General features: G+C 38.6%; 1 protein-coding gene across 3 annotated transcripts; it reads left to right on the top strand.

Annotated features, from left to right (window-relative positions):
- The first annotated feature begins 30073 nt into the window (after positions 1-30073).
- Positions 30074-46841, top strand: FAM204A (family with sequence similarity 204 member A). 3 transcript variants are annotated; one of them, XM_039709243.1, is made up of 8 exons: positions 30074-30114; positions 30584-30895; positions 31801-31891; positions 32414-32447; positions 33003-33105; positions 34794-34883; positions 46047-46153; positions 46499-46841. In XM_039709243.1, the coding sequence occupies exons 2-8, from the start codon at positions 30662-30664 to the stop codon at positions 46548-46550; spliced, it is 711 nt and encodes a 236-aa protein (XP_039565177.1). In that variant the 5' UTR covers positions 30074-30114; positions 30584-30661; the 3' UTR covers positions 46551-46841. The 3 variants fall into 3 exon arrangements, with proteins under 3 accessions (XP_039565177.1, XP_039565178.1, XP_039565175.1); XM_039709244.1 differs by having other exon boundaries at positions 30085-30467; positions 33006-33105; XM_039709241.1 differs by having other exon boundaries at positions 30085-30467.
- The last annotated feature ends 25248 nt before the right edge of the window (positions 46842-72089 follow it).

Raw genomic sequence — 72089 nt, 5'->3', positions numbered from 1 at the left:
TACAGGGAATTTCAAAGGCCTTTTCTCATTTTATGTAAGATCTAATTTCAACCTAAAAATTGTTCTATGCTTGCAATAAAGCACCAGGAGTAGCAACTCTGAAAGCAGTTTGTAAATGAGATATCCCATAGAGAGGGGAAAGGCAGAAGTGTTTTGCATCAAACCTGTCTAGTGCCTAAAGTCACCTGTGCATGGAATCCATGTTTTGTGACTGTCAGGTGAGACTGACCACAACCCACAATATCCACAACTTGAAATAATAATCTCCACAACTTGGGTATTATTATAACATTAAAAAGCTGAATTTATAGATCTGTAAAAAATTTAATTTATGCATATATGCTTTTGCAAGAGGAAATAAACTCTTCTGAAATACAGACCCTCTGTGAGCAGCCCCCTGATAACAAATCTAAACCACCTCTAAATAAATCTATTGCTGCTCTTTGTCTGCATATTAAACAGGATTATAATAAAAAAGTAGAAAACCAGAGGGCCAGAAACTTGCATAAAACTGATTAAAACTCATAAGCCCTTTGTGCAACAGGTGTTAAATCTAGATGCAATGTGCATTGTGTTACCACCTGGGCTCATCTTTTCCTGGCCAAAACAATATCCTCTGCAGGTGTGCAGGAGAAGCAGGAATGTAACAGTGCTTTGGAGAAAGGGGAGAAAGTGCCAGCTTTGGCTGAGGATTTCACATCAAGTGTGCAGCCAAGGAACTTTTCTTCTTTGAGAATAAATCTCTGTGTGCAGAACCACGTGTAGATGTGGGCACCAAGAAATACCTTTTTGCCAGAAACATTTCTCTGACCCAGCACTTCTGCTGACCCAGCTGGAAATGGCAGCACATGCCAGTAGCAATGTTTCCTGGGATTAATAAAGGAAGGATCAATTAGACAAACATAGTCTTTCATATTTATCATGATCACCATATTTATGAGCTGATTCTGACATTTCTTTTTCTTTCCACTTTTCTCCTTTCTGCTGCAGAAGTAGCTGAAGAATGCTGATGAGATATGAATGACAGTAATTCAACCCTTAGCTGCACCCAGTGCATAAAGTTCAAACCCAAATGAGAGGCTTTTGGATAGAAAAGTAATACATTTCACTGGTGATCCTGATTTCTCAGCTTCTGTGAAGCACCAGGTCCACCAGGAAAGTGCTTGTTGCCTCATTAATACCTGGTGTTTCTTCCTCATCAGCTCAAAATTCATTAAAACTGTGAGTGAGAATCTAGAAGACTTTTCTTAGACCTTCTGCATTATTTCCTGTATAGCAAATGTATTACTTGCATCCCTCTCATTCAGCTGAGAGAGGTTCTCAGCAACATTTCTCCACGGTGACCTGCATCACTTCTCCACAGCTATTTGGAAGGTAGAGCACCCAAGCCAGGGGAAGAGACACACTTTGAGCATTTGCAAGACTTTGTTATTCAAAACACAGTTTGAAAATGGCTGTAGGAATTTAATTAGAAACTTCCATTAGGAGATTACATGACTAGAACAAAGAAAACCAGTGAAAAGGCTTCTTATTAAAACCAGTAGCACTGCAGAATATTGATAATATAACAAAGGAATGAGTGGATATGCATAGAAAATTATTAAAGGTTACAGATAAATGTCCAAAATTTGCTTAGTTTCTGGTTGTCCTGGTACATAGAGAAGTCACTGAGAGGAGATGACACATGGTCCCTGCTCCTGCAGAATACAGGGGCTGATGTAGCCAGAGGTATGAGAGCACAAAGCTCAGCAGTGCTGTGCAATTATTGTTTGCATCTCTCCAGCTCCAGTGCATAAATGAAGCAAGAACAAACACACAAGTCCACAGGCTGCAGCAGGAATTCTAGCCACAGAGATTAGTAAATGAAAACTCTTTCTCTGATAAAGAATCATGCCTGGAGGAAGGTCTCCATGCCTGGAAAAGGACTGGAGCAAGAAGAAACTCACAGTTCTGGACAGAATCCCTAAATACCATCACTGGTCAATGTAGGCTCAGGTGAGCTTAAGCCCTGGAGATTACTGCCCAGAAAAGTGTCTGAGCAGATTCCCTGGGCAGAGAATAAGAGCATAATCAAAGACTTAAGATCAAATTTGAAGATCATTTGAATGGGTTCACCTTCCTGGAATGCGGATGAGTTGTTGCCATTTGTGGTCAGTAGTTAGACTGTTCTTACTCAAAACAGTCCTACTGTTTCCATCCAAGAGTGGATGGAAATATTATTGTATTCTCTAACTCTCCAACCCCAAGTTCTTATGGTTCTGTCCTCTACAACCATCTCATCTGTGCCTAGTTTTATAATTTCTATAACTAAGAACTCAGCCTTATTCAAAGCAATCTTTCTGATGCAGTCTGGCCCACTTTTGAATCTCCACTGCAAATTTTCAGGACTCAGGCAAGAGAAGTCAGTGGGTTTGCAGTATATGGAACAAACATTTGTGGCTCAAAGCATCTTCCTTTTTAGATGAGAAGTGCTGGATTTCCCCAGATATCAAGGGTGAGACTGTTGGTTATGTCTGCACAGCCTTGCAGTCCTGAGCTTGCCCAGGGCTCCTCAGCCAGCTGAGCACTGTGTTGATGGAGGTGCTTTGCTGTCAGAATCTGAATGAGGTCATGCAGAGTCTGATCAGATATCCTTGCATGATACTTCAGAAAACATTGAATGATGAATTGTAATTTTTAAAAAGATGCCTTTTTTTACCAATGATATACAGAGTCCATTTATATGAATACAGATAAATGTGCCCTTTACTATTGCTTGAGAAAGAATCCTTAAACAATCAAGACAAAATCAGTACATGAGTAGCACTCAGCCTGGCCTCAGCCAAAAATCCTCCAATGTTTGCCACATTCCAGTGGATCCAGTGAGCCAACACCAACTGCCTTGTGCCTCCTTGCACTGCTGTGACAGATCCTTCTCAATGAGAAAAATGTGCCCTCCTACCACCCTGCCCAGGTGGAAGTCAAGGTAGCAGCTGCCAATATTTGGACAATTTTGTCAATAAAAAGGGGAGTAAATCAATAAATTAGCACCCAAAGATTTGCATGGACAAGTTTCCTCTTCGTTAATACGATACAGAATTTTAGGGGTTGCCAGTTACTAAAAGGTTAACAAATTTGAATATTTCCAAGAAAAAGTAAGGGTATTACAAGATGAACAGATAGCTAGATGGATGACTGTAAAATACTAGAAAATTGCTGATTGCTTTGCTAAAGGGCAGAGGCAAATTACAATCATTGTCTTTTGTTCTTGTGAACCCAAGGCATTTTTTTCTTTTCTTTTTTTTTTTTTTTTTGTAGTCAAGTTATTTTAAAATGAACCATACAAGAAACTATGCTGTCCTAGGAAAAAGTGAATATAACCCCGGATATTTAAATGGGTCATGAAGCCAGCCTGCAACAATACAGAAACACCCCAATATGTTTGCACATTTTAGAGGCTTCATGCAGTTTGGAAAAGGCAAGAAAGCATTCAAATGTCATTGTAACAGTACTACAGTATCTTAAGGTCAATGTTATGGAAACACAAGCTTCCTTCCCTTTGAACACAGAGAAAAGATTGTACAGCTACTGCAATACAAAATCTCATCTACTTCAGGAGTCCAAAAATTAAAAAAATAATTTCATCTACAGTACTTGCTGATGAAACTAGATGGGCTTACCTGCTTAGAAAAGCAAGAACTAAGGAGGAGAAGCATATAGAATTTTTCTATAATAATTATTACTAATTATTATGATGTTTATTATAACCCTTCTGAAATAAACTAACCCCTTCAAATCCAAACAACTTTTCCAAAAGCCTTTGATGGTTCCTGAAAAAAATCTTATACTGTGACTTTCTTTCACAATAGTCACATTATACTGTGACTATTTCTTTCAGAAACTCAGAAGAAGAAACAAACTTTCTGTCTGAAGAAAAATTAACCCACCTTCAGTCTCTGAGGTTGTTACACTGCAAGAATACATCTGCCTCAGCTGGATTCCCACAGGCACTGGCAGCTTCTCACCCAGCAGCCATCTGGACTAGAACACCTTTTTGTTTGAGTACATCCTTGTTTTTGCCATGAAGAATGATTGAATCACTGAAGACAACAATTTCATGCAGGATTATAATAATAGTTGGGAGCACCAGCCCATTCTGGCCATGGCTGAGAGCTCCCTTGAAGTGAAGCTCAGCAGATGAAGGCTCACTTTGATCTCCTTGGTCTCCAGCAGCAGCTTGGTGACAGCACCGGGGAGAGCAGGGCAGCAGCCCAGGAAGGCTCTCCTGGCACCATTCCCAATGATGCCAGCCAAGATGAGGAGCCTGGCAGCCCTTTCCAAAGCCAAGAGGTCACCCTGGAGGCAACTGGGACCTTTGGAACTCAGCAGCCTTGGGAGTCTCTTGGTCCCCTTCTTTAGGCAACAGTTCCTTCAAATTTCACTCAAAATAATTCTACTATTCCCCCAACCACAAAATAAGTACTTTAAACATATGTTTATATGATAATATTTAAATTATAAAGCATTGGCCTTTAACCTTTAGGTTCCTGACTGCATTCAAACCCTCTTCCTTATGGGAAATGAGTTTGGTGGCCTAAGTGGAGTACTGAGTAGACAAAAGTCCTTATCTCTAAACTCCAAACATAACTCAGCACAACATGTCATGATTGGAATTCCCTGCTCAGGAAAAGACAAGGAATGAGCTTGTGTCAAAAGTAAATTACCTAAGTAATCAAATCAATACTGAATTCAAAGTGGAAATATCAAAATTATCAGGTGGTGCTGTGGAGGCTACAAAATTGCTGTTTAGCACAGTGTTTTACAGCTGTATTCAAAATGAGAAATGTCATTTAGAGTAGATAAACTACAAAAAATGAGGTCAAAGCTGCAAAGATGCACTAGCTGAGAACCTTAATAAATTAAAAAATTTCCTTGAATAGCACCTTCTCTCCCCTGGAATAATGCATACAGTCTGGACCTGTGTGTCTTCACTCCTCACAGGTACGAGGCAAAGAACCATGATCTACATCTCAGATACATTCAAAGATGGCTGAGAATGGGGTAGAAATACCATTCCTTACAGAAATTCGATGAGTTTAAAATTGGACACTGCATGTTGTGACAAAACACTTACAGATGAACTCTCGTAACTTTAAGTTAAAAGAAATTCAAGAAAATACAGATAAGTACAGTCCCTTTCTTGGGTTGGAGGGGATAAAAAGATGTAACAGGCTATGAACCTTTTAACCTGATGATGAAAAAAGCAAAACAAAGCAGCTCTTAGCCATGTTGTGATCCTTGAAGCACCTCGTGGTCAGGTTCACATGGCACCAGATATCTACTTCATCCCTGGATGTTTGCTTTATAGTCTCTACCCTTAACTCACCACAAAATGGATGACAGTCTCATTATAGAATAGCATCACTTGTCAAACTTTGAATTACTGATCATAAAAATATCAGTTATTCTTTGAAGGATTGTTTGAGCACTTTTTTTAAAAAAAAAAATTTATCAGCTTTACTGTTTAGTGCAACATACACAAGGGGTTGAGTGGGGGAGCAGTGGTGGAAAGAAATCAAACCTGGCTGAAGAGCTAAGAGTTTGCAATACCCTGCCCATACAAACAAGCTTCTATCGCAGTTATAGACAGCAGAAATAAAAGGGAGCTTTTTGGCTCACAGCTATAAAAAAAAAAATTATCATAGTGATGAAGTTCCTCAGCCATCAACAGAGCTGTGATAACGCTGTTTGATGATGATTTTCCCATGAATGTTAAACAGCCGCCACTGCGGAGGAAAAGGAGCTTATCTGCACCTAATACTGATCTCTAATTCCTGCCCTTCTTGAACCATCCATTTTCTAACAGCATTAACTGGCAAATTTACATCCCATCTTAATGCTGCTAAAGAGGACAGGAGATGAAGAGTAAATGACAGCAGTGTAATGAGGATGGCTTTTTTCTCCTTTCTCTTTAATGGCTGAAGATTTACACAATTGTCTGTAAGCTTATATAGAGAGCTTACCTGAACCTTTTGCCAGCATGGATTCAACTTACAGGAGCTTTTGTTAACTAAATACACATAAATATTTTTAAGGAGGTTTAATATTGTGACTTCAAAGAAAGCTAAAAGACAGGATGAGAAAAAATATTTTTTTAGCATTTTGATTATGGATAAAAATTGCTAATATTTCTTTCTTAAGCAGATGCAGTTGTATTTACAAAATACAAAAATCAGAGCCTAATAAAAATTCTTTTTCTGTTAAAAAAATACTTGTCTTTTTTCTGTCATGCGGAAAAAGAAATTTTTTCAGTTACAGAATTTTAGCGAAGAATTATCTGCAAAATTCAGAAATCAATGGTTATCCAAATGCATTATGTAGAGCTGTGTTTCACATGTCACCCACGATATGGATTGCTTTCTGATCATGTTGCTGCCATTGGAATAGAAGGTGCTACCCTGCATGGCAGAGAGGAGGGCAAGGAGGGAATGTTCCAGTGTAGGAAACCACAGCAACAACACTTGGCCAGATCCAGTCAAAGTGTTTCTACAGATCCAGATTATAATTTCCATGGAAATTAGAACCAGTTCAAGATGTGTTGTTGATATTCAAAAGGCTCTTGGTCTGACTCTGATACAAAAGACTAAATTTAATTAGCAAGAAATTTTTAAAGGTAGTTTTTACCCCCTACTCTTAATTTGTTTCATATATACTATTTCTCCAGGGTGTGTAAGGAAGACTGGAGTTGGAAGGGAAAACAAAAAAGAATTGTTTAGCAATACAAGGGTGGAGGCTTCAAATCCCACTCATGAGTATAACCCAGGACAGGGTTATAAAGGTGTAGGAAAGAAATGCAAGATGAGGACATTGCTATTTTTCAGACTTTTGTTACAATCTATTCAATTTAATCTTCAGAAACGTCAGTGTTTGTTTAATACACACTGTCACAATTTCCATGTCATGCATGTCTCAAGTATTTAACACAAGGTAAATGTGTATTTATGCATGCAAACATATATATACACACATACACACCTGCAAGTTTAATATTGTACCAAGTGCACATGACCAAAAACCCACAAACCATAACAAAATACTCACAATTAATTTCTCTCCTTCTGTCAGTAATATTGGAAACCTGTAAATGTACCTTGAGAAGAGCCCCTCAGCAGTGCCCTGTGTGTTGCCATACACCTGTCATGGCTCAGCTGATGGAAGTTCAGGAGCCCTGAACCATTGCTGTGCTGGAAATGGGAGCAGCCAGCAGCCCCAGGTTTCTAAATGCCTTTACCACCTTTGATTACTTTGGCATTTAATTTTAGGACATTGGAACAAGCTGGAAGTAGAACCCAAGACAACCAACATGAAATTCACAGGACTGATTACTGAAAGACATACTTTTATATCAGCTGTAATGAAAATTTGGGTGCCTGTTGGTCTACATCAATACCTTGGTTCTAAGAGGCTGGTAAAATAAAGCAAGCTAATTTGTAATCTGTCTTTACTGTCCACAAAAATGTAAACAGTGTGAGCTTCAAGCCAGTCTAGTCAGCCCTCAACCCCAGCAAACTGAACACAACTTTCTTGTAACCATTTAAAGACACTTTAATTACCTGCCATAAGTAGATCTCAGTGAGTGAAATAAAAGCCCTACATACACAGAATAAATTAGAGGTTCATCTGAGGCCTTCTGTTTATTGATTAATTCAGATTTTTTTCAAGATAATTGAGTTTTAAGTGGCACATTGTCATGGCCCAATGCTACTTAGGTTCCAGAATCAGTGAGGAAGTTGTCATAAAGAGGTCTTCACAGAAGAAACAGAGAAACCTGCATTTTGTGATGTATAGATCAAACCCATCTCAGAGGCTGGGAAGGTAATCCTGTTTTGGTTTTGATTTTCCTTTGAGCATCATCCAAGCCTTCACTACAGCTGGCTTTTTGGCAGACAGAAGTGTCCTGTCACAGACTGTTTTGCCTCTTCCAAGTAGGTCCCAAACAGAGCCATTTTCCTCACCTTTCAGATATGAAATAACCACATGTTTATTAAAGGAGCTGGCTGCATGACATATTAGTGCTCTCCAGTCTGACTTTCCTGGCAGCCCAACCTTCTCATTGCATAAAACTTCCTGAAACAACAAGGACAAAAAGGAAGAGCCCTAAACTCAGAAGAAAATGAGAAAACCTAAATACACAGCAGGATAGAGATGTAGAGGACACTGGAAAAGATTCTAGGAAAAACAACTGCCATTCATGTTTCACTCTCTCTGCAAGGCTGTAATCATGAAAGTATCTCACTACAGCTGGGTGAGAATTTTTTACAAAATGCTGTTTCTAGGAAAAATAGTTCTTTTGTCATAAGAATCAAAACATTATGATTTTGTAATAAAGTCTGAATATATCTGTCAGGCAGGAGTTCCCTTGGAATAATGGGAGGAGGTTTGGGGTTTGTTTTTGTTTTAAAATGAAACTGAAACTGATTAATTGAAAACATCTGAATTGTGTTTCCCATGAGTCACTGCAGTGTATTGTGAAGAAAAACAGGTCAAACTACACCATAGAAAACACCTGTTTGGTCTAACAAACTAAAATGAAATTTTTAGATTAGAGAAAAAGCAGACAGACCCTCACAACAACTAAACAAACAAAGAAACAAAAACCAGTAAGTGCCATCCAAATTGCTTGAATACATCATGAAGCTCCAAATTCTGTTAACACAAAGCCTTACAGTGAGAGAGGAGAAATATGATGTAGTTGATGTAGCATAACTGCATTTAATCAAGGTGAATCCCTCTCTGATGATTATCAAGTGAGGATAGATTTCTTGCTCCACTCTCTCTATTGTTGTACATGAAGAAAGATACTGAGATAAAATCTAAAACCATAATAAGAAAAAGAGATTATGTTAACTGTTCCTTAAGAAATTTCTTTGTACCAGAGCAACAAACAAATGGAAGGCTTTAGAAATCAAAGGGCAATTTGATGTAACAGTTCTACACAAACACAAAAGAACTAATAAAGTGCTGCCTCCTCTTGTTGCAGGTAGGTCACAGAGTTCTCACTGTTTCCAGCATGTCAGCAGTGGCTTCCTACTACCAACACCTTGCACCAGCCCTGGGCTGACTGGTTTTATCTTCAAAACTGGATTATAGGCTATCCAGTTTTAGCTTTATTATATATATATATACCTGATAATATCTACTATGTTATCTACCTGACAGGAGAAAAATGCACCAGGAAGAAAACATTCAGCATACCTGCATAAGCAAGGTGTGCTTTTCATTTGTGATGTGGCTGTTTGTGACCTACCACCTATCTGGAGTGCCAAGCCAGAGACCCCTCCTGAGCTACTGGATTGCACAACAGAAATGGATTTTATTTGGCAGAAAAAAATAAGCTAAACACAGAAGGAACAGGCTGCACCACAGACCCAGAACAATAAAAATCCCAATATGCTTGACCAAACTGAAATCTCTGCTCATATAAAGGCTGTCCTGGAGACTGTCTGAAGATATCATATCTTCAGAAAAATGAACAACTGGATTCTGCTGTAGTAAGAAATGTTTCTGACTACAATGAAGCCAGGGAGGGGTTTGCAGGTGAGAGATTGCAGGGACAGTTCTGTAGGGCCACAAGCAGGACAATGCAAGATTTCCCTGCACAGAGTGTGGTTCACCTCAGGTGATCTTTGCCTTCCTTGCCTCTCTCTCCCTCCAAAACCCTGGCTCAGAGATGAAGGTGTGGACATTCACAAAGTTCACTGCCATCAGCTTTGAACTTTCCATCAGCCATTCTAAGGCTGTCCAAGAAATCCTCTGGATCCTCCTGAGGCCACATGTACTTCTAGTAAGTTTTTTTTTTTTTGGCCATATTTTGCAAACTGATATATTAATTTCAGTTAATGTGACTAGGAAATAGAAGAAAAAAGAAGAGGGAGTCATGCTAGTAAGTTTTTTTTTTTGCCATATTTTGCAAACTGATATATTAATTTCAGTTAATGTGATTCAGAAATAGAAGAAAAAAGAAGAAAGAGGGAGTCATGTTAAAGTGACTTTATATCCAACCACTCAATATTGGGCATCCAGACTTGGTCAAATAGATGAAAGTTGTCAGTTAATTTTTTATGCACCCACCGTGTTTTGCTTGTAGCTGCAGACCTACATTAATTTTTGTGAATGTGTCAAATTATGATGATTATAATGCAGTATTGTGGATTCAGCCTCTGCAAAATATCACCAATGGCATTTTTAGTGGTCCAGTTTGAAAATGTGACCCTTAGAGACTTGATGAATAAAATTAGTCAACTCTGTAACTTTAAAATAGCTCTTTTCTAATTAAAGTGTGATGAAGCTTTCAGCCTATCTAGCTAGGGATGCAGAGTGCACGAGCAAACCAATTAGAGATAGTGGCAAAAACAAAATGGTGTCACAAAAAGATTTACCACATCAGTCCCTCCAGTAGCTGTACCATTTCTGCTGATAAAGGTGAAACAACAGCTACTGCTGCAGCTAAGGCTGAAGCTAATGTTAAGCTGACAAATCAACTTTTAGAGTCTTGGGAGATTCAGCAGAGCTATCAAGAGGCACAAAGGCTACTAATGCTTATGTCATACTTCTCAACTCTCACATTTTACCCAGGAGACGCCAGATTTTTTTGGCTTAAAATTTTTTTGATTTTTGTATTCTCTTGGGCAAAAAATCAAAGAAGCCCATTAATTCAATGAGAATTTCACATATCACGCTGCTTGATTTTTTTTTTTCCCACAAGACTCACACTGCTTGAGGTTGAGAAGTATGCTCTACTTTGACAATGACACCCTGAAGGATAGCACTGGTGGAAGGATGAACACACAACAAAACCCCAGCTGCTGCCATTCCAGGCAGACATTCAGGATGTTGGATGCTTGAATTCAGGTGGAGAGACCACCACATATCACTGCACTGCCATTGTGGGGAGCCTGCACAATCAGACCCAAATTCAGCCCGTATTTAAAACCCCAGCACAGGGGAGGGAAGGGCTTGGCCTGACTCCTGTGAGCAAGCACACAGCTAGTAATAATCTGTCAAACATTTGCACGCCTTGTGGTAATCTGGTTCACCACTTCTTAGAGGACGTGATTACATGCTTACTTGAACAAATCTCCCCGGCTGTCTAGTGGCGAGCATTAGTAGCAATGGGAGGAAACAAACAGATGTGATGCTAACAAAAAGAAAAAGCAATGATTTTTATGGCAGACTCTCCTTATGCCATTCCAATCTTTCCTATATCAAAATACTGAGTAGTGAAAACAAATTTTTGCAGAGATTGAAGATCTAGACAAAAGCTAAAAGCGTTGGAGGCTGAAACAACATCTTGCAAGTAAAGTACTTCTCATGTTAGGTTCAAATCAAGTTCCAAAAGGCCCAAGAACACAGGTCCTTTGTGGTCAAAAATACAGAGGTTTGGGCACCTGAGGGCAGAATTACTGGACCTCCTGCAAACTGTGTGTTACCAAAACCACCCAGTGTACTCTGTATTACATTCAACGTTATTCCACATGGCAGAATCTTTGTAGTACAAGATTTAGGAAGCAGTACTTGGTTTACATTTTCAACACCTATATCCAGCTTCAAACAAGCACATCCTCCTTTTCTTCAGTTCCAGATAATTCTGTAAAGAAACAGCAAGTACCTAATATATAGATTATTCAGAAATTAAGGTGACCTATAAATTGGAAAACAGATGCAATTTTTCAGGACTCAGTAACCCAGTGTAGCTCACCTGTAAAGTTCAGATCTGAAACCTAATTCAAATTGTACATGTGTAGCTCTTCAAAGCCATAGATTTATTCCAAGCTTAGCTGAAACATTATTATTATGAAGAAATAGTAATTAAAAGACTAGGTTCACCAGAGGAATTGCAAGAAAATGTAAGACAAAGAGTAATTTTAAGATGTAGGTAAATATGGAAGAATGATGTCTAGTTAATTACATGCAGGAGAATAGAAATAATATGAGTTAGGAGCATGACACTATTAAAGGTAATGACATGCAGCAATACATCACAGATTATATAAGTGGAAGAAGAGTAGAGCCTTTTCAATGCATTCAGAAAAGAGTACAAGAAAGTAACCACCATATAGATTCCCAACTATGGATCTGATATGGGAACTGCTTTAGAATATTGCACAGGGATGATGGATGAAATTCTGTATAATTCCCACTCAGTTTTTCAGGAAAGGCAGAACAAAAACTGTCAGAAGATTTTCTGACTCGTTAGATTAACAATACTTGCAAAAAACAGTGAAATCATCTGCATTTTATGTAAGATGATGTAAACATAGTGGAGGAGACCTCTGGAAACAGGGAACTGTGTTATGGACCTGATGTTGAAAGCAGAAACTAGAGGGGAGAGTTACTAAACTCATAAAAACTCAGAAAAAATGGTAAATTCTCCAAATCAATATTTGATTTTCAGTCAGCATAAAGAGAGAGAAAACATTATAATAAATATCATTACATGTCCAAAATACATTTCTAATTGACCTAGGCCATCCTGCCTTTATAATGTTGATACCTGTATTTCTGATTTTGTCTTACTAAAGATGTTTTCTAAAACTGTCATTTTAAGCAGCACGTGCAAAATACAATCTGTTTTTTCCTGGGGCCAGCTTTTTTTTTTTTTTTTCCTGGGCTCTGAAAGCACAGCTTTGATACAAATCTACATCTCTGTGTGCCTGCTGCATTAGTGATCATACGCAATGGCCTGTCTGCTGTGTGAGATTATGGGGATACTGCAGGCAGGGGGCAAGGGATCAGCCAGGATGTGTACAAACTTCAAATTGTTGGCTACACCCCTGACTGAAGTCTACATAAATTATGTCCACCACGTTCCCATCATTTATATCTTTTGTCATTCCTTCAAAGAACTCGGTCATATTCTGTCTGACAGGATTTATTCTTGGTAAAACCATTGCTGATCTTCTTTTAATAACCCCTTCTCCGATAAATACCCAGCGCTTTCATCCCTAATGATTGATTCTCGTATCTTAACTTTCAGCAATATATCTGAGGAGAGCTATTGAAAAGCAAGTTTCATCTGCTGAGGCAAGTTTAAAGATGAACTCAGGTGGCTCTATGCTTAAATGTCTGTGTATCTATTTATCATCTGTTAAGGTACAAACAGCTCATCATTACAACAACAAGCACTGAAGATGAAAACGATATCCTTCACTCAGTCAATCCTAAAGCAGGAATCAAGTGTCTGGAAAGAACAGTTTAACTTTTTTGAACATGAAAAAGTAAAAGCAACCCTTTATCACAGACATTTTTTCTGTCAGAAAACCATTTCCCATCCTCTCCCTCACTACATGTCTGTTAGAGCTAACACAAATGTGTAAAAAATGTGACTAGTTTGTTCTAATATAGATTCTCAACTTTTATAGATTCAAAGTTCAAAAGGCACTGGTTTAACATATTTGATTGGTGAGACTTAATGACATAATAGCAGGCAATAATTGCGGCTGTAGTATATTCTAGTATTCATACTGAGTTACTGACAGGTTTATTTCCTTGTGTTTTAAAGCCCAGAGAAAGCCCCATGGTAGCTGCCCTTGCTGATGCAGGTTTGCATGGCTTTGCCCACTCTAGAACTCGATAATGCAGTTCCATGTCAGCATTTTGTCAGCCTCACTATTGCACTGATGAAGAAACTTCAGTTAGTCTGGAAATCAGCTCTGAAATTTTGACTGACACCATGCATGAAAATCACATTACCCTGGTTGTAAAAAACCTTCTCTGGCTACCTGTAAAGTACAGGATTATGTGTAAAGTCCTAGTTATTAACTTACAAGTCCTTAAATTGACTTGGGTTTGAATACCTCAGAGACATTCTGGAACCATACATTCCCAGTCGTTTTCTTTGGTCTCAGTCAATTGGATTAGTTCTTTTTGGCTGAAGACATTGAGCTACAGGGCATTTTTAGTGTTTGCTCGCTCCTCATGGAATTCATTAACCATGGAGGTCAGACTGGCTGACTCTCTAACATGCTCTAAATCTGAACTTAGGTACACGTTTTCAGATTGCTTATATTAGGATGTATAAAAAGTATATGATTATCTCTACTAAGTTGCAATAGCTTTTCACATCTGTACATTTCCTTGAGTGTCAGTATTTCAGAGCTGGAATTAGTCGTGTCTCAGGGTTATTTTTCCTCTGTGCACCACAAGAAAAACCCCACTTTGTATTGTAATTTTTCCCAATAACTTTGTAAGAGTCCACAAAGAAAAGACTGGGCAGATGGAAATTCAAAGTTCAGACAAGACATTCCTACCTTTAAAGCACATTTGACAACATGATCTAGATCAATATTTCCAGGAAGCACAGCAGATGAAAAAGAGAAGAACTATCTTTTTAATGTTTTGAAGTATTTATTGCAAATATAATGAGCATTTGCTTTTAAGATATTTATCACTTTTCCTTTTTCCCATGAGTACGCCCAAAAAAGTTTCCTTGGTTTAGCTGGTCTGCAGAACAGTAAATGAGCACTGAATTCAGACAGATCAAATTAAACTCTGATGTAAATAATTACTAAGATTTGATGGGATCACAATTTTACTGTACTAAGAGGTCTTCTTATGAACTCCTGTGTGGTGTGACGAGGCTTACATTCCACAGTGGTACTGCAGGTGGACATATTCTAAATTATGAAAGCATAACAAACTTAAAAGGTTGGCTAACAAGAGTCTAAGGGGATTTGATTTGACCCTTCCCCTGTGTCCCGGGGATAAGTCAACTGGCTGCAGAGAGGATGATGCAATCAAAAGAGGGAGGCATGGATGCAGTTAATCCATGAACGTGCTCTCTATATTGGTATATCATAGAAAGAACAATTCCCTATCAGCAGTGTATGAATAACTGTGTCATGAGCTTGCATGCCAACAGTTATGGGTAGATGTCATCACTTTAAAAAATAAAAGCTGTTTCTACAGACATGCAAGACAGATTGGTGAATTTGCCTGGTTTAAATTAGGCTGAGTGGTTCAGGATGGTGTAAGGAGAGGAAAGATATTTTAATAAAACCAGCCAAATCAAACCTTCCCTGCCCAATCGACTTTTCACAGAACAGGTTGACAGGGTATTAAAAGCTGTTCCCTTGCATTCTGCATGTGAAAAGGGTGCCTAGCATCTAGATTTAATAGAGCCCTAAATAGCTATAGATAATTTATTCTAGTTATAGCTTTAAGTTCTGTTTTTCAGAGAATAAGAGTCTTACAAAAATGGTTTCCATGCAAATCAAAACCAGCTGAAAGCTTGCCAAGGCCAAGATGTAATTTAAGATGGCATTTAAGCTGCTCTGTCTTTTCTGTCTCTAGAGATATCATCATAAAATAAAAGAATTCATCAGGTAATGTTTTCTTCATTATTCAACTGCACAATTCTGAAGTGAAAAAGTTAATTAGACATACAGTGCTGTCGACACATAGTTTATTAGGAGATTCTGATTAATTAGCTATGGTAAAAGGTTTTTATATAGTCATAATTAATTTATATTTCAAGAAAAAAGGCAAACAGACCGTACACAGATTTTAATATTTCTTCCCTCTGACAAATTTATCAAAGTAATTCTGAAGTTCTGTTGAACCTTCTGCCCTTCACTGTTACTTTATAAAGTGGGAAACAGACATCTGAGAGCACAACTAACACTGACTTCCCTGGGAGTCAGCTTAACACTTTCACACCATTTTGAAAAATGCATTTTTTTCTGCTGAACCAGCAAATGAAACCACTGTGAAGTGCTCACCAAGACAAATCTTGGAATACACTGAATCAGCAATGCAAGATTTGGATGTAACACACAAGTTACCTTCTGCATTTTCATATTTCCTTCTATAAAATTAACCTGATTTATAGTAGGACTCAGGTAAAAAGTTGATTATTCCATATTGCTTTAATTTTGCATATTGAGTATTATATACCAGAGTTAGATACATTCTCTTAATCTATTGTCATGTTAACTCCAGACTTGTGCTCACACTCCAGCCCAAACTCCCCTGAGAGACCTCACAAGTGATGCACACTGATTTATGGTTGACCAAAACTGGAAGGAGCCACCAGGTGCAGCAGCAAAGAGAAGGATGAGACAAACTCAAGCAAATTGAAGTACACAGAAGAAATGCAACTTTTTCAAATCAAATCATGGTAGAGAAAAAGTGAACCTTGACTCAAGCACAGACAACAAAGATGAAGCCACAGAGTTTAACTGGTGTGTCTTCACTAAATTACTGGCAGGAGTTAATTTAATCCAAATAAAAGAAAAACAGAGAAAATCTCACTGATCTTTGAGGTGATCTTTACCCTGCACCACTGTGTATTCAGGTTTATTAGCCACAGCACCAACATACTATGACACAAAGACTCTTTTTTTGTGAAACAAACATTCTGAATCCATGTTTGGATATGAGGCTAAAGGCAGAAGCACGCATGCAATCACCAGATACTGGTCAGGGTTTGTAAATCACTTATATTCTGAGAGTTAAAGTGTCCTCCTGGGCCCTTCATCAGCAACTCCTGGACACTGCAGGGCTGTCTCCAATATAATTTGGCTCAATCCTTTGAAAATGGTCAGGTGGCACTTCAGCCATGGGTAAAATTAGAAGGACTTCCAAAACCACTGTTTCTACTTTTGTTTCCACAAAAACCTTAGTGATAAAAAGTACCTCAGAAATGCTGAATGCAAGATTCCCAGTAATGACCATTCAGTTTCTGCTTAAGCTTATTTGATGCAGTCCATTACTCAGAATCATTTAGAGCTATAAAAAATGTTACAATAGTGAAGATTCCTGAATAAATAATTCTCAATTAAGTGTTAGCACCTAATTATATTAACTTATTGTAATTACTGATTCAATTATGAAATTGAAGATTAACCTGAAAATGCAGACTGGCTAATTTATTTTTATGATAGCTATACACTAATAGCACATATAGTTGGGCTTCTTTGGGCACAAGCAAGGCAGGGTTAATTTTAACACTCTTTTAGGAAGCTGGATTGTCTTGCCACACTTGAACAATATCTGACTAGAATACATACTGGATTGTGTCTGATACAATGTTCCATTTATTGTTCCATAGTCTCATGTACTTTGCACAGAAATAGGGAAAGTAATAGATCTTGCTTTTATCACTTCTGTTTATGGTTTTATTTTTTTCAGTCAAAATTTGCATGGGGCATTTCATGATATCTTAGAGTAAGTAAAAGAAGCAAACATATTTCTTAATACATTTATGTTTGGATTTTGTCTTGTGAACAGGAAAGTTAGAGAATGGGTCAGGGGAGAGGGGAGAACAGGTTCAACTTCAGTCCAAATGACATCAGTTAAGTATTTAGGGAAAGCTTTTGACTATTAAGACCAGTGAGGTAGAGTAAGATAAAGATGACATAGTTAAGCTTTCTTCGGGTTGTGTAAGATAGACTGGATGAACTTAAAAAGTTCCTTCCAGACCTCAGATTTTAAGGAAGTGTGCAAAATAAGACTTCTGGTGTTTTGATCTCTCATGTAATCTCATGATTACATATTTTCTTTCCATATGGGTATAGCTGAAAGCAGAGTTTTCCACTTTAAAGTTACATGACTAAAAAAATAACAGCATGCTTTGGAATCCCAATCAGCTAATTTTTCCTAATCCAAATTTTCAGTGATGATTTACTTATTGTGCTACTTACAATAAATATCATGATTCTCAACTATGAAGATAACAAGCTGCATTTGTGAGTGGTGCATGTAGCATTTTTAAGAACTAACAAAGCAGTAAAGATTACTTCACGTGTGCAGATTATGTATTATTTGTTAGTGTGTCACTTCCAGAACTCTTTCTTTTCCAAGGGAAAGTATAAAAAACTTGTGATTAGCTATGACGCTTTATATGTTAGCTTTTACCCAGATAAATGTCAGATTTAGGTAATCCTATAGGATCTATGCTTCAAATGCTTAGAAACATGACTCTGGAAGTTTAAGAAAATACATACATACATATTATTGAGATTAGTGCACCAAACAGCACAGTCCTGCAGTAATAATGGATGGGGCAGAGTGAGTTTAACAACCATCTCTGAACATTTTCTATGTGAATCAGTGGGAACCATGGAAGAGGCAAAGGGGAGTGGATTATTCACTAAAGGTGACTAATAAATGTATCCTTGCTCCCTAATCCATCTCTATTTTGGCACGTTTTTTAACATTTCAATCTCAAGTCTCTTCCTAACTTTTAGGAAGATAGACTATAGTACAGATGGCTTCCAAAAGTGACTGCTGTGGGTAATTTGTTTCATTACAATGCATGGACATTTGCACAAGTAATTGTTTTTTCCTCTATCATCCCTTTTTGTTTATATTTTATAAATTGAAGAGAATATTTGAAAGGACTGCTACATAGTATTTCTTTGGCACTTACTTTGTTGCTATACAAGAAATGGGATAACTTCAAGCAATTTGTGCTTTTGACATGTTTCCCTAATTAGAGTGTCAAGCTGGAAAAAAACAAAGAATGTAAAAGTAATTTTTTAAAAAGTAATTTTTTTTGTACAAACCCGTTATGTTTTGAAGAAAGTCAGATTGTTTCATGATTATACACAAACCTGTCACTACCCAACACAATGTAAACAAGTTTTACGGGAGCTCACTGTCCCTTCCCACTTCACGACTCATGTGCTGCATGTTTCAGTTACTTCCAGGACACACTGCATTGCTCTGCATTCTCATAAAAGTCAGAATTTGACACTGGCTGTGTAGATGTGTGAATAGCAAGGTTAACCTTGCACCCAACTCCTCCCTTTCCCATTGCTGCTAAAATCTCTTCTTGCTGATGTTTAACTCACAAATGCAAAAAATTACACACCTGTCTGCCAACCACACACAGCTGCACAGATCTCACTGCTGATCCAACCTTCTGCAAAATGCAGCAGTCACTTCATGAAGAAATTCAAAGCACTCTTAAGAAACAATATTTTATTTGCCAAGTGGTGCCTGCACCTCAAAAGAGGCATCCATTCTTTGGGACTCTTGATTAAAAGCATTGGATTCAATTTGGGAACCTAAATGGTCCAGCCTGATTTAGTATTTCTGAGTTTCATCAAGGGCCTGATACAAACCAGCCTGGATTTGATTCCTACACCAAAGGACAGGCTACAGGAGTCAATCTTACTGGTGTCTACCCATAATAAAACAGTGGCAGTAAGGAAGGTGCAAACCTTCAAAAAAACCCCAAACCACTCAGAAATCCACATCAGAGAGACGTCTTCTGTTTACATCCCGTTCAATATATAGAAAATATGTGCTGGGGTTTTCTGACACTTTGAAATAGATGAAAGTCAATATATGAATAATTTAGAGTAGGAACACTAAATGTAGAACTTAAAATACTCAACACTGATTTAAGTAAGTCCTTATCAAAACATGTATTTTCCTGGAATAAAAAAAAAAAAAAAAGGAAGAGCAATACTATGCAGTTTTGAAGGAAAAAAAAAGGATGAAGAAAATATCCTGGGTTCTTACAACATAAATAATAGGCTGTTAAAAGATAAGAGATGCTGTAGATGATGTCTCCATCACTTAAACTACATCTTTCTCTTGGAATCCAGCTCTGTGTAAACTGCAAGTAGGCAAGACAATGCTTAATGAGTAAAGATAGGATTCCATTTATTGTAAGCATCACATTCAATTTTTTAACAGCATTCCAACCCTAAAGCTTCTGGAAAATTACTCTTGAAGAATGATGAGACACACTAAACCTATGGTTAAATGTGCTATGATGGTGTGTCTTATGTAGAATTAAGAAGAAACATTTTCCAAAATGTGTGTTGATTTATCACCATTAATTCCTTTCCTTATGTAAACAAATAATTCCTTCTGACATGTTTATTTCTAATCAAAGATGATTTAAGATATTAAAAAAAAATTAAACAGCACTCACTTAACAATGTATGTTCAGGACCCTTTCATCCCCCAAATATACACACCAATTACCTTACCTTTTGCAGTGACTCTTCTACGATTTAAGATATTAAAAAAAAATTAAACAGCACTCACTTAACAATGTGTGTTCAGGACCCTTTCATCCCCCCAAATATACACACCAAGTACCTTACCTTTTGCAGTGACTCTTCTATCCCAAAGAATCCCAGTGTGCTTTGCAAATATAATTAACAATATGGCACCAATAGCCACTGTTGATATGCAACTGCTATTTCTGAAGCTGTCAGCACTTGGCAATATTGTGTATATGTTTAAAACTAAAGCAAAGAATTGGTTATCAGTTTAGGGGGCAAATATAATCATTGAACTTGGAATTTGATCAGGTTTAAGCCCTGGGGTTTACAACCCTGCTCTTTTTATTGCATTCCCAAGGTGTCTTGATGGTTAGCATCCTTTAGCTGCACAATGAATAATGACGTTTGATTGGGTGACTGCATCAGAAGGAAGGATAATACACAATGAAAAAAAACTGGTTTATGTTTTCCTTTATTTTCTTTTTAATATAAGAGTTCAAAAATTTTTTTCCTAAGATACCTATTGGTATAACTAAAAGGAAAGCAGTTTTGGGGTAGGAATGGGTAGGGTAGTTGCAACTGTAGCATCTGGAAGCTGCTCACTGCACGTCCTTCCTGGACGTGCCCCCTTTGAAGGGATTAGCAGCAGCCAGCTCCAGGCAGTCCCCTGGGTATCAGCTGGCATGTCCCTGACACACTGCCGACAGTAAAATAAGTTGATTATTGCCACAGCCACAGAGACCTGACATTTTGGAAGAGTCTCAAACTGGTCACTCAGGCTGTCCATACAGCCTGACACGCTGGTAGCCACCAAGGACTGTCACAGGACACACAGAAACACAGCCCAAGGCATTGCAGCTGGAATACCCAACAACTGTGTGCTTCACAAATTGTGTTTTATGAAACAATAAATGGTGTTTACTTCCCCTGGTTATAAAAGAGGATCCGAGGATTCCTCGGTCGTTCCAAAAATGTAAAACAGGATCAGCAGTAAAAGATGTTGAAGCAGCAGCGTTTCCCTGAGAAGCAGCCAACTTAGAAGTGGAATATGGATTAGTGTCATCAGGAACAGCAGCAAGAGCCGCACAGGCAGTCTGATGGGGCACTTTCTTCACTCATCATTCTGAGGCTCTACAGCTGAGCCACTCAGAAAATCACAGCTGAAAAAATTTTGTCCAGAACTATCAAGCAGATTTGCACCTTCTCTACACTGAATTTTACAGGTTACTGAATAAAGATGAATGAATATCTTATGTAGCAGGTGGAATTTCGATCTCCTGAAAAGAAAAAAATAGCTCCACTACCATAAACAGCAATGGTATGAACTAGAGTTTGATGTGCCATGCAGGGTTTTTGCAGAAGTCTGTAATCTCTTGTCGGATGAAAAAAATAAAAGCTCTTTTTAAACAATTCAGTCAATCTCTTCTTTATTTATTTTTTTTTATTTGTAAAAAATGTAAGTGGGATGTCACTAACATTGTCATATAACAAGGAAACACTCAATGAATTTTCTCCTTTAACATGCCATTCTGAGATTATTTAAATATTTTTATTAAATATAAACAGAAAATATGCTAGAAATCAGTCTTCCACACTGATTCAGTAATAGCATTAATTTCAGTCTCTAACTGGCTGCAGTCAACAAGCCTTCAGAGAGCTTGTGAATCTCTTCTCTTAGTGAAACTGGTCATCAAGATCAAAAACTATAAAGGCATTGATTACTGAATGATGGATGTCTGTCTGGAAGACCAACCAATATTTGTACTGGGAGTTTTTGAAGTGGCAAAATATATCTAAGCTGTGAAGGCTCAATGATGTGGGGTTTTTTTTCAATTTTGAACCATTTGGAGTTACCATAGGGCAAATTTAGATCACCTGACAAGGTTCCATTTAAAAATAGTATTCTACAAGTCTGGGTTTACTTTCTAAGATGTCTCAAGGCAGGCACCTGAAATTGCAAGTACCAGAATACTTTAGAAAACCTAAGCTTCTATTTCCAAAGCACTGAAAGTTATTATTCTTACTGACATCCAGACATGAAAAAGCCTTATTTATTCACCACACATACTCAGAACCACATGACTTTCTTTGCCCTTGTCTGGATTGAGTTGGATTTTCACAGTGCCCTTATTTCGGCCCTTGTCTGGATTGAGTTGGATTTTCACTTATTTCAGTCACTTAAGTTTGCTCCTCTTTAACTTTTTGTTTTCTTATTCACATTCTAAAGAAGATGAAGAATCAAAATAATAAGTTTTCCAGTATGAAGATCTATAGTGTTTATCACTATAAATTTAGCTTTAAATGACCTTCATGCTACCTACAGGCTTGGTAATTCTTTGTTATGCAAAGACTCCTTGTCTTGACATTGAAAACTTTCATCTCTTCTTCTGCTCAGGTAAAATACCTCTGGCCATGAAGAGCCCTGCTCTGTAAGATGGAAAGGTAAGGATAGAGTATGAAATTCCTCCTTGGTCACAGACTGTCCATCCCATGGTGTAACATAATCCCATGGCTTTTACTACCTGGCACATCCTGGGAGCAGGTAAAAAATATGACAATTCCTAATTTTAATACTAAAGAACAACTCTTCCCAGAGAATGCATTTACCCCTACGTGTTATTCCTGTGTGCCATCAGGAAACAAGGAAAACTTCATCTTCATCTTACAGATTGAGGGAGCAGGACCAGGTGACCTACCAAACCTGTGGGTGATATCAGCCTCACAAGCAGGAGCTCAAAACTTCCAAATCAGGCCAGAAACCTTCTGAAACTGTGATCATAGGGCCCTTGAAAATAGTCAAATGGACCACAGTCATAATAACAATGCATTTAAATTAGCCAGTTTCTTATAATTACAAGTTTAATCTGAATTCTGTGTGTGTAATAAAATTTAGAACTATCTCAAATATGTTTCTCACAGCAGATTTCAATTTTTAGTTTCTTGACATTGTGTAGATGCCAGGAAAGGGTTACTGTGATCCCTAGGTCTTTTAATATGCCCTAAAGATAAGTGAATCAAGATGAAAAAATCCAAGAACCATAGGCAACCTCATAATCCATACTGTATGTGTTCATTTCCTAACGAGTGTTCTATATGAGAGAAATTATCTATATTATATGTATACTATAGCAGAACAGATCTATTTTCCATCTGCTACATTTTCCCCCCTCTGTTGGCATAATCAAAAGATGCCCACTTGTCCTCAAAGAGAAAAATACAGTAAACATCTAAATTTATATCATTTATTCCATGTTTTTCAGAAAAATACACAAAAAATCAGCATAATTATTGTAGATTCTTAGAAACTAGTTAGGCCTTAACAGTTAGCTACCTCATTTTATTCTAAAATTCAACAAACTCTGAGAAAATCTCTTTTTTTATACAATCTTTTGGATATGTCATTTGCCATTTATATTTGATGGCCTTAAGGAAAAAAAAAGTTACAAAAAGGTATTAATGCAAGTAGATAATAAAGCTGCATTCTATAAATCTATAGCAGCTTACAGTAATCATTAAAGCATGCAAAACTCTTTCATCTATTCAAAAATATGCAGTGCACAGAATGCCTGCTAAGGTGCATGACAAGTCAGAGTTAAATATATATTAATAAATGAATTAGCTTCATAAATAATAGCCATAATGACATTTTAGGAGACAATAAGTCTGAGGATTGTCAGAAAATGGTTGATGTATGAGCTTCACGTCTCAGTGATTCTTCAAAATGAATAGGCTTTGCGAGATAGTTCAGACCCACGACCAGCCTATTTCCTTGAATAATTTACTTGTTGTCAATTTGTACAGCCACATTACACATGCAAATTGTGCTGCCTGTGCAAACACCACTTGGAGATGATAAAAACAAATTTACGAAGGCTATAGAGGAAGGATTTATTTCACTTTCTCGCCCAGGTCAAGCAATACATGTATCTGACGATTGTGTGTACCCAATTTTGTTGTAATTATATCAGCAAATTATTCTTTATAATCTTATTATTTTTAGCAGTCTCCTTGTGCTTGGGATAATTAGCTTTCTTCACTCAGTGTAAAAACAATTCAACTTGCCAGCTAGGCAGGGCACAGCTCCATTATCTGTTTTGGGTTTAAATTTATTCCCTATATTCTTGGACACTTTGTGTAAATTAAAAATTTCATAGTCCCTAATACTGTACACGCTGTTCATTCAGTGATGAATTAAGGTCCCTAAACCTCTACGTTTGCTATTAGATATCTCACCCACTTTATATGTTAATCTGTGCTAATGAATTCCACAACCCCTAGCCACAGCGAGATGACTAAAATTATTACCACTTACAGAGATATGCCTTTTTCATTTAAAGTTCAATTCAAATTGCTCCCATAAACAGTCTGCCACACAAAGATACCTCCTTTAAAGAAGAGTTACTTACCTGTAAGTAGAGTTCTCTGAAGGTAGCACTATCTGTGGATACACATTCCCAGCCACGTGACCCCTGGTTTGTGGCAGGGGGGAGTGGATCCATCCCTTGATAGTTAAGACTTTTTCCTCAAGGCACTTCATTACCTCTGCAGCTCCTGTGCCTCGAGGGTTGTTTATATCACAGCCTGTCAACACAACCACCCCTCACTTTTGGAAGGCCCTGGACCAGGATGGAGAGCAGAGAGGCTCCTCAGAGTGGTGGCCATTGTGTTGAGGGAACATCTACACGGCAGCTCTGTACTGAGCAAGTCTCAGGTGTGTGTTCTCCTCCCTCTCAGGATTGCTACCTATGAGCCAGAAGAGCAAATCCAGTGAAACAAAAACACAGAAGGCCATGAAAAAACTGGCACAGAATCACACGTGTAGCACAAGAGTCACCCAAGTGTCAGCTTGTTCATGGTGCAGCTTCTTGTACTTCACAGAAAGCCTGGCTACACAACCAAAATTCTACTGCTCTCAAAAGGAAAATAATTTAAATATTAAATTCTACTGTTCTCAAAAGGAAAATAATTTAAATATTATAGTTTTCTCAATAAAGGAGAAGAGCAATACCCTCTGTTGAGCGATTGTGTTTCAAACCAGTAGAGGGCATTGGCATACACAGAGACTAAATAGGTTCCTTACAGGAGCTTGAAAAATCAGCTGTTATTTATAAAAATGAAACAATAGCACACTTCAAATACAGTACAAAGTAACAAAAATAGCCCTTCAAAGTTAAATCAACATAAAAATAAATTGATTTAGATTTTTATAAGACTTTCCAATTATATAGACCTTTATTGCAGTACAAATACAAAACTAATTAATTTTATCTAATATCCTTGAAAAGTAGTTAAAATAATGTTGTTTGTTTCACAAACTAAACCAAGGAGAGGTTAAGTACCATGCCCTAGCTCCGTATCTGAGTGCCACATGAGCTGTAAGACTCCCTATTGTACTTCTAAACAACATCCATTAATACTCAAAGCACAATTCTTTGAGAGGTTAAGAAAACTGCTTTCTGACTCTTTTTGTGTAAAAAACTCAGGTGCTACTCCATTTGCTGGTATGGCAGAAGGGTTTTTCTCTTCTACTCCAGAGAAATGCATCCAAGATCCCAACCCAGCATAAAGATTTTGTATTCATTACAACAAAATTGGGATTGATATATGTGGATCAATGAAATTTGTCAAATAATAGGTGAAAAACCTCACATTGTAATGAATTGCATGACTTCAGGTTCCATAAAACATATCCTGCACTCAAAATAACAAATGCAACAGCAGAGGGGTCAGGTGAGAAAACACAACAGTCCCCACACCCCAAGGGAAGCCCAAAGGGATGAATAAATGCTGTGGCACAACAGAAGTGAACTTCACACGCTCACTGCCTGCCCCTGCTGGGATCCAGTTCAGCCAGGTTGAATTTGGTACGGATACATCTCCAACTGCTCACTGATGCTTTTGCCTTCTGCAAAAAACTTATTCCAGAGAATCCAGATCATTAGCACCTTGAAGCCCTTGCACTTTTTTGTCAGACCTAGACTGCAAGATTAATTTGTGGAATTGTTATTTGTTCCTTGGCTTGACCCTCTGAAATCCAGTGCAGCCCTGGCCAGACTCTGTTGATGCCCTGGAGTCCAAATGGGCTCAAAACCTTCACAGCAGACAAGGGTGATGTTCCACCTGTGAGGCACTGAAGTTGAAAATACCTTGTTTATTCCTCACAGGAATTCTGTGCCAAGAATGGGAACTGAGTACAGATCTTCCAAGCTTCAATCTGGAATTTTGAACAGGTCTTACTTCCTCCCTGAATACCCACTGTGTGTTAGTGCTTTAGAAATGCATTTTTTAAGGAGCAGAGAAAGCAACTTGTTCATGGCCTGCTGATGTTTAAAACCACAGACATTTCTTTCTGATTCTATAGTCAGAACTTTCATCAAAATGCAAACCTCAGAGGAACAAGGGCATTGTAAATGGTGCCATGAAATATTCTCATTAAAGCTCAGGGCTTGATGCTACAATAATCTTCTCTATTATAGATGTACTCCTCTAAAATAAGAAAATTTAGAAACATCTGGGCAGACTTGCTTAGATCTTATATAGCAGAGTATGTGGGAAAAAAGCCATCTGTAAACCTTTTAACTGACTTTAAAACTTCATTTGACTATAATTATTTCAGAGGATTGATAAAAAGTATATTTTAAGTTAGCATCAAATTAAAAGTTTAGAAAACTCAGAGGCTATTTTATTGTCTTTACATCTCTCTTTAAAATCATACTAATTTTCCTTTCCAACACTACTTTATTGTATTAAAATATAACCATGCTGGAAAAATTTCTCATTAAGTTAGCAAAAATGAATACAAGGTAGATAGTATACTAACACAATGACTGTAATCTGCTAATACAATAAGGCCTTCCTATTATGTTTAAAGAAGAATCCAGTTCTTGATCATTTTGACACAGTTTGAAAACACTGTTTCAAAAGGATAGAATGTGGAATATTTCACTGCTTAAGAAAAAGTTTCTTATGTCCTCATTTAGTGCTAAAAACCAGATAGCAATTTAAAATTTATGTTGGAGTAGATTTCATTTCTGCACTAGGAAATTGTGTATATTTTGTGGAAATAAGTATGTGCAAGAGTATTTGTGATTAGCTAAACATGTTTTCAAACCTATATCCAAGGACCTAGTTCAGGCCTTCAGTGTGTTCCATAGCTGGGCTGAAAATGTGAATTGCACTGTGAGAACCTGCCATGGGCACCTGGCACACACACAGCCACCAGCTTTTCTGGGATCTGACAGCTCTCCCCACTTCTGTCACGGGTACTCATTAGGAGAGTTTCAAAAAGAACCCAAAATACATCTGAAAAAGTGCACTATGAGAACTGGGACTCATGGTAGTGTCTGTAAATATCCCACAGCAGGTAAAGGAAGAGATAAAGATGGATAAAGAGAAAATTGCCTGAATCTGACAAATCACAGAGATCCTGGAAGATTCAAATTACTCTTGTTGTGACATTTAATTGCAGTAGTCCTTCCTTCTAAAGTTCAAGTCATTTTTAATAACAGTATCAGAAATAGCTATGCTGTAATTACTGTGGTGTGCCAGTTTGATGTTCCACAGGAATCTCAAAGGCATGACTCGTTTCATTCATAAGAGTCATTGTTTGGCAAGTCTCCAGGACAGGAATTCAAGTCAGAAAGGAAATTAGATCAGTTGACCAAAAGGAAATAAATCAGATTATTTGAATATTTGCTCAATGGGGAACAGAAAATTGCCATCAGAAAAATTCAACACTGAATCAAATGTTGACCACAAGAGTAGGGACATCAGGGCTGGTCACAAAGTTGTGCTGCCTTCTATTTTCTTCTGCAGATAAAAAGACTTTAGACATTATTTCAACACAATAACCCAGCAGTAATTTGCAAATTCTGATAAGTAGCCAGCAAACTCTTTTGTAGTTTCATCAAGCACTTCCTTTGTGAATACAAATACTTCTGGACACATGAAAGTCCAGCAGGAACTCTTGCCACCATTTTTCCTATGGAAGAACCTGTGAGAAATGAGAATTTTTTTGTGGCAGGACTGGAGATTGCTCTGAAAATGTGGTTTTAAAAACGACAATTACATTTCATTTGTAATTATAAAATGCAGTTAATGTGGATATTTGAGTACTTCATTTGTGTGCACCACCAGTGCCATTCTTGCTACAAATTGGTTGTAGATACTAAAAAAGGAGCACAATGTTTGGATACAAATTGTGTACTGAAATTAAATTTGCCTTCTGAAAATGTATCCCTGCCAAACATATAACTTTACAGGTCATAAAGATGTCACACACCTTTTAATGTTCAAATTAAATTGGGTCACATTAAGAAAATATCATGCAGCCTAATGGTCTAACAACTTGCTAGAACAAATGGAAATGAATATCCAGTATCAATACAGTTATTAATTACCAGTTATCTGTGTACCAAATACAACCAATTATTCAATGTAAATAAAATAACTCTCTTAAAAATTGATTTCCCAGATGAGAGGAAAATCTAGTTAGCAAGCTGAGTGTGAAATTTACATGTAGTTCATGAAAAAGTGATTACTTACGGAATTAATTGATTTTAGAAATGAATCTGAGGATGTAAAATTATGGTATAAAAGGAAAACAATCTGAAGATCTGATTTAATGTCCATGAGAAAGGCATTTAGATTTTCCTTCCATGCACAGCCAATCCCAGAAGCTGGGATCAACCAAGAAATCCCTACTCATTGCCATGTTCCCAATTATCCACCTTAATAACTCTTGCCCTTTTCTCATTCTCCTCTTGTTTGTCCACAGCTGGGTCCTGCTGTAGTTTGGGATCAGCAACTCCTTTCTCAAAAGTCTTATTATCATATTGAGATACAGTTTTCAACCTGTCACTCAAAAGTACATTTTCTCACAAATTATTTGGAAGATGGGAAGCCTCCAGTCTTTCAGACACATTTCAGCGCTGGTGATGTCAGCCTTGCTCCTTCATCTTTTCCTTGTGCCTCCCTTCCCGTTGCTCCTTCCATGCAAGATGTTCTTGCTGAATCACATTCAGGCTGCTCCTAAATACCTGTGTTGTCTGCCTCACCTAGGAAAGATTAAAGGACAAAGTGTAACAGAATCTTAGAGATAAACAAGTCCTTTGCTCTGCACAGAGTTTGCATTTTGGTGGTTTTCCTTTTACCACTTTAGTCCAAGGGACTACCGGGAACTTTGGAAGGATTTTTCAATTCTTGAAGAGCATGACCCTTGTCCTTCTGTCCCAGTACAAACCTTTTGGTGTGGCTTAACTACAAGGCTTACTGTTGGAAGAGATGCCATATTCCCTTATAGCAGCAAGACTTGATGCTTGTCTTTCTTCTGAAAGAAGCTCCAGTCTGATGAGGAGCAGCTGAGGGAGTTGGGGGGGTTTAGTCTGAGAAAAAGAGGCTCAGGGGGGTACAAACCTTTTGGTGTGGCTTAACTACAAGGCTTACTGTTGGAAGAGATGCCATATTCCCTTATGGCAGCAAGAATTGCTGTACGACTTGATGCTTGTCTTTCTTCTGAAAGAAGCTCCAGTCTGATGAGGAGCAGCTGAGGGAGTTGGGGGTGTTTAGTCTGAGAAAAAGAGGCTCAGGGGCGACATTATCGCTGAGACTGCCTGACAGGAGCCTGGAGCCACACTGGCATCGGGCTCTGAAAACAGGGAATAATTGATAAGGTGAGAGGAAATGGCCTTCTGTTGCATCACTGAGGAGTAAGCTGGACATTAGGAGCAATTTTTTCACTGAAAGGGTGACTAAACATTGGAATGGGCTGCCCAGGGAGGTGATGGAGGAGACTCCAGGAAAGACTGCATGTACCACGCGGTGTTATGGCCTGCTGGACACAGTGGCGTTGGGTCGTTAAGTTGGACTCAGTGATCTCGGAGGCCTTTTCCAGCCTAAATGATTCCGAGACTCTGACAACCCCTCGGTGCCACACGTTGTCCCCTTACACCGCTGTCCCCTCACGGCGCCGCCCGCCATGGCGGCCCCGCCCCGGGACACCCAGGCCCCGCCCCGCCCCGCTGCCATGGCGACCGCCGCGCCCGCGGATTGGCTGCGCCGCCCCGCCCAATGGGCGCGCGGGGTGTTCCGGCGGTGCCAAGATGGCGGCCAGGTAAACACGGCCGCGGGCGGCTCTGAGGGGCTGCGGGGCCGCGGCAGCGCCGTGCGGGCTCCGGGACTGCCCGAGCCCGCTGCCTTCCCCTGGGCCGCGCTTCTCTTCGCCTCGCTGCCTCCCCCTCTTTTCCCCGGCTCGGCGGCCCGAGGGGAGGTGGCGGTGCTGTCCCGGGAAGTTCCCGTGGAGGCACGGGAGGTGTTTGCTGCGGTGTCGCCCCTAAACTGAAAGTAGCTGTAAGCAAACGCATAGGGGTTCTTTAAAGTCCATAGGGACTTGAATGGACAAGGAGGGGGGGGGAAAAAGAGTAGTCTCAGCCGCTGTAATCGCGTTGTCTTCTTCTTTCTGAAATAGTAAGTATTAGCACCTTTATAATGTGCTTGTCTAAAACATGTAATGATATTTATGTAGGAAAAGCAAAAATCTTTCTAATGACATATTTTGCCGTTTCTGTTTCTGTCTTCTGCAGGTTGTTTTTGTGTTGGGATGGGTAACCTGGTGTCTTGGCAGTGACTTGAAATAGTTTGGTCTTTGTATAAACTGGAAGATGTGGAGTGGGCTGTTACCTCCAGGACTGAATGAAAGTGATGTTGATCTAAGTTCTGATGATGGAGATGAATCACCTGATTCCTGTTCAAAGCAAGATGCAAAAGAAGATGCTGAAAGAGTTCAGGGGACTGGACAGGAAAGCAATGCCAGCAGTGAACCTCTTGTACCCGTGACAGATGAAGAAAGTGAATCTCAAACGTGCCCTCCTGGAGTTTCTGTAAATATCTGGAATGTATGTATCATTACAGGTCCCCAAATGAGCATAATGCAGTGTATTCATATGTCTGGTTTTTAGATTAAAATAATTCACTGCTGAATAGTCAGTATACAGATCTGAACTTGGATTAAATGTGATCTGAGTATACAGACCTTATATTGTTTAAGGCAAGGTGAACAGGAATTTAGGGAGTCATTAGATGGTAGTTTGGTGGTGATTGAAAGTACAGCAAGGAGTTGTTATAACTCTAGAGTTGTGTAAATCTTGTGTTTTCAGTGGTTTGTGGGCTCTGAGCTGCTTGGTAGCTGCTTTCTGCCTTGGTGAGGATTTACAGCTCAGTGTTTCATGCCTGGGAAGGGGAGGTGTGCCCTGCTGTTTGCTGTAGGGATTAACTGCAGGCGTTCAGACTCAAGAGTTACTTACAACCTGTTTTTACAGTTGCATTTTAAGACTGGAGAAAACACTTAAAAACCCTTAACAAAACAATGTGTTTTAGGCTTTGGATTCAAAATAAGAACTGGCAACAAATAGTTGCATTATTTCACCCCTCAGTCCTTGCAGGTAGCCTGCTGTGCAAGGACCATGCTGTCACTAATTTGTGGGTTACAAACTACCAATAAAAATACATGGTGTAGCTCAGGAGTGCACAACAAGCAAAAGTGTGTTCTGTGTCACATCCCAGGGGATAGCTGCCAGATCTGAACAGTCCTGGGATGTAGGGAGGGCAGAAAGTCAGAGAGGTGATGGAAGGTTAGCAGCAGTTCCAGTTTAACCCCATCAGAGTCCCATGGTCTCGATCTGTAGATTGGGATGTAATAGATAACACAAGGCACTGTGGGTAATTATACATTTCACTATGTGATTTCTTAAAAATGGGGGGAAAATTAAAAATGCTCACTTGGTTTTTCATCATCTTGTAGAAATTTGTGGAGCTTCAGAGGAAACACCGAGAAATGAAAATGCAAGTGAAAGAGGAAAACAGATGCAGGAAAAGAAAGCGCCGCCGAAAAGGTGGATTTTTTAATGATTAACAACATTTATTTTTCAAATTGAATTGGTATCAATACATGCTGTCTTGTGGGGTTAGTGTCTTTGGGTTTTGAGGTTTTCTTTCTTGTGGGTTTTTTTTAATGAAGAATTGTATTGTAGCTGTTATCTAGGATTTTATTTTTCTGCTTGCATGCATCACTTGTGAGGTTGCAGACAGATTGCTACATAGAATGCAAGTAATATATTTGTCCTCTTCTTTAAAAGCAGTTAGAACTTACTCAGTTAATACTGATTTATAATGGTTAAGTGTATTTCAGTAGTTCTACAAAACTTACTTTTGAACATTCTGGTTAAAACTTCACAGATATTGCAGGAGTTTCTTACAGCTGAGTGGTTTAAATCCACATGATCATTGGGTAAAAAATGCCTGTGTGTTGATCTTTCAAAGGCAATGTGACCAATTAGAGCTCTGTTAACTTCATTGGATGCTGTGGGGTATCACTGTGTAATGTTGGATTTTTTTTTCTTTCTTTTTCCCCTTAGCAAAACAGAGAAAGACCGATGAAGTGGCTAAAAGGTATAACCAGGTCAATGGGGTTACCTGAGGTCAGTTGGTAGCAGGCAAAACTTAAAATAAGCCTGACCACACTCACAGCCAAAGCCTAGCTCTGAGCATTGTGTAAAATATCTTTTAAATTTGCTCAATGTCTCTGTTGGGCAGGCTGAATTTGTACTGGTGATTGCTTGATTTTAAAAATCAACACAAATGTATCATTTAATGTAACTTTTAATAAACTTAAAGTTCTTCCTACTTCCTTCGTACAAGCTCCTGTTCAGCCTGCTCCTTCCCTTCCATTTCCTCCTTGGCAGTGTTAGATTTGTGGTTAGACTGGATCTTAAAGAACTTTTTCAACCTAAATGGTTCTATGATTCTATCACCTTGCTTTCAAGATTGTGAAATTACACTTACACAAAGGGGGAGCAATAATTAATTTCACTTCATTTAAAAACTGAATGGGGGAAAAGACCATGTCTTCCAAATGGAAGAGTTTATTGTAGCTTTGAAAAGGGTATTACAAGTTGTGGAGAGGGAAGTGTTATAGTAATGACTTGTTTATTTGTTTGTTTTTAGTAGTCAGCAGTTGGAAAATGAAGACAAATGGAAAGAACTCACACAGTACTTTGGAATCAATGATAGATTTGAATCACTTGTGGACAGCAGGGCTCCACAAAAGGTGACTGTTACTACAAGGCAGTGTCAGCTTGTGTTTGGCTGTAAAAGAGCTTGTCCTTAACTGAGATAGGAAACTGAGGCTATTTGGGAGTAAAGGATACAGTCACTCTGAGGAAGGATGATTTTTTGAGCTTTTTAAATGAATGTCCTTGAATGGTTGCTGTGCTTTCTTTTAAGACAGTATCCAGGGTTGTTTCCTGTGTGGTTTTGTTCTTCCTGTTGTGAGAGACAGAACACTTCATATGTATTGTTTGACTTTTCCTTTTGTTTTGCTTCATCGTGTTTTAACTTTAAAATACGTCACATAAATTTTTCAGTTGACACCAGTGGCTACAGGAATTAAAGGTGCAAACCTAGCATGCTTTTTGACTAGATTCATAACACATTCCGTTCATAAATACTACTGTGTAACCAGTCATATCTGAAATAATTAGCACACAATGGATGAGTTAAGACTCTCACTGCGTTGTGAGTTTCTGGTAGTGCTGTTGGCTCTGTAATATTTCTTACAAAGTTCTCTGTGAGTTCTCTTACATGAAATGTTGTGTTAGTTTCCTTTATGCTAATTTTTGTATTTTTCATTTTCTTAAAGTGAGTTTCTACTTGCAGGTCATGAAGATTTGTTTGCTTCTTACTTTTGGTTGCTATTTAGTTGTCATTGAAGTGGTCAGGATAGATCTGGAATGAGGCCCAGAGTGTTAAAATGCAGATGATTCCATTGTAATTTCAGGGATATTATCACTAGTGGAAGATACGTCTTGCTATTTTCAGAAAAGGCATCTTAACAGAATTTGCCATCACTGCAACATCCAACTGTGCTTTTTTTTTTATCTACCACCTGAAATAACTCAAGTGCAGTGTTTGCAGATCACTGTTTCTCAAGAATTCCATTAGCTTTTTCCGTTTTATCTCTTAAAAAGTGTATGTTATAGAACTGTCAAATGTGTTTTCTTTAGTTCACTAATATTTAAAACCAGTGAGGCTGTAAATTATCTTTTGTTATGAGAGTGAGGTTTTTTGTGAAATTCTGAAGTCAGTGCTACCTTTCTGTACTCCATCAGAAATTTGCAACTGTAATTTCCAGGAGACAGTTACTTTTTATTGTTATGTTATTTGTAAGTCTTGCCATTAAACAAGTTTTGTTTACCTCTGAAAAGAAGAAAACAACCTTTAAATCCTGAATATTTTTCATTGTTTTCCATAGGACTGCTAGAATTTTTAATTTATTAGCACAGTGGAGTGGCTTTGTGCCAGAACTCTGGTTTTTGGGTAAAGATAAGATCTTAGAACTGTAACGATACAGTGGTAATTGCCATTCTTCATGTTACCTGACACATATATTTCACATTTTGTTTAGAAAGCTCCAGGGATGGAAGAGATAAGCCAGATCTTCAGATGAAATTTTATTGTGACAGGCATAAACTAGCCCGTGTAATTTTTTTAACCTATAGTATTATCCTGCACATAAGGTGGAACTAATGCATTGATTTGTGCTCAGGCAGCCTCTCAGTGAATTCTTAATTATACTGTCCATTACAATACACAGACAGTGATTTGTGGCACACAGAAATTACAGGTTTATGCAGTGTCTTAAAGAATTTTATGAAAGAAATATTTTTAGAAAGGAGGTACTCCCTTTAAATATGTTCTTTTTCTTCTGAAGGCATTTACCTTTATTTTTTTCCATAGTCTGGCCTTGAACTGAGCATAGAGAAGTGTGTGGCTGAAGGTGACATTGCCAAGGCTGAGGAGCTGAGTGACAGATTAGCCATTCGTGAGGTAAGTGGCTGTTAACAAAAGCTCTGAGGGGTCATTGAGTTTTGCACATCTGGACTGAAAGTGCCATGAGTAGAACAGCATTGAAGGTGGTTTGCAGCATCTTTCCCTTTCCTGAGCAGATTCCTGTCAGTGATTTCAGAACTTTGCTGCTGATCTAGCAATGCTTGGACAGCTGTAGCTGTGTTCAAGCATTGAAAATACATCCATCAACTGTCCCAAGTAACTTGGCTTTAGAGCCTTGCTGCTCACTCCACAACTCAGAGCAGTTGGTATCTGGTCATTTGTGTTGAGCTTTTGGTTCTTTTCCATGTTGCAAGCCAAGAGGACAGGAGTAGGGTGTTCCCTTCCTGTCAGTTCCCTGTGCCTCATAACTTTTTTTGCATTACCTTGCCCATAAGCTTGGGAAGCCTGAATACAGGCTGAGATTTAGCAAGCCTGGAGCAAATAAGGACATAGAAACCCCAAGCTGTGTGCCAGTACTTGTTTTCCTGTGTATTTATATGGTCAGGATTGATGGCTGGAAGAATTCTGAAGAGTGGGAGTAGATGGTTGTCTCTCTGTACTACTGCTGTAGCCTTAGAATTGTGATAGATATTTTTTTCTTCTTGTCATAATTGTTCAGTGTATAGATACATATCTATAACCAAGTGCAAAGTAATACAATTTTTTTTCAAGATATTGTCTTGTTAGTTGGTGTAGCTGAGTAATTTCATGAAAGCTGTGCTCTCTTTGCCACAAAAGTGGGAGGAAAAAAATCTGTACGTACAGGTCTTAGATTCCTCACCAGTTTTAAGTATTCACTACCAGATACCTCTGGTAACTTCACCCAACAAATTGTCCAATTTGTGCACATAGGGTAGGTGGAGGCAGCTGAAGTAAAAATAGCTAAAGCCCATAAGGGCTGTTTTCCCCACTGCTAGTTGTGCATAGGAGAGAAAATGCAGAGGAAAAGGTAGGTTAGGATAATAAGATATTTTACCAGTTTTGAAACCAGGTAAGAAAATAAAAGTACTATTTCAGTGAGTGGAAAAGTGATCTTTTTAAAGTCATCTGAGTAGTATGATTTAAACTATAAATATTCTAGATTTATACAAAAAATAATTATATAATTTTTGCTTTCATTCCTTTATCTTGCATATTCTTCCATCTTCACAGAGGTAATGGGAATTTTCTGTCCACTGTATATGCTTGCAAAATTCAAAGGTATTAGAAAAGGATTAGGAAAGCAAAGACAAATTTTAGCTGCTTCTCATTTCATACAAATATTTTAAATGTTTCTTAAATACAGTGTTTTAAACTAAGCTTTAATGTAAAATTGCAGATTTAAATCTGTTTAATGCAATGTATTACGATATTGTGATGGCTTTAAAAACAGACTGCTTTTGAAGTAGGAAATACAGTTCTTAAGGTTCTCTGAGGTTAGGTAAAAGTAACTGTTCCTCAGTGAGTGTTCTTACAAAATCATTAAACTCCTCCATTTAGTCACTCAGGGCAGTTTCTAATGACTAGACTCTTATCTGCCTTGTCACCAGTGATCACAAAACTTCAGTCTGCAAAGATAACAGCTATTGACAGTGGTAGGAATGTGTCCTGATGTTCCCTTTAAGTCTGACCAGCTTCTGACTGTTTTATTACCTTTCATGTGTACAACATGAAAAACACTTGCTGTTCTCCTTCACAAATGTCATTATCCCATCTTCTCTAAAGTGGTTGGAGTATTATAATCAATAAAACATACTGAGGTTCTAGTGCAAATTGTTTGACTATAAAAACAAATTAATGTAAGAAGTTTTAAGGTTTTGTAATATTTATGATAAACTGTTATCTGATTTTGGTAGCCATGGGATTATACAGCATCTAGCATATCCCAGGTGCTGCAGCAGTGTATTATTATTTGTGGAACATTAGCTCCAAATTGTTGACTTTCAAATATTAGCATGTTGTAATTCTGAAAACAAAATGCTTGAAACATTATTAGTATTCACAGCCTTAACTTGGTTTTGGTTAAGTGGGTTTATCTGAACAAATAATATGTTGAAAGAAGGAAAACTCAAATGACTGGCTTGATCTCTCTTGAGGAGTTCTGTCGAGGCAGAATCCATGTGAATTCACTGGGGTTCTCTGCTCTTGTAGAGATGTGCTCCATTGCTCACTGCAAGGTTCATTTTTCTTTGTGATTTTCAGAAGCTTTTTTTTAATGGATCTTTTAAAATACTTTTTTTTTTCCTAAGGAAATTCTTCTAACAGTGACTGTTTCAGTGAACAGCTATAAAAAGAGGATTTGATTATGGAAGAGGCTGATTGAACAGTCATTGTTTTGTACACAAGTACACTTAATAAAATATTGCTTTCATGTTGTATTCATTCAGTTGCTACTTTTCTTCTCTTAGCAGTTTACAGAAATGTCGATATATTTAATATACAATGCCTCAAAGTAGTGAGTTAATTTTAAATTATGTGGCTATTTGTATCCCTCTAACTTCCAAAGAGCAACACAGCTCTGTGAGCAAGTCAGGCATGGAACTGCACTGTGGCTGTATTGAAGTACACCACTTCTGAAGTCTGGACTAATAAGTGGATGAATTATTGTTCTTTTATTGCAACTTCATCTCTTTATGTATAGTTTTCATTTTTCTTGAGCAGTGTCACAGGGCTGGGGACAGAGAGTGTGTGAGAACCAGCTGTCTGGTGTTTGGGGTGCAGCCCCCCTCGCAGCCATGTGAGAAATGTTCAGTGGGTAGGTGTTCTTTTTGAAATCAGGTGTATGGGGTTTTAATCGGCACCATTTTCTTTTGCAAGAAGCAGTGACTGGAACCTGCTGATAAAGCTTTTGCTTTGAGGCACAGATCCCAGAGTTCTTACAGCCGTTTCCTGCCTTAATAAGTGAAACTAATTTTTGATGTATAACATTTATAAGCCTGTGAAACTGATAGGGCAGCTTCAGTATTTAGAAAAATGAAGCCAAAAATAAACAGATGATGAGTATAGACGGTAGAAACATGTCCTAAAAAGCAAAGGAATGTCAAAATGATGCTGTCAATATCCTGTCATTGTGACACAGTGAGAAAAGGTTTTCTAAAATCAGATTCATTTAAAATCACTGATGACTTAGGCAATATGCATAATCTAGCAGCTGTCAGTGCATCATGAAATTTTGCATTCTAAAATCCTAAATGCTTTAAGGTTTTGGGTCTTCAGGTTTCCAAGTGGTACTTGTTGCAGTTTCTTTAAGGAAAATGTTACTGCACTGCATTAAATGAGGCTTTGTGCATTATTTGTTGTTTTCTTTGCTTTGACAAATACACACAAATGCTGATTTTAAAACAAAGCTTTTCAGTCCAGGAGCATTCAGGGTTTTGGAGTGAGAATTAGAACTTGAGCACTTCCTGGATGAGGCTGTATTTACTGGTGACTGCATGGGTAGCTTCATAGGTAGCTTTTGAGACTGGCTGGTGTGTTCCCCCTTTTTGTTGGCAGTTGCATTGCTATTATAAAAATGAACTGTATGTATTACACTGCTGAATATTTTGTCTAATCTCTGGACAAACCTCACTGCCAAGTGTTACCCCTTGTCTCCTGCTGTCAGTCATCAGGGTAGCAGATCTCTGCCTGTGGCATCCTTGGCCATCCCCACAGCACATTCTCTTGTGGGATGTTCTGCGTCCCTGAGAGGTCTAGTGATCCTGAAGTTCTTGATTTCAATATTTTATACATAAATGAAGTTTTTTCTGAAAAAAATATGGGCATCTCTGCTTTGTGCTGTTGAGAATAATTTAGGCCTCCAGTAACTCTGCTCCTTCAGCTTCTGGCTGGTGCACCTCAGTGCTGTGATGCAATTACAGTGTCCAAGATCAGCACTGCTTTGATAAATGTATTGAGCAGCAAAATGTTGCAGGTGGGTCATACTCCTTAATTTGCTCTAGAGCTTCAAGCTCTACTACTGCCTCATTTCTTTAATACCTGCAGTACAGTACTATAAGTATTAAAAAAATGAGCCATTCATTGCAGTGTGCATGGTACAATGTGCACAGTTAGTGTTTATTGTTGTGATCCACTTGCTGTCTTTGTTATCACGTTCCAGGGCTTCCAGCATGAGCAGAGTCCTTCATGTTTTATAGTTGTGCTTTTCAGATGTAGCCTGGCTTACCTAAAGCTGTTTGAACATTGCATTTAAGGATGACTTTTTTAACTTGAGAGATGCCAGTAGAAATGTTCATGTAGGAGTTACCCAAAAAAATCTGAGCCTTTTAGAATGAAAGTTATTAAGAGAATAAAGTTCATTTGAACACGTATCTGAGCTGAAATGACAATTTTTTTGGTGATGCCTTAGGGTAGGATAGCTGAGATCTAATAGGAACAGATACTTGGGATATGGAGCTGGGAACAGACACTTGGAATTATGTCAACTTCTTAATGCTTTGTAAAATTTTTTCTGGAATTCTGTCTTGAGATGTAATTAAATTGTTCCTACTGTGTTGGTGGGAATCCACCTAGTTTTTTAAAAATAATAAATGTTGATAAATTGGAGCACTATGACTGTGCATAGCTGGATGTGTTTATCCCTTTGAGTAAGGATGGTATGTACAGATATCTGCTAATTTCATTCTGCTATAAATCAGTTTCAATCTGAAGTGATACTTGTAAAAATTATTTTCATAGGTACACCAAAAAATCTTAAAAGATTCCCCACCACCACTTACATATATTTTTTTCCCCCTAGAAAAAGTGTTTTTTTTCTGTAGTGTTTTTGTACTCACATCATGGTTTGGTTGTGTTCTGCAAAATGCAGAATACAGATTTCTTATGGCTCTAATACTGTGAGAGCTAATCTGACTAAAGCCCAAACTTTGCACTTATTGGTGGGGATTTTTTTGTGAATTGCCTGGCAGGCAGGTGCCACATTGTCTAAGAACACGTTAGCCTGAGGACTGTAACTTGAAGACAATTAAATAATCTTGACCATATTAGACTTACCTGTCAAAAGTAACTCTTAAAATATTTTGTAATTTAGTGTGCTAAACTGCTGTAGCACTTGTCAGTCTCTAAATACCCCAGACTTTCTGACAGCACTTCCTAAGCACCTGGCTTAGTGTCTTCTGGCATTTTGGGGAAAGACTTAAAAAGCTGCAATTTATGGGGACACTGGTATTTGATCCAACTTAAATGAAAGATCTGTATTGTAATTGATGAAATTAATTGGCTATTCACTGGAATATCATCCTCATGTTACAGCAAGATCAGTCCTGCTGTTGTCTTTAAAATTTGATGCATCAGTTTTGACCATTTTCTCATGATCAAATTAGTATCTCCTGTCTGCCAGTAACCTCTAGTCATATAAATTAAAAAGGGAAGTACACAAGATTGTTGGTTATAACTGCTGAGAACCATTCTGGTTTCCATGTGAGAATCTGGGTAGGAAATGGTTGGTTGTGATGACATTACTGTCAGAGATGGACTGGGGTTAGTACTTGGTGCTATTCTATTGGTAAAATAAAATTTCTAAGTTTTGTGCAATGTTCAGAATTTCTCACAGTGTTTTTAGGTACTGGAAGTGGTGCAATTTTATGTGGAGTGTAACCAAGCACAAATTAACTTGGAACTCTTGTTGTGGAAGAACTGTCCCCCCACCCCCCCTCCAAAAAAAAGGAAAAAAAAAAAAAAGAGGTTTTTTTATCTGTGAAGGATTTCCGTTCTTACCTTAGCGAAGGTGCTTCCGGTATGCCTAGAAGTGATCCTTAAAAAAAAGGAAAAAAAAAAAAAAAGAGGTTTTTTATCTGTGAAGTATTTCCTTTCTTACCTTAGCGAAGGTGCTTCCAAATACTCCTCTTCATTGAGGTGGTTTTCTTTTAACCTTTGGAACATGGCAGGGTTATCACCTAGAATTACATTCTTATGCTCCCTTAATTATGTATATCTTTTCCTTAACAAACCTTAAAAAAAGATTTCAGATGTTACAAGTCTAATTAAAGAGACAGACAAAGCACAGTTTATACTGTAGATTTTTTCTGCAGTTCAATTAATCAGCATGTTTTCTCTTTTAATTAAAACCATTTTAGTAAATTAAAGCCCACAGCAAAACACATATATAATTTGTTTGTAATTAGCTCTTAATTGGTGGTAGTTGAAGCTTAGCACCCTTGGTTTCTTTCTTCATGATTGCCATTTTATTAGCAGCCAGTCATTAATTAATCTTTTTTTCTAATTAGCTTATAAAACTGTTGATGGCACATTATTGTAAATGTGATTTTAAGTTCAAAGCTTGTTAATAAGCTTTCTTACTTAGAAGAACAGAGATAAAGAAATTGCTGAAAACAGTACTACAGTTCTTTTTTTAAAGCTGCCTTTGTTATAAGGGGGCTCTGTAAAGCATCTAACAGCTTATGGTTAATTTTTTAATGCTGTGTTTTCTCGTGAATGGAGGAAGTTACTTGCATTTAAATGTTTAAGTCTAGGAAAGAGCTTTATATGAGAGCAGTTTTCTGTCCTTGCTCCATTACTGTGTCATCCAAATATAATGTGGTCTTGTAATACACAGCATAAAAATACAACAAAGGTATTACAAAGTATTTTAAAGGGGAAGTTGAGCACATCATTGAAAGGGGACAATTTTCACTGCAAAATCCACTCGGTATTCTTGTTTGCTTTATATATTTTATATACGTCAGCAATGGATAACATTCCATAACATAAAAGGAGAAAATCATTGCTAGAGGCAAGCCTGAAATAACTAGATTCATATTTGATGAGAAACTGTAACACTGTATTAAAAGGCTGTTTGGCTTCTCTGCTATGATCATAGGATATTTCAGGACCTGTTTGAATATAGATGTTTTGTTGGAGCTTTTGTAGGTTTAATATTTTGTATTTTATACCTCAGTATTTCTGGAGCAGTTCTTGATTCCGTTGTGTCGTACCTGTATCATTCAGCGTTTACATTTTACAGTCCTGTCTTAAAGACAGATCTTTGCTTTGTGATATTTTATGTTAAATGTCCTGATTTGCAAGGAAGTTTTCTGGAAGTTACAGTAGATTCTGTTGCAACTTAATAAAAATGTTTACTCTTCTGCCTGAACTTTACATTCTATTTCAACTTCAGCCATTTCTTTGCTTGTTTTAAAAGTGTTTTATGATGCTGTGCAAGAAACACTAGAAAGGGATAGCTGACAAGGAAAAAATTAAAAATTGGATAAAAAGTAAATGAATAATGTCATATTACTAAAAAGATGAGAGGCTAATTTGTGCCGACTTTTTGCTAATTTTGTTCAAGCCTCAAAATGAGGAGCTGTCACCCGTTCTGTGTAGCACTGATGACAGTGCCAATGATCCATGAAATAAGCTGCCGCTGGCTTTGTTCTGATAAGAATGAACAAATCTGCACAATGTACGGCTCCCAGAATCTCATTTTCATACTTGCATGCAGGCTAAAAGAAATAAGCTGTTTGCAGGCTTGATTAATCAGACATTTGAGGGTTTTTTGTCTCTTTGATCTCGTTCGTCTCCTAGGTAACTTGCTTGACATTAATGTTGAGCTTGAGTAAAGACAATCAGGAATTGTAGACCAAACTGATATAAAAATTAAAGACCTTAACACTTTAAGTACTCCAGTAATGGTTCCGCTTTACTTCAGAAAACATCTGTTTTCATTTAATTAAAGAACAAAAGAGAATGGCATAAATATTTTTCATAGAGACCTGTTATTCCATAAAAAGTTAAAGTATGATAATTGGTATTTTTAAATAAATGCCTTGAAAGTGTTGAAAAAGAAGCAAAGCTTCAGATATTTGTTACAAGGTAACAATTTCAGATGAGTAGGAAATTTTCATTTATGCCACATTAAACATCTCAAGTAAGATATTTGACATGATTATTGGTCAACTTCAAAATAGAAAGGGCTTTGCCCTGTCAAAACTAAGTTGTTTTTCAAGTTTGTCTCAAAATACAAATATATATAGTGTTACAAGGATGAACCATTATATCAGCTTTACTACCCAGTATGATTTACACACTTTAAACCTGTAAAATTGAAAGGAATTTGAAAAAAAAATGTCGCAGTGCGTTTGCTTGAGGTTATGCAGACGCTTTTACAAATCTTCCAAGTGGCTGTAAAGATGAATGCCTCAAGGGTCTAGCCAGGGCCCTGCTTTTCCAACCAGCTAAAGCCCTTATCTTAAATCCAAGCAAAGTACCATTAATCTTTTTGAAAGACCTTTTATGGCTTTTAATATATCCCAAATTAGAACATTTTACACCCTTGGTTCCTGAAATATGGTGATAAAAAGCCTTTAGAGCTTAATTTTCCTTACTGCGTGCTCTGACCAATTTGCAGTTCTTTGTGATAATGTTTAGACACCTTAATTAAAATGCAGCAAAATATTGGATGTTCTATATGGAAAATGCTGATACTTTGACTACACAAGAAATTGTTGTATATATTTTTATTCATGCTTTCTTACTTCTTTTAAGATTGTATTTTATTGAGTTATCTGATGACCTGAAATGTTAGTATGGGGTTGTTTTTTTTTTTTTTTTAATGTAAAATCCATTGACCAAGCTTTTATGGATTTCTTATGGGGGGGAGCAGGGAGTGAAGATGTATGTCTGGGTTTGGGTGGGAGCAGAAGACATTTAATCTGACTAAAATGTTTGTGTATGTTTATATGCAACATTTGTTTTCATATCTTGAAAATTTGACTCTGTGTAGCCTAGAAATTGTAACAATGCTGCAATATGTTTCTGCATTTACTTCCACATACACTGCAGAGGATCTTATTATTCCATTTTTTCTGTACTTTTCAAAGATGGAAGAACTCATTTTGTCTTCCAAAAATGCAGATAAAAAGATTTTTCTGCAGCACTTGTTTAGAGCTCCCTTGTGTATATTTGTATGGGTATAAGTGCTCAATAGGCCACTAGAATATATTTTAAGGAGATTCTGTTATTCATCACACAGTAAAAGTTAATTTTCAAGTGTGTTAGGAGGTAAAATGCCTCTGATAAAGGCATGGTTCTGCTGACTGACTTCAGCCATCAGATTGCTCTATTGTTTAAACTAATAATTACTCCTGTTTCAATTTAAAAGTAAACATTTTTTTGACTATTTTAGGTGAGTTTTCTTAAGCATTTTTATACTGCAATTATATTAAGGTTAATAGCAGCCCTTAAATATTAAGTGACAATGCAAATAAAAGAATGTTATGTTTTAGTCTTTGACCTGAAATTTAGCAGTTCAGATGTTGGCATTGAATTACAGTTAATAAAAAACGTTAATGCTCAGGGGAAAATGACGGTGATAATATAAAAGTTCTGAAGTAGCTGGTCACAGTATTTTGTGCATGAAGATGATTCCAAAGGTACATGTTTAGGACCTTATAACACATGGAAATAGTGGATGAGAGACTTGTTCAGTTTTTCCTTTAAATGTTAAGAAAATATCTATTTTCCTTTCAAACTGTTACACTCAGCTCCTAACTGCTTGTGTTGCCAGCACTTAGAGCCTCAAACAAAGCACAAGCTGAGTTGTGCTTGCTGCCTTTCCTTAAAGGCTGTTTTCTCCATTCTTGAACCCTGAGAGGACCATAATGTAGAAGAGCTTGTAGTGATGGTGATTTGGGTTTTTTTGTTGTTTTTTTTTTTTTTTGCTTTGCTAACAAAATGATCACCTACCTATTGTGTGTTTGATGGGATATTTCTGGAAAATATGTCAGTGCATCTACACCCACAGATGTGTTCTTGAGTTCTCTCTCATCTTACCTGGATAAAGCATTTTTCAGAGTGACTATTTGCATAGATGCTGCAGAATATAATATTCAGGTGTATTACCATTAATAGTGGAACTTCAGCCAAGGTGTTAGAGTATTCTTCCCCTTGGGTCTTCTCTTCTTTGATGCTCCCGTGACATTTTGGGGGACACTTAGAATATCCAGTTTGCTGGATATAACTGTTTGCTAATTTCAAGAGTTTTTTTTTTTGCTTTGCTAACAAAATGATCACCTACCTATTGTGTGTTTGATGGGATATTTCTGGAAAATATGTCAGTGCATCTACACCCACAGATGTGTTCTTGAGTTCTCTCTCATCTTACCTGGATAAAGCATTTTTCAGAGTGACTATCTGCATAGATGCTGCAGAATATTCAGGTGTATTACCATTACTAGTGGAACTTCAGCCAAGGTGTTAGAGTATTCTTCCCCTTGGGTCTTCTCTTTGATGCTCCCGTGACATTTTGGGGGACACTTAGAATATCCAGTTTGCTGGATATAACTGTTTGCTAATTTCAAGAGGTTTGGATGTGGATTGAAAGAAAATCTGTTTGTCCACATCAGTTTGTAGCAGTCTGGGGTAAATGAATTGCATGCTTGTCTTGGAGAATAGCAATAACTTCTGAGAATGAATTCTTTCATAACTCATCATGTCAAGTCAAGGCAACAACCACAAAGTGTAACTACAAGTTATGAATGCTGATTAAGGGAAATAAACTGGTCATAGTTCACTGTATCTTCTCCCATCTTTTTTACTTTACTCTTCCCTGCCTTTCCCTCCTGTGCTTGACATTCACTAAAGTGAACTTAATTCTCACAGTTTGCATCAGTTTATGGAAGTGGTATTCACCTACATGGAAAGCTGGCATATCACACCCTTGCAATCTCAAAGCTTGTAATGTCGAGACAGACACTAAGGACACTGCATCATTTATTTTTGGACAGACTGATTAACACATGTCTAGTGGTTTTAGTGAAAAATTTGTAATGGTAGCAGCTTTTCCTGTATAAAAATGTCTTTTTGGGTGTTTTTGACACTGGTAAGACCTGATTCTATTGTGTTGGGGTAGCTGAAGTCACAGACTGGTCCTTATAATGGAAACTGTGTATTTGGATACGTCTGTCTGTATGAAACAAACAAAAGGATCCTGTGAGCTGTTGCCCTTTGCTTTTGGTTTTGAAAATGAAGGATTTGGTGAAAAGGATCCTACATCTTTGTATTTCCCTCAAGAGACATTCTTGTTTATCCAGTCCTACAGTGCATCATCAGCCTAATATTTGAAAGATGCTTTAGTATGTATTGACTTTTGAGGAACAATATCAGACCAAGTAATTTGTGAGGCTTAAATTTCATATGAGCCATTTGCATCTAATCAGTTTTCCTTTGTTCCTTTTCATGTCTTAGCTTGGTGTGAAAATTGCCAAAGCTGCCGCTTGCCGCAACTTTGTAAAAGCCAAGCAAGAAGCAGAGGCTGCCCAAGAAGCTCAAAAGAAAAAGAAGCTTGCTTGGGGGTAAGTCATTTGAGTATGGAATTAAACATTTGTGGTTTCATTGGCACTAAATGTGTACAATACAATTTCAGTTAAATGTTTTTTTTAGTTGAAATAGGCTTGTGCTAATCTTATTTGTTTAGTTTAACCTTGTTGGGTTTTGATGGGCTTTTTTTAGGAGTGTATCAGATTTAAGTACGTAGGTTTTATCCGAAATAAAGTGGAGGTTGTGTGGCTATACTTGTCTTCATGTCTTTTTTACGGTATTAAAAATAAGTTGTTTTTGTTTTGTTAAGAATAACATGGTTAAATACCTAAAACACATACTGTCATCATTCCTAATGTGGGTTTTGTGCTCTCTTTCAGATTTGAAGCCAAGAAAAGATGGGAAACAAAAAGCAACATGGGATACATGTAGTCCATCCTGTTTTCCTCAGGAGTCAAATACCTGTTGTTACTTGAAGAATTTTTGTGGGCACCTTATTAAATCTAAACATAAAACTCTTCAAAACACAACACATCAAATGCCTAGTATTTATCTTAATGTTTTTAAACTGCACTGTCTTGTTTTGTCACTCCCTTATAAATAATACAGCAAAAATACTATCTGTTAAATCTTCCTCCTAGAAATGAAAGATAATGCATTTCAGGATGAATTTGAAGTCTGGTAGAGAATTTTCTGAAGTCAAAATAAAATCCTTGGTCCAGATGTGTTTTGTGCTGTACTGCAATTATAATGTGTGGGTATGAGGAGAGGGGTATCTTTGCTTGTGGGGCTACACAGACTTAATGCAGTAAGTACTTATTTTCTGCTTGTAAGCTGGGAAAGACACTAAATGAAGAAGAGCAAACCCAACCTATCTTTTTTAAACCAAGGGCATTTATAGCCTTAGTAAATATAAACACTAAAAAAAAAAGTCCATCCTCCCTCTCCTGGAAGGATCTGGTACTATTGATCATATCCTGGTACCATGTTCTTCATAATATTTCAGATTGCCAGTTTTCTTTCCTTCCTCAGAACACAGGTTTTAAAAGTTCCAGATAAAAATATATAAATACATATATTGGAAAAATATCTGAACTGTTATGTTGTGCAGTTAACTGCACCCAAGATACAAATGCAGATTTTACTCCAAGTCAAATGTTTTACAGATCAATTAGGATTTGAATGTTTATGTTGTAAGATTATAACAAGAATTGATGATAATGTTTCTTCAAAATTGTTCTCAGTGAAAAGTAAGTACACATTCAAAACTAATAACTTTTCTCCCTGAAGCTCTTGCATATATGTTTAGTCACCACAATGCCTGAATTGAATTGGTAATGTAAATGTCAGTTACTGTTAACCAAGATTAATATGTTTCAGGCCAAAGGTATGGTATTAGTGTAATGGTGATTTACTGTGGAAGTACTTGGGGCTAAAACAACTTGCCAGCAAATAGCAATTTGAAGTTTTACGGCAGCAATTCGAAGAGTTCAGGTTTGCAGTCCAAGATGGAATAGTGCATTTTTGTTCATTAGCCCTCGGGATATTTGATTCTTTTTTTTAACATCATATTTCTTTCACACAGATGAGAGTTTGCAATATGGTAATCTGCAGTTAGCTGTAATTAGTTATGATGACAGAGTTGGATACAATTGCCAGGATTGTAAATTGGGGGCTAAACAGGTTTCTGCAGTATAACATCATAAATCTCACACAATCGTTTACAAAGTACATTGCTTTGCAAACTTTGGCGTGGAAGGAAGCAAGTACTATCTCCAGTGAAGGGATTCTAAAGGTAAATTGCATGTTTGCATGTGTAAACACACAGGTTTACACATGACCCTTCATCAGGACCTTCCTCCCTTCCAAATGTTCCTGTCCAGAAGTTATAGGCAGTCTGTCCATAATTTCTGGGATTTTTTTAAGCATCTGGAAGATGGGTGTTAGACACAGTTGACCTTTGTTATGTTATATACTAAAAAGTAGAATGATGCTGATAATTGATGCCAAACACCAGCAGCATTCCACTAAACTTATAAAAGTATCATTTATTCAATAAGCTGTTTCCTTTTTTGCTGTAATTACTCTTAAGAGTAACAGTATTTCTCAAATCAAGATCTTCATCCAATTGCAAGGATCAGTGTTCTTTGTTTTGAAAATGGGCTTTGACAGAAACCCAAGGCTTCAAAAAACAGCTATTGTCCAGCTACCTGTAATATTTTAGATTAAATCAATTAATTTTCTGTTAGGCCATTAATAATAGAACTGTTTAGGAAGTATGCAGAATATTTGCATTGGGTCACTTATGTGATGAATTCAAAAATGACCACATTTCAAAACTTCTTATCCACCTAAAGTATTTACTTAAAATACTTGATTTCCAGAATTACACTATATTCAAAAATCTCTTAACAAGGAAAATACAAAAGCCTAATACAGCTTTATAGAGTTTGTATAACTACATAAGAAATAAATTAATGCAGAACTGTACCTTTAATAATCTTCCTAAATTGCTGGTCTTTTTTTAAATGGCTTGCATTGTGCTGACACCTTTTTTTTTTTTTTTTCAGGTTTGTGATCTAAATTTTGGCCAAGCAAGTTAAAAGTGCATTCTGAGACTTAATGTTTCCTGTTTAACAGTGTTAAACCAATCCAAATGCTTGTTTTAGTTAACTGAAAGCTTTTTAATCAGCTTAAATATACAACCTCTTACACTGATCTAAATTTGAGACGTAATAATAATAATTCATTTAGCAGATGAAAAGTTTGCAATATCTCCTTGTTTGACTAAAATTACCAATCTAGAGGAATGTACTTAAATATCAGTGGTACAAATCTGTTGTGACACCAAATATTTATTAGAAGTGCATTTGATGCTATCTTGAGTTGGGCAACAGTTCAAAAGCAGCCCTGCCAAAGTGCTTCCTCCTTCTCAGAATCCTGAAAAACATAAATGCATGCACTGGTTTTGCCCCAGTTTTTTTCTCCACCAATTTCATCCAGCATCAATCATGGTACTCTCTTGCATATCCTGAGTAGGCTTAAGTCTTTGGAGGAATAATTGTGTAGCTTCCCAAGTGTGGCTCTCTGAAGTAAACCAAGAAACTACCTGGAAAGTAGAATGTGCTCTCACAATTTCTGTGTGAGAAATTGTTTGAGCAAGGCTGTCTCTGGAGCATCCTGGCCATCCACCATTTTATTGAGCAGTGTTGATGCTCCTTGAACACTCCTCACTCGGCTGCCATGTCTTCATTTCTGCTCCCATCTCATGTTCTTGCACTTCTTTTGTGTTTAAAGGCCTACACATGAAATTCTTTTATCAGCTCCTGTGATAAAATACATCCAGTTTGAAGTTTGACAACAGCATACTAATACAATTACTTGTATTTCTTAATACTGCATTCCTGAGCTCCTTAACCAAAGAGTGGCTGCAGGGACAGTTTGACAGATAAAAACATATATATAGTTGTTAGAGTTTTAATAGTTTTTTGCCTGCAACCATAATCTGTATCATTATTTTTTTAGTTTAATTCTCTTGGACAAGTTTCAAAGATAAATGTGGTGTGTAATAAGTCTTTGCAGCCTCTAATTTGTGAAGGAGTGTCTGTCCAGTTAATACTTGCTCATTGAAGCAAGGGGTTTTGAAATAGCTGAAGTACGAACTGTAATTACTGATGTCTGTTTCCTATTCACCTATGGCTTCTGGCATTTGATCAAAAACTGTAATGTATTGCTTAATCTCAAAGCATTCCCCACTTTCAAAAATATTTACCTCATGAGAATTGCACAGCACTAAATGACCTTAGCCAAACCAGAGTAGATTTTTATTTGGCATTGATCATATGTAGCTAAGCCACCAAGTATTTTTCCTGTTATTTTTGACTGTTGGTAATTTAGGTACAGATGTGTCTGTAGTGTATCTTTAGTGCAAGCTCAAAGCATCTTAAAAAGTATTAAATATATTAATAATAGGGTGGGATTTTTACTTCACAAATGTGGTGGCTAAAAAGAGGAGTCCAAAGGTTGAGCAATTTAAGTGAGGGCAAACTCCTGGCTGGCAGCAAAGTGGCAAGTGGAAGGAATCTCCTGGTTTGCTGTTTTGTCAAAGCTGAGAGTAACAGAGAGAAATCAGTCTTGAACAATTTTGTGGCAGGTGCCTAATCCTCTTTGAAAGTCATTGGGAATTGGGCACCTCATTACCATCTCTCCCACCGAGAGAGTAAAAGAACTGTGATATTGAATGCAGATGTTCTGGGCATCACAAGAGTAAGTAAAAGCCTGAATTTCATTTGAGAAAAGTTGTCATTTTTCGTGTTGAAAAATGTCTGCATTGCTTTGATCTGTCTCCAGCTGTGTTTATTTTACCATCAAATCTTGTCTTCCCAGTTTCTGTGGGATTGTAACAGAGTTGAGAGGTTTCTATTTCTTTACTTGTAATTGGACCTGGAATAAAACATTTTGCCCTGAAAAAAGAATAGGAGCTAAACAGACACTAAGAAATGAAAACAGCCAGCTTTATAAAAGGAGATCTACCTATTTTACATGTGATTGTGCTTGCCATGCTCATTCTCTGGCATTGACTCATCCTGACTTAAATAGTATGTTCATTTCTCGTGGAGTTTCCCAGGTGTGCTGGCTGCCTGACTCACAGATGGAAGTGACTTCAGGCTGGCATGAAGTGACCACAGATTGAAATTAGCATTTGTATTTCCATGTTACGTGTCCTAATGTGTCAGCCTTTGGCAACTTTTGCTGTAACTGAGGAAAATAAATACAAAGAATAGATAGATACAGAAATAAGGGTTTTACCCAAATGAGAACTGACTGCTTTCTGGTAGCCAGAGAGAGAATTTTGTTCATCCTTTTTTTCACAGCCTCTCTGAAATGAGCAATATATTCAGGTAGCCCAAACAGCAAGTTCAGATATCAAGCAAAGTGTAATGCTGCTTGTGGACTGGTATTTTAAGGATTTCTCTGTGGAAAAGTGAATGCTGACCTTGTCAGATCTTTAATCCTGAAATGCCAGTTGGCCTCTAGTGGTACAGACCAGTATTAATTCCAAACTAGTAGTGCCCAGTACTGCTCAAAGAAAGAAAAAGAATCTGCATCTTCTCTCTCTGTTTGCTCTGATTCTGTCCAGTCATCTGCACCTGTGATGAAAAATCATTGCATTCTTTTGTGAATTGAAAGGATTCCCAGCATAACCGAGGATCACTGAGATTGTTTTAACATCGATTCCTCTTCTGTGAAACTTTCTATAAAAATACATTTTCCACAATTATGTTTGAAGTATGTCACCAGCTACTCAAACTCCCCTCTGTAATAGCACTGGATTGTAAGAAAGCCCTGAGTAAAACTAGGTGTAATGTGCTGGTATAAAGTGTAAACATGCAAAGAACATCAGAAAGTTGACGTATCGCGTGATTCAGCTTCTAATTACCATCAAACAATGGAGGATGGAGCTTTTAGTTTTTGCAAGTTAATGAAGAGAATGTTGAGAGCAGCCTGCTAGCAAGAGCTGTCCTCTCTGTTATCTGCTGGAGGAGTACACAAGCTGCAAAGAGGGGGAGTCAGCCAAACGGGCATTTCCAATTTGAATACTACTTCTTTTTGGAAATACGTTTATAAAATGTCCTCTACTCTCAGCACAGCAATGCCAAGGGCCTTTCTCGCAGAAATACAGACATCACACAATGCTCTTTGTTAAGAATTTACTGCCTTTGCTTCTCTTGCTGTGTTGTTTGTTTGTTTGTTTGTTTAACAAACAACACTTTAAAATATGCTTAGCTTTAAGTCACTTTAATTTTTAAAGACCGGCTCAGGGAAGGGATTTGGGTGCACTTTGTTAAACAACAGCACGTTTTTCCCTGCTCTGTGGGGCTGCTGTGTCACGCCATACTTTTAGCAGGCTTTATAAAGATCAGTGTCACATCTCACAGGCTGGTGTGCACTGCCTGCCCTGGGGTCAGGCCTCAAGGTTAGCTACCTTGGGTGTGTTTGAGCAGTTGCTGCTTCCTTTCCAATCTCTCCTTCCTAAAGGAAAAGTGTCTTCTTTTAAAGCAGTCCTTTTTCAGTGATCTGGTTTAGAATGTGCATCCACAAATAATTGCACAGAGCTTATTGGAGGAGTGGTAGAGAATGGGCTGAGGAGTGAGAGCAAAAGGATGAGATTCCTGTAGAAGAAGAAAGAGGGAGGGAAAAATGTCTCATACTGGCATTATCCAGGTCATACTGAGGGCCCTGTGCTCAGTTTTAGTCTCACAGCATTCCCACTGGAATAGCTGATGATAGCTGGACACTGTTGTTGATAAGTATGTATTTGAAGCATAAAATTATCTGATGTAATTAATTTTCTGATTCAATCAAAAAGCCTTAGTTCTAGGAATATACTTCCAGATTCTTTCATGATGGAAGTGACACAATTTAGCTACAGATCCACAATCTCTGGGGATCATATTCTGCTGCCCTCAATCAAGGAGAGCCTTTACTCCTAAACTTGTCAAACTGGAACCAATAAGGGTGACAAAATTGGTATGAAAACAAAGGACTGGAGACATCGACCTGCATTTGCTATGGAGTGTGGATATTAGCTCCTATTTCAATGCTGACTGCAGAAGGGTGTATAAATATTTAAAATCTGAAGGCAACTGTTAGGAGGAGAAAATTAAGCAGGCAGTGCTGTACTTGGTGCTGCTAAACAATCTAGCACTTAAGTGCTGATGCAGCCTGTATAGAAAGAACTCTCCAGTGTTTTTACTGCCTGCAGGTGCCTGAGCTCTTCTTCTGCATTAATTTTCAGTGGTCCCAGCACTGCATGTTGTCAGAGTTCTAGCAGGTGTTTACAGATCCTCAGAATGAGATTCCCAGTGGATTTAAGGGGCTCCATCAGAATATCTGTGCCTCAGCTCTGAAGTTTCTTGAATATTTGCTTTCTCACAGTCTTGAGAAAGCTGAAGTGGAATGAGTTCTGGAGAAGGGACTCTTGTGAGGTGTCCAGGCTTCAGATCCTATTTCTTTGATGCAAGGAAAAGGGTATATTGAAGCAGGGGGAGGAGTGGGGAGTAACTGAGGTCAGAAAAGGCTGGAGGACCAGAGATAAAGGCAGATGTCTTGTGGAAAATCTTCCAGCTCCACTGTTGTCAATGGTGAGAATTTGTTAAAACAAAAAAGCTTGGTTTCTACAAGGTATGAATACTATAACTTGTATTATTTAGGTACAGGGCAGTACTAAACACCTTCCTCAAGTCTGCCTGAATGTTTATACTTCAGTGTGTGACCTCTGTCAATTCAACACAACTGCTGCTGCCATAACAAAAAAAAAAAAAGACCTTCTCAGAAATGTTTTTTAGTTGTTCAATGAGAGTTTATCACAGCTGACACATCCCTTTTGTTACTGTCACATAACCAGATGACTGCTACCAGAGCCTTACCAGTCACCACTGCCACCACTGTAGAGAGCTGGAAAAACTCCCAGCCAGATCTTGTAGGACACATTTTTGGTGCCGATGTGGAGTGCATGCACCTTCATCAGCTGAACCCCTAATTTAGAAGGAGGAAGTTCATGGATTATACAAACTGTTCAGGTCATCAGTGTACTCTAGTGAGAACATTTCTGTGAGAGTCTTCCTGTGGTCATGCAATATGGAAAAAAAAGCTGTAAAATAACCTCGTGCCTGAGCTCCCTCTGGTGTAGAGAGAGCATGTGCTGCTTGCACAGATGTGAGCTAAATTCTGCAGCTGGATTGCCCCTAGTCACTGCTGCTCATTCCTGTCACGGTGGCCATGCCCACAGCTCAGTCAGGACCATTCACTCACAAGAGCCCAAGTATTGGGATGAAAACTCCTTTTATTCTTCCCAAATAATAGCACAGACAGGTTAGGAAAGTTGGCCGAGGCTGTGGAGAGTATGACTCACAGGACAGAGTTGATCTCACGTAATTGTAACCAAGCACAGGCACCCTGACATTTGACTTTTACACAGTGAAAACCTGGCTGCAGCTCCTGTGATTCACACCTGCCCTGCAATGAGCACCTATTTTCCACTGCTCATAACCCTCTTACACCTTCTGCCCACGTCTTGTATTGAGTGTTTCAATTGACTTAATTATTGTCCTAAGTAAATGTTAACTAGAACTTTATGAGCCATCATGACACAGAGGATTCAAATTTTTATTGAAATGTGTTTTGGCGAATAATTAATAGACATGCACAATTCTTTTGTTATTTGTTGTGAAATTCATCCATTCTGATGACATTTCAAGAGCTATTTAATCCTTATTGCACTAATTTGCTGGTGGGATATCCCACAGACAAAAGATTTGCTTTACCAAGACTGAGCAGGTGCTTTGTTTGAAATTTCTTACACAGCCCAGTATTTCAGATGGAGAATAATGGCACTGCAAATGTTAATGCACCTCAATTGATCCTTCCAGCCCTGCTCAGCAATGCAATTCATCCTCTAAGCACGGAATCTTACTTCTAGAAAAAATTAAGTAGAAGTGCTTAGATCACATAGACTCCATTAGAAATAGGATGTCCATCTAATAATAGAAAAAAATGTGTGAATTGGTCCTGAGGATAAATGGGCACAGATCTATTGAAGCAAAGCAGTCTTTTTATGTAAGTGGAGTTGCACATGTTTTCTCCAGGGATCAGTTCAGTCTACTTTGCCTTTGTAGTTTATGCTGAAATTCTTCAAGATAGGAAAAACTTGCAGAGTATTTGCATGCACTAAGTGCTTGGCATAGATCAGAGTCTTTACTTCTCACTTTTGCTAGCAGTACAGTCATTTAAAATTAAAGAAAAAAAAAATAAAACAAGTAATTAATCCTGTATGAATGTTCAAACATTTGGTTACTAAGAGTTATTTTCTCCCTCTAGACCTTGGACTTCCTCTGTGTATGATCCAAAAAGGCAAGTAAAAAGTCCTTTCCAGGAAAATACAATTTTCAAGCGCCCCGATTGTGCTATGATACTTGCTCTACCTGAATCTTTTTAGATAAGAGGCATCATGCTGCCTTTCGTTTATTTATCTCTGATTGAAGAGCAGGGGAACACAGAAGTGGCAGTCAAGGAACATGTTAGAGGTGTGTATAGAGTTTGTGATAGTGAGATCAAGCAGAACTCGTAACAGGGAGAATTTACCTCATCTAGAAATTCAGCTGTGCACATAATAAGATCCTCCCTCACAAAGAAAAAAAAGAACAATCTGGGAAAAAACTCTGGGAAAAAACTATCTTCCCCACCCCTTTGAAAAGACAGTCTGATCTTGTTTTGAAGGTATGGATTGGGACTCCGGGTATTTTTCCACAGTCTTTTGCAGGCCAGACTAAGATCATCCTGCCCAAGCTGGCAAGCAAGCTCCAGCTCCACTCCCAAGTCTGTGCAGCTCTATTTGTGTGCTGCTGTGTCCACTCCATTAAACCTTCTGAGAGCCCCTAAGACTTGTTTGAAAAAAATCTGGACAGACATTCCTCAGAAGAGCACAGCTCAGTGTCCAGCACTGGCCCCACTTCACTGTGAGACCCTGGAGAAAATGCTCTGAGCCAGGTTTTGAGACACACAGAGCCATCCCAGAGCCCACTGGTAAAATGCTGCTGATTAAAAAAAAAAACCAAAAAAAAAACCAAAACCAAAACATTTTATCAGCATTTATTAATGATTTTAAAGGCTCAGCTGCAGTCTCTGGGTTTGCCAGAGGGTGTGTGCAAAGCCCAGCTCTGACACTGCCTCACAGGGGGGCTGTGAATGAACTCCTGCATCCCCCCCTGAGTACAGGCATTCCAAATCCACTGGGAATTTAATATTTACACAAACCAACTCAACTCTTTTGGGGAGGATCAGTCAGCCCTGGGCTACCTGGTGCCTCAGTGGCTGGGATATTTCCTTACTGTGGAGAGGGTGTCCTCCAGACTCCAGTATGGATGGGAAGCTCAAAATTCAACTGCACCTATAAGGAGAGCCCTGGTGAGGAAGGACCTGTCTGGTCTGAGCAAAATGCCTGTTTTCAGGCATTATTTGTTTAATTTCAAACTGCTTTCTCCATGGTTGAGCTCTTCAGGTCCTGTGTAGGGAGACACATGGTGAATTCTGCCATGATTTGGACAAAAACCTGTGCAAGAATTGCATGGTTGAATTGATTGAGTCTGCTTTATATAGGGAGGCAAGTAAAGGTTCATGGAAATCCCAACTTTCAAATCCTTCCAAAATGACATCTAAGAAGATTTCTTAAAAAAATATGGCCGTTTATATTTTTTAACCAAACTTTTTAATTAACATTAATTAAATTTTGGCTTTGCTTGTGTGGGAAGAAGGAATGTAAAGGCAATTTTTGGATATCATCATGAAGTAAGTACCTCTGAAGAGGGCTGCACTCAGTTCAAAAGAGGCATGCACTTGAGAGCTCATAGGCCACACTTCCAAATTGTATTACAACCAGGGTTTTAATTCTCTTCTAATTCTAGGAAAGGAAGATCAACAAGACAGTTATTTGCAGGAGATATTTGGGATGGAATCTCATTTAGAAATATTTATCTGATCTCCTTATGCTTTTTTAACAATGGAGCTTATGGCTGAAGAAGTCTATGAAATGAGCTATTTTTGTGGGAGAAAGGCAGTGTTACCACTTGGTTTTTCCTCCCCAGGGAGGGTTTTGTCCCCCCTGAAGAGCCCAGCACTGCACAGGGAGCAGCAGGGAGGTGCATATATTAGAGAGAGGATGGGTGGGGTGTAGAAGCAGCCAAATTTTTGCTTCAGCACAGCCTGGAAGCAGCTGTGAAATGAGAAACAAAGGCTGTGGCTGGCCACACCTTGGGAGAACGGCAGCACCCACACGAACCATGGCAAGCTCCAGCAGTGCCTCCTCCTCCCTGCCCCTGTGCATGCAGGAGTGAGCTGTCCTGCCTTCCCTGGTGGCTGCAGCTCTGCCATTGTCATTCCGCTGCAGTCGTGCATGCCATCGGAATTCATTTGTCATATCCCAGGAACTGGAATCCATCAAAGCCTAGTCACTGGCCTTTTAATTAGTGTTAGATTAGCATTTGAAGATAGGGGTAAATTCCCAAGTCTAACTTTGTTTAAAGGTGCATATTCAATACAGTAGCCAGGAAATCATGTATTCTCATGTACTTATTACCTTAGTAATGTAATGCTGTGAGGGGAAAAGGCAGATAATACTTCCAACAAATATTAAATGTTATTTGTATAGCTGCTGTCTGTGAATTTAAACAGAAAATCATTTCTCATGCCTGGCCATGAAACACACACAAATTTCTTTTGTGGCTTTCATGTTTCATTAAAGCTTTGTATGTGGAGGAGAAGAAAATCTAAATTGCTACTTAATTAAAGGGATACTGTCAGATTAAATATATTTTGAAGAAATGAACTTTGCTTTTTACCTGGGTTGTCAGTAACACCTAGGATTATTAAAAATGAAATATTTTTTAACATCTAATATACTTCTCACCATTTATCAAGCTGGGTCTTTTCTTCTCCTTGCCTGGTGAAACTAAAACAGTCTCTTGCTTTTCCCTGTAGTCAGCTTCATTGTCTGGATCCTATTAGCTAACCCAATATTGGAGAGCTTTAGGTTGTAAATACCACGAGGTGAACCTTACATCTAAACCAAAAAAAAAAAAGAAAATGTATGGCTCTTTCTTTATTCCATTAAAATATTTCTCTAAAGCTGGACATAATGTAATATACTCTCCCTTAATCACATTTTCATCACCACACAGCATGTGCAGAGCAGGTTAAATCCTGGAAAGTGCTGAGCAGTGTGGGGTGTGTGCCTTCCCCTCTCACTGAAGGCCAAAGGTTCTAAAGGTGCTCAATTGCCTGGAGAGGGGTCAGGCATCTCTGTCACAGTGTTTGGAAACCAGAGCCCAGCCCCACTCGGGGAGCTACTGACTGCTGTGGTGAAGGATTTAAATTAGGAGCAGGGCAGGATTGGAAAATATGTGGGTACATCTGACAAGTGAAAATGAGAAGTGATGTGGAGCCCCTTGGCTTTCCTACAACATCTGCATGGTCCTGTGTAGAAGGGCAGGCAAAATCTTATCCAGGCAGATGCCAGGTGCAGCTGTAGAAGATCCTGGATTCTGCATGAGTGGCTTTGTTGTTGATTTAACAGGAGCTGCAGAAAGAGCATAGAGAAGGTGTGCAGTATGGGTAACATTATTATATTTGGAAATAATAATGCATTCAGCAATCCCAGAACTCTGCAATATCAGAAAGGGCATTATTTACAAAATGGCCCTATCTATGTACACCAGTGAAAGCTGGTTGTGGAGTTTCATATTAATGCACATTAGCATCCTCATGAACCTATCTGATAATACTTATACATGGAGACTTAAGCTCCTTAAGCAATGTTCACACCTCCATGAAAAATAATACAGTTAAGTTCTTCCTTTAAATAAACTTTCTGAGCAAGTCTATTAACAGTTATCTGCTATCTGCCACAAGGGGAAACATGTAGACTGTTCTGTAGTGTCTTATAAATCTTGGGCTGCTGAGTATTAGGTAGTAAATTAAATGAGAAGCCAGAGCTCCTTTCACTGGATCCTCCTACTTCATTTTACCACGTGGGAATGTTTGAGTCCTGAGGAAACAATCTGCATCCCCAAGGGAAATGTTCCTGCATTCTGACAAATAAGTCTCCTCTGTAAAGAGCATTTTAGAATGCTTTTGTAGTAAAAATTTACGATGGCCTAGGCTTATAAAAGCCTGCCTTGGTGTTGTATCATTTTAAGATGAGAGTGAGAGACCACTGACAAAATCTGGCTTCAAATATCTGGAGATGTCCACAGGCTTCAACAACAAACAATAGCCTGTGGTTTGGCTCCTGGAGCTCAATTCCCAGGTCAGCTATTTCCTCTGACTGAGCCATTCATTTCATCCTCCCCTGCTCCCCTGTCCCCTCTCATCAAGGATGGTGAGGGGGCTGAAGGAATATATTCCTGGCCTTGCAGTGGCTGGCATGGCCTGGGATCTCCACAGGGGAAAGGGTAAGAGTCACTCTGGGGACAGAGGTTCTGGGCAGGGCCATGGAAGCTGATGGGAAATTCTGTCTGCTATGAAATGCTATCACGTCATTAAAAAGCAAACTCTAAAGAGAGGCTTTCATTGTAAATGAAATCTCATAGACTTTTTGGGTTGTCTTTGATGCATTTGTATGAAATCTGACTGTTTTCATCCCATTTATTGCCGCATAAACTTTCCACAGTGGCAGTAGAATTTCATTTGAATAAAAAAAATCACCCTCAACAACTGGAGGATTTGGATTCTAACCATAAAATTTAAGTTAGCTGGATTTATAATATGCCATAATCAAGTAAAAATACATAAACAGGGAATCAGACATGTACAGGCAGCACAGAACATGGATAATTCCTTTTAGGATTTAGCATATGGCCAGCAGCTGGCAGATCCCTGCAAAACTGAATGATAACGTAGACATCCTTTGCTGCATGTTCCTGGGTGACAATAACTGGTAGGAAGGAAAAGACTGGCCATTCATAATCTTTATTTTATTTAGTGAGACTTTTATTTCTGTTCTGAAAGGGAGGAGGAAGACATGGAAAGGCAGAAGCTTCCTGGAAAGTAGAAGCCTGTATAAATGGCACCAATGGGAAAAATGGGCTTTTATTTTCTTTCAAAGACATAAAATTAAACAGAACTTTCCAGCATATGTTAGTATTCATAACTCTTGCAGACCATGCATCAGAACAGAAGACTTGTGATGATTATTAGTCCTTTGTGTTGCGGTAGGTCCTGGAGATCAGGGTACTATTGTGCTGGTTGCTCATAATTAGAGATTGTGTACTCCCTGGAGTAGTGACTATCTCAATAAACAAGACAAAGGGATGAGAAAAAGGAGTTGGTATTCTTCTCACTGCACAAACAGTGCACTAAGAAACAGGGAAATTAAATAATTTGCCCAAGTTCATGCGAGATCTGGCAGAATTTGGCAGGAAAAGCTTCTTGGTTTTTTGCCAGGTAGGTATTTAGTTGATTGATCTCCTCCTGCAAAAGAAGGAAAACGTGGTTTTAAGTGTCAAAATAATTTCAGATTTAAGAAATAAATTCATTTTGTCACCACCATTGTGGTCACATGAATATCAGGTTTTATTTTTGAATATTTTGGTTTTCTTTTCAATTTCTCCAGTTTATTTCCACCCATCTTTCTCTTTAAAAAGAGATGAGTAGAAAAACTAGGAGAGGAAAGAGTTGAGAGAACTGGTGAGGAAAAACTATACATCAAAGTTCTAATTAAAACAACACCACTTCCCCATAGTTTTTAGCTTCATTTAAAAACTCAGAAAATTGGTAAATGTGAAAAAAACCATTAATTTCATGAGGGACAGAATTAATTTTCTCTCTTATTTCCCCTTCTTTTACCACATACAGGAAAGGCCCCAAGCCCAGTGTGAGAGGAAGCCAGCAGAACCTTTTGGCCATACAGCCTTGAGGCTGCCCAGGCCACTCTGAATATTGCCATGACTGTTCCCACTCCTCTGGGAGAACCCCAGTGCCCCCTGCCCAAACTGGCAGTGCCCAAACAAGTGCTGGAGCCAGGGTGGTGCCAGAGCTCACATACTGGGCTGGGTGAGAGCTTGTGCTGCACATCCTGGGCAGGGACAGGGTTTAGGGGCTGAGGGTCTGAGCTGGGACTGGCAGCACTGGGAACGTTCCAAGAGGAATGGCTGTGACAGAAAACCTGTGATTCTCTTGGTCATTATGGGGTTTTAAGCCCATAATTCTGTCTCTTCCCTACCTGTGGAACAGAACCTGAACCAGGCTTCTCGCAGCAATTTCCTGCCGTGTCTGCACCAGTCAAAACCTGCTCTCTGCTTGCAGAGCTCTCAGGAGCTTATTTCACTCTTCCAGTTCCTCACGTGATGTCAAGAGCCCAGAATGCCACAAGGAACTTATTGTTTATGCTTTTAAACATGAACACATGAAAGAGGCGTGCTGGATACACAAGGAAGGGGACCTTCTTCCATCCTGTCTCTCCTTTAGTACATTGGAGGCAATAATGCAGTTTTTTTTCTTCTTATCCGTGTTTCTTGGTGCTAGGATTGCTGTGGAATGACTCCTGTGCTCATACTGAGGCCAAGGGTTTCCCCCCAAAGGCAGGGCTGGGGGTGCTTGGACCTCATCCCAGAGCGTCCTGCGACATAAACAAATTTTAAATATGTTCTGAGAGCTCCCATCATTTGAATGATAATGATGTAACATTTTCATAGCACTTAACAAGTACAAAACCTGAAGGGAAAGCAATCAAATTAAAAAAAAACAAAACCTTTTGCTCAAGCTTAATACTTTTTAGAACACTAAGTTGCCATAACAACTTGATGCAAAAATCTTTGGTGGAAACTTTGTATTTGGTCCTACTGTGGCTAAAATAACCTTACTCTTGTGTTAATACTTAGCCAGCATAGTAAATGCTATTGGTTACAGAAAATTAAAACTTTTAAATAGTGAAACTACTTTTGCTGGAGTAAAAGAAACCTCTTAAATCTAAGTGTTTTTCTTCTTTTAAAAAAGCATAATTTGTCAGACATTAAAATAACAAAAGGTCTTTGAAAAAGGATTATGGTTTCTGATGTTTCACTACGAGAATGGATTTACTTTATATCCTACTGATGTTGTAATCTTGAATTCTGAGGTAATGTTTTAGCCCTTTCTTTTCACATAAATAAAGATTTCAATGATAGCACTTCATTTCTTCTGTAGAACTTTCCTTTATTTTTCAAACTACTCATTTTCTCTCGCTTAAACCATTTCATCAGAACAACATACAAATTGGATGCAGTGCTTATTAGGAGGAGGGGAACAGTTAGAAAGGCAGAGCATTTCAAATCAACACAGTGCTGACTGCGAGGTAGATTTTAAATGAAGAATTTCCATATTCCTTATTGCTGATATGTTTTCCTCCGAAGTGTACTTTTAAAAGAAGTCTTATTTTTTAAAATTTCCTTGTAAAACATGCAGGTGTATTTTTTTAATCATATTGTGGAGTATTTTTAAGTCACTTGAACTTTCATTGCCATGGAGCACAAACAATTGTTTTCCCTCAGTAGTAAGCCCTGAATTTTAAGAATCAAAAAGCATATTTTAGCATGGTAACAAAACACTTGCTAATCAGACTGACTTCATCCCTCCTTGAAAAACGGTGCTATATTTCTCTTTGGGCTGCATAGGTTTTAATTAACACTAAGTGTCTTTAAAGAGTTGCAAATTCCCACCCTTTCTGAAAGGAAATCCACTCTTTGCACACAATTGGGCTGCTTTTTGGGGTTGTTTAATATCTTATAGCTGGGTGAGTGGTGGAGACAGCAGAGCATCTTTAAAAGATAATTGTTTACTACCAAGGGAACAAAGAGTGCTCAGGGAGGCTCGACAAGAGATTTCCCTGCAGCAACTTCATCATTATTATTAGCCTGCTTTCCAAATAGGGACCATTCTCCTGACTCTCACCCTACAACCTGCCTTTGAAAGTATAGAAAAAGTGCTGTTTATACACCAGGTTTTTTTTTCTTTATTTTGTATGGTGAAGTGAAGGCCAAAGCCTTTTCCGCTCCAGCAGAACCAGCAGGGAGGAAATACAAGCAGTAATTACCTTAAACAAGCAGGACATAAAGGCAGCTGCCTCTCCAGCCCAGTGCTCCAAGGGTATGAGGAAATGTCAGCACTCCCAGCCCACAACAGCTGGCTGCAAATCTGGCATCCCTGTGCTCCTCCAGCCTTCTCCTGTGGCAGGAGTCCTGCCTGGGATACTGCAGGACATGGGTCCCCAGAAACAGTGGATGGCTTTGCTCAGGTGAGCAATCAATCCCACTGATGGTCCTTGAGTGAGAGAAATGACAAAACATCCTGGAAATCTGTTGTGGAGAAAATAGAGTTTGGTTCAATTCTCCCAGAATAATTCTCTGTAGAAATTTTCTGTCGCCTCGTTTTTGTGTGTGTGTGTTGTTTATTTTTTCTTGAATAAGAAAAAACAGAGTAACCTGCTTCCACTTTTCTTGAATAAGGATAAAATTGACTTTAATTTTATATTTCAGCACAAAATATTCTTTCTTTTTCCCCTGTCTTCCTAGACACAGGAATTTGCTGACAGAAGCAAAGCCACCACAAAGGACCTGGGCATGAGACAGGGGCTGGGAGGTTTGACAGGGAGCACGTGGTGCTTTGTGGGTTCAGTGCAGAAAAAGGCATGTTCCTTAAAAATGGTGAAGAGACCAGCTGGGCCCCACTCATGGCCTTGCTGCCCCCACCACGGGCTCTTCTGGACAGTCATGTCCAGCTTGTGACCATTGCAGGTGGGATGGGGCAGCACTGGCTGTGCTGGATGGGTTTTCCCAATAATAGGATTTGATTTGAAGGCTCCCACCCCGAACAGCCAGATCTTTGTTGCCCTCTTGAGATGTGTGGCAGATTTATTTCTACTAATGTTTTAAGTACAGAGTGTATCTAGTGTACTTATTGCTCCTAATTAATGTGAGAATAAAGAATCAAAGAGGGCATTCCTCCAATGAGTTGTTTTTGAAGAGTGGCAAATTAATCCCCTTGGATATGGCTGAAGCCAGGGAAGATCTTTTTGTTTCTCTAACAAACTGCAGCAATTAGATGTCCATAAGTCTGCTCACAAAAAAATAGATTTTAATAACTATTTATTCTCTTATTGTAGGCCCAAATCCTGGGCCTTGAATCCTTCAGCCACAGGTCCTTGCAGGTAACTGGAGATGTCAGGGTGTGTTTCCATTTGTCAGGACCTGTGTGCACACACGTGTGTAAGACACTGTTGTCAGAGGTTGCATGGAGCCATTTAAATGCAAATTTTCTTAGACTTTCCTTTAGGCTCTTGTGAGCATTGGACCAAATCCTAAATTTGCTCCTCCATGTTTTCCAGGCCCCGTTTGCTCACACAGTTACCTGCGCCCACTTTCCCTGAACGTACATTTTGCAGGGAAGGATTTGATGGCTGGGTGTTTTTGTACGGCTGTCTCTGTAAATGCACGCTGACATTTCAAGGGGATGCTTGTAATCTGCTTTAATAAGGATCAGGTTTACCAGAACTCGCTCAGACTTCACGGGAGCAACTTTAAATCTCCCAGAGTCAGGGAGCTGGGACAGCCCTGGGGCGCGATAAGCCAGAGATGAGACTGACAGCCCCTCGTGCTGATGGGGGCTGGAGATAAGGGGCTGGGACCTTTCCAGCTGGAATTGTTTCTCCAGGGTGAGGGTGGTGGGGAAGGAGCGGGAGCACCTTTGTGCTGAAGGTCTCAGAGCTTGGGCTCATTCAATGCTATCAGCCTGCAGCAGACCCCGCGGGGCTCCTGCACCTGCTGGCCCTGCTCCTTTGTGCCAGTGCCACGTCCTGCCCGACACCCCGGGGTGACAGAGCCCACTGTGCCAGAGGGTCCCCCCTCCACAGGGTAATCCTCCATGCCTGGATCTTTATTCAGGGCTGCAGCTGCCCGTGGTGGCCATGGGTGTGCAGCTGGAGGCGGCCATGGCTCGCGCTGAGGGAGGGTGGATGGTGGGTTTCAACCCCGTGCCTTGTTTCTTTTTGCTGGTTGAAAGTCTTTTCTGTGGTGCTGTGGATGAACCCTGTGTTGCCCTTCAACTGGCTAAATGTAATATCCTAACAAAGTTTGCTACCCAAGGGAAAGTACGGCCCTTCCACGCTCAAGGGGAGGAAGACAGCGTTTATGTTTCACTGCAGCCATTCATGGCAAAATAACATGAAGTAAAATCTTTCTGCACTGCTCAACTTCAGAAAAAATGGTATTTTCACAGGCTTTTCCTTCTTGGGTATTATACCTTTTTTAAATGGGAGCAGGCTGTAAATAGCTGTGAAAAATCATTGAGAAGGGGAATTTCTACAAAGCACAGGATGTCACATGAATGCAGACATGGATATTTAAGTTTGTTGATATTTATCTCATATAATACAACTTAATACTTGGTAATTTTGGTACCCTCAGTTAATGAGTTCTTAAACTGAATTCTGTTGTGAAATTCTAGAGCTAGAAGAGTCATGCTAGGTCAAGTTAAGGCTTTATTCTACTCAGTGCTGTTTGAAATTTGGGGCCAAATCTGAGCTATTCAGCCTAGGAAACCAAGGTAAATGTTGTGGCCAGGTTGGAGTGGTTGTGGTTCTTTGATGTTGTGTGGCGCACAAAAAGGAAATTGTGAGGTCAGAAGGGAGGGAAAATTGTTTTAGAGCTCAAAGAAGTAGTGAGGCATGGATAGAAGGTCTAATGGTGTTACTGGGGGAGGCATGTCAGAGACAGTGGGGACAGCCAGGTAGTGAAAGACACAATGCAGAGACACACAGAAACCCTTGCTCTTGTCCCATACTTAAAAGAAATAATTTGCAAGACTTAGGGACTGCAAGACGACATTTTAAGTAAAGCACCAAAATATCCAAACGTGCTACACAGTCTTGGAAACAGAGAATGCTACCCAAGGCTGAACAGAACCAACTCTCACCTCCTCTTTGATTTCTCACTCTCACCATCCCAAGCCCACATCGATTTTCACCCAGATATTATATAGAGAGGGTTGCACAAATCAAGATTTTTCTTGGCTTCTTTCTACTTTTTCCCACCTGTGGCTGCTGTGGTTCACACTGGCCCTGCCTTTCCCTCGGCACAAACCCTCGCTGCTGAAGAGCAGGGCTCGACTGCAGCGCAGGCACTTATCACTTTATTTTCTCCTATGAGCACCGAGTGGGAATGTCTCATCTGGCGTGTTGAACTCAGATCTAAGTGCTAAAATGTTTACTGCCTCCATTCTGCCCAGCAGGATGCTCTGAGAGAAAGAGAGGCTTGTGAGCCTGCTGCTGAAGGAACCATGCACCTCGCAGGGCTTACAGGGAAACCGTGCTGGATCTCAAACATTAGGCTTTTAATTATTTTAGGGGACTCATTCCATGAGTACTTCAGATGCTTTTCTATTAACATTTGACAAGATCTCAGCAATTGAAATATAGTTAGTGAGATTGCAGGGTTTAGATTGCTATCTGAGAACTTCTGACCGAATTCTGCTTTCCCTAATTAATCCATTCCGGCACCTCCTTAATGACATTCATTTCAACAAATAATTTCTCTTCTTCTCTAATGATATGCACCATACTTGGCACTAGAGTACAGATAAATACATATATGTTTTTTCTATTCTAGAGGAAAAATCCATATGCTCTGGATAATGAAGGTTAAGTGACAATTTTTCTTTACAACCACTCATGTCTTACAGTCTGTGAACTGAAAACTGGATTAACCTTTAATTACCCCCCATGATCTCTCAACCCTGAAACAACATTAGCACTCCTCCTAGTGCTATTTGCATACAGCATTTAATGAGAGAAACATCTGTTTGCATATTTCATATCATTAATATTATGCAGATGAGGTGAGTTTTCATGTTGCAGTGGGCAATTGTGCAGAAATCTCCTTTTCTTTCATTTTTATTTCCCTCCTCCAAACAATTTGCTCTGACATGTATTAATTGGAAAAAGAGCTGCCTGGTGCCACCAGCCTTGCATATATAATGCATAGATGCTATGAGTGGCATCATGGCAATATCCTGATGAATTTACAAAATACTCAATATCTGGCTTGATGCTATTGGCAAACCTGTTGATACAGTCTGAGGCAAATGTACTTTTTTAATGAAATGTTCTACTGTGGCTGAAAATTAAATGAATACAGGTAAGATTGCTAATAAGGTTGGGTTTTTTCCTTTTTTTTTTTTCCCTACTGACTGCATTTATAAAAGGTTTGTTCTGTCTAAGATGAAACATATTCCTTAGGTACCCGATCTGACAGCCATTTGACTGGCTGAAATTTAGGTTAGGTTGCCATCTGTGACTCTTTTCTTCTGAAATATTTCTATGGGCCTGCAATGAAATCTTTCCTTTGTACAAAGCCAAGGCCATTGAAAACTGGTGGGCCACTGCTTGCAGTGGGTGCACAAACCTGAGGTGTGGGAGAAGCTCCTTGTTTTTCTTGAGAAGTAAGGAGAATTTTCCATTTTGTTTAGCTTGAATCTTGTTTTCTTGAAGGTGTTTCTAAGAAGAATTTAAGCTATTGCTGATATTAAAAAAAAAGCAGGGCTGGGAGGGGGAGGGACGTGGGGATTGAACCATGGACAATAATTACAGGGGGAAACAGGGTATTGATTTCTAGTTTGCTGCTTAAAATTCTCTAAGTCCCAGAGGTCACAATTTGCTGAATGTTTAGCTAGCCCAAAATGTGTGTCACATCCTGGATGTATTCCCAGTAAACAAAGTACATTATTTTTAAAATTAGACTTTTAGAAGAAAAGCAGAGGATTTGGTTAGACAATGGTCCCCTGCTGGTTTTGTCATTTTCTGAGGGAATTTCCACTAATTCAAAAGCAGAAATTATTTCCTGCAGAGAGATCTGCAGAATGTTTTTCATGGGTCCTAAATTTGTCCAACTCATCACAAATTGCTTAAATTGCCCGTTTATGCTGCTGAGCCAATGCCAGTGACAACTGCAAATTCACAAAACTTCTTTTGCTAGACTTTTATCTGGATAAAGGTGAGTCTGGAGCAGCATGGAATTCACTTCATTGCCTAAAAGGACACCTGAGCTATATTTATCTCCCAAACTGTTCCTGTGTAGAAGAGAATAGATTTGATTTCTGGAACACAGGGTTCCTACAAATTGCGTGGACTAGAGTGCAGAAACAGAACAGTTTTCACATTTGGAAGTAGATTCTATATGGAGACAACTCGTGGTTCTAATTGTCAAGGGCTGGCAAACTTTCAGTGAGGAATAAAATAGAAATTTCAATAACCTACAGGCTTATCTGCATAGCAAAAAGTCAGTGTGTTATGGACAAAATGGGATTACTCTGTAAAATGGGTGTTTATATCAGGATGATTTCTTTCCAAAACATTTGTGGTGATCCACGCCTCAGTAGCCTGGGACTAGCTGTGCCCACCTATTCCCAAATTAAAAGATATACCATAGGTAATATGTACTCTGTGGCTAAATGAAGATTAAATATGACTGAAAAGTATAGGTTTTTTCCCCTGCTCTTGCTGCAGAATAATAATATGCCTCACTTCTAATTCATGACAAAAATTTTATAGGAGAAATTTGTGGAATGTTGCCTTTTCTGATGGGAATCATTTTCATGAGCAGTTACATGATTTGTGAGAACATGTGTTCATTTAAAGCAGATTTTCATAGTTTAGGAGCTGCTTTAAATAAATAAAGTTTGTTTATCTAGAGGTCTGACTTGCAGGTAGGATTACTGTGGTTTTGTACACAAGTCATTGCTTTGGCATCTACCGGGCCTTTTATGCAAAAAAGAAAAAATCCTTAATGTATGCAAACTGTTGTGCATGCAAATTCTAGCCCTGTGTGTGGAATTTAGGCATGCAAAGGAGCACAATGCTTCCCACATGGAATTGCTCCTGCTTTGCAAATCCTCTCACTCCTGAGCACCTACAGTGCATGGACCAGCTCACAGAGCCAAGTCATTGCTCTGGAATTTAGATTTATTTGGGTAAACAGATTGTGCTAGTGGCAATCAAGATCTAGGCTGGCATAAAACTTTATTTCATAATTCCTTTCATTTCAGGAACTTCTATGCACAAGGAGGGAGTACTTTCCATGGTTAAACAGAGACCTGGAGGAATAATCGGAATTTGGGGCAAGGTTGTATGAAATGTTGACAGAGTTTAGGAACAAGAGAATTGCTATTCCAAAGCTGTACTTTGTATTTCAGCTACACAAGCAAATTTTAAGTTGCCAAAAAATTTTGGATTAAACAAGATTTTTTTTAAAACAAGCTTTGTTTATATGATATTATTGAGATTTTTCAGATATAAAGCAGATGTTCTGCTTTATAACAGTGTACATTTGATGTGTGAGGACTATCTTTGGGGCCTTGGAAAGGACTTAGGAAGGCAAAGGGAGCTATTTTTTTTATTTGCAACAAACTCTTTGTGCATCCCAAGGCGCTGACACTTCCAAGGCAGGGATTCTTCCAACCACTGACTGCAATCCAGTGGCTTCTCAAGTGAAGTAAAACTTGTTGATTGAGCTAGTTAAGAAATAATCCCCTTGATTGTTCAAGAGCTTTTGTCAACACAAGGTCAAATAAATTTTTGTTGGCGTGGCTCTATTTTCACACATTGCGACCAAGAAAAACAAAACCTGCAAGCGGTGGCTCAGCACTGGCAAAACAATTCTTGCTAAAATCAGCAGCTTCTGTGCCAGGATTTAACTGAACACAGGGTACTTTTAGCAGGTTTTTGTTGGCATTTGATTCACAGGTGCACTCTCATGCCAATTCATGAATGCATTTTCCTCAGAGCAGTGATATCATACCAAAATCTGTACTTTAACATGAATGAGATTATTTTGGAATTGGTGAAATATTTCTCCAGTTAAACACTTTTTTTCATTTTGCTGTGCAGCTGCTTGCCTGAAAAGCTCATCTCCACAAAGTAGCTCTGTTTGCATAGAGAAAAATCACAAAACAAGAAAAACAAAAATAACATCTCTGTCGTAGCTGAGTTTAAATGCAGCACAATTTGTGTTAATAACATCTTTTATCGGCCCTATTATATAGTAAATTAAATTATATTTTTATTCTTGTATCTAAGATAAACAATAAGTATGTAATATATCAGTAATAGAAAAACTTTTGGCATTTAAGAAAGAATTGAGCTTTAATGTAAGGACGTTTTTATACCTCAGTAATAAATTAACATTTCAAAAGTACTTTAGCCTGCTGAGATGGATCATTCTATGAGTATGGGTAACACCATGGACTCCAATAATTAGTGTAAATTGCCTTTGAATAATACAGAGCTGGGAACAACTTTCAGTGCTTAATGCCCCTTGCAGTACATGATGAAGAGTCCTTAATGGAGCTTGGAAAAACAAGTAATACCTATAAATCAAAGAAGAAAAGCCGTTTTTGATGCATTTGTCTGAGAGTGTGAGTTTTAAACCAAATTGTTAACACTCCTCCCTGCTGAGGGTCATGGATTAGCTAGGGTGGGAGTTTCTTATAGGATCTTTCACACTAACCAGCAGAGGTAGGGGGTTTCAAATACAAGTGTTTTCTTAACCCTAATCCCTGCCTCCCTGACCAGTAGAGCTCTGAATTTCTCTCTAATTAGGTGGAGAATTAGTAGGTGGATAAATGTGTTAGTGGATGAGGATGAAGTGATTAACTTGCCCCAGACTATGATAGTGAGTTCAAGGCGCTACTGAATTCATTTTGTTTCTAATAACTTTCTCCCTACATTCTAGGGAGAGGACTTGCGTTTATATCTATAATCTTATAGCAGTATATTCTCTTGTCTCATTCCCATGGCTTTATCTGCTATATTTAAACAGCAGTGCAGTATATTTCCCAGTGTGCCAGTTCACATTTATGTGCATTATTTAATTATCTCAACAGTTTTGTAACCTAATTTAGATATATTTATGTTACAATAAGAATGTGTGTGTGAGGATATATGAATTTTATTGCAAGATAATGAGACTGGAATACTTCCTGCAAGTATTTGCTAACTGTACTTTACAAACAAATATCTGCTGCCTTGCTGCTGCTGCCTGCTTGCTGCTCTTTGTTCAGTGTGTGTGGGGCTGTGCTGTCGCTGAGGAAACACAATTTCACAGCCCTGTGGCCAGATGTGACTCTGCTAAACTGGAGCAGTGACATTTCCTGTCTCTGAAGATGTGTCCCTGTTGACTAAGCAGGGAGGGATTTGTGCTGGTGGAGGGCAGGATCTGCTCCCTGCCATCTCTCCCTGGCAGCCTCCAGCAGGGGACAGGCTCTGGCTTCACCTTGGGAAGCTGGTGTGAACTTCTGCCCTTTCACAGGGGTGCAGCACCATCCACTTCCACCTTCCTTGTTATTCTGGCTCATGGCCACCACAGTGTCTCCACTAGCCCAGCATGCTCCTGCCCTGTGGTCTGCTCAGAGCTGTGAATTCACTTGGCCTCCAAGAATGAAGTGTGCTACCTGCAAAACAAGAAAACCCAGCAGGAAAGGGACAAGATTCCCAAGACGGCTCAGTGTTGTGACTCAGACAAGCTGGGATCTGAGAAAAGCTTTCCTGGAATAACAGCCAATAAGTTTTTCAGGTGTATTCAGAACAAAGGAGGGTGCTAGAAGATGCCACAAATAGGAGTAGATCGTAAATCTGAGAAAACAGTCTGACATCTACAACTCATGGCACTGGATGCTGACCTTAACCAGTAACTAAAATTAATTAGTATCTTTCACAAAAGATCTGGTGCTTCTCAGCATACACATTGAAAGGAAGTAAAAGTGCCTTGGGAAAATGCCAACCGCTGTTGTTGGTTGACTAATCAAAAACAGAGGCTCTAGGACATACCAAATAGTCCTTCAGGTCTGCCCTGAAGGGCTGAAGTAACATTTCAGACACACCACATTTTAAAATAAGGTGAGGAGTGAGAAAGGGAGCATGGATGACCAGAAGTCTAGAAAAAAAAATTGGGTAAAGAAGAAATGTTGAAGAAAAGGGAAAAGGTCTATGACAGAAGGCAGGTATGAGTGTGTGTGTGAAATGCAGAGATGTGTGTAAGGAGTACCTAGGGAGACCCTAAGGAGGCCCTGGAGGATAACTTCTGCCTAAGGAGATAGGCAGAATGTTATCCTCCAGGACCACAGTGCAAGTGAAAAGGATGTTACCCTGAAATGTGGAAGGTTTATTTTAGAGAGTAGCCAAAACACACTACTAATAAAAGGAAAATGAAGTCCTGCCTAACTAAGAATGAAAGATAAAAATTAGATCATTTCAAGCTGCCAGTGGCTTAGAATTAGTGGTGTTAGATGATGGTTATTCTCTGTGCACACACAGAGGTGATGCCTTGTGTAGGCTGACCTAGAACTAGACAGAGCTAAAGTAGGGATTTATTAAAAGGATCCACCTTGGGCAGC

This window comes from Passer montanus, unplaced genomic scaffold (assembly GCF_014805655.1).
Source record: "Passer montanus isolate IOZ18808 unplaced genomic scaffold, ASM1480565v1 scaffold21, whole genome shotgun sequence".
Lineage (NCBI taxonomy): Eukaryota > Metazoa > Chordata > Aves > Passeriformes > Passeridae > Passer > Passer montanus.
This window is presented reverse-complemented; position numbering and strand designations above follow the sequence as displayed.

Bases quoted from the DNA above. Each gene is read 5' to 3' on its own strand.
- FAM204A (XM_039709243.1), top strand. From the start codon at position 30,662: ATGTGGAGTGGGCTGTTACCTCCAGGACTGAATGAAAGTGATGTTGAT. The intron at 30,896-31,800 runs GTATGTATCATT...ATCATCTTGTAG, and splicing joins TTTCTGTAAATATCTGGAAT to AAATTTGTGGAGCTTCAGAG. The intron at 34,884-46,046 runs GTAAGTGGCTGT...TTCATGTCTTAG, and splicing joins ACAGATTAGCCATTCGTGAG to CTTGGTGTGAAAATTGCCAA.